Source organism: Tinamus guttatus, unplaced genomic scaffold (genome assembly GCF_059628265.1).
Source record: "Tinamus guttatus ecotype Peru unplaced genomic scaffold, ASM5962826v1 Tinamus_guttatus_pri_ptg000492l, whole genome shotgun sequence".
In the NCBI taxonomy this organism is placed as follows: Eukaryota; Metazoa; Chordata; class Aves; order Tinamiformes; family Tinamidae; genus Tinamus; species Tinamus guttatus.
In genome coordinates, this window is record NW_028289026.1 from 3,114,756 (window position 1) to 3,180,491 (window position 65,736).

The 65,736-nt window shown below is 46.6% G+C and overlaps 2 protein-coding genes across 2 annotated transcripts in view; one reads left to right on the forward strand and one right to left on the reverse strand.

Annotated features, from left to right (window-relative positions):
* The window catches only part of NTAQ1 (N-terminal glutamine amidase 1), a 10,740-nt gene extending 9,684 nt beyond the window's left edge, over nucleotides 1-1,056 (forward strand). The window contains exon 6 of the mRNA XM_010221610.2: nucleotides 762-1,056. Coding sequence (XP_010219912.2) covers nucleotides 762-883 — 122 coding nt within the window. The 3' untranslated portion in view covers nucleotides 884-1,056. The remainder of the gene's footprint in view (nucleotides 1-761) is intronic.
* A 14,704-nt stretch (nucleotides 1,057-15,760) lies between these two features.
* FBXO32 (F-box protein 32) lies at nucleotides 15,761-35,690 on the reverse strand. The gene is made up of 9 exons (XM_088533304.1): nucleotides 35,545-35,690; nucleotides 31,787-31,899; nucleotides 30,097-30,146; nucleotides 29,333-29,425; nucleotides 22,558-22,651; nucleotides 21,498-21,682; nucleotides 18,279-18,461; nucleotides 17,311-17,454; nucleotides 15,761-16,621 (listed from the first exon to the last, which is right to left on the reverse strand). Exons 1-9 carry the CDS (start codon nucleotides 35,658-35,660, stop codon nucleotides 16,532-16,534), a joined length of 1,068 nt encoding a protein of 355 aa, XP_088389430.1. The 5' UTR covers nucleotides 35,661-35,690; the 3' UTR covers nucleotides 15,761-16,531.
* Between the last annotated feature and the right edge of the window lie 30,046 nt (nucleotides 35,691-65,736).

Genomic DNA, 65,736 nt, shown 5'->3' on the forward strand with positions numbered 1-65,736 from the left:
TAATGTACATGTGATGCGAAGGAGAGGGCTTCAGAGGCTGGATTACACAAGGGACTGTTTGGGTATAGGATTCCCAAACATACTTTTCCCATCCTTATTTAAGCTCTCCATAATGGTAAGCTTGATTATGTGAGTGTTTAGTAGCTGAAGAAGTTTCTACCCTGTGGAATTTCTAATCCATTCGTTAGACCCTACTCCTGTTTAGTTCTTAATCCTTAAGTGTGCATATGAGTCATTCACGTTAAAATAAATACAGCATAAAAGCTTAACGGTAAATCCCTTGGCTTTCCTGGTCTGTTCTCTAAACTCTTCCTCTTCCAGTGTTCTTTTAATGAGTATTAAAAATTATTTGCACAGATCATCAGTGGTAACATACAGAGCCAACTAAACTCGGCACTCGGAGACCTCTCTGCAGTACGGGTTAGAGGCAGGAGGAAGGCAGAGCAGCTCCGTTTCTGTCCGAGTCTGCTGCCCTGATTATTCAGTGTCTTTATAGCCACTGCAAAAGGTCTCTGACTCCGTTCAGACCTTCAAGGGAGAGGAACATCTCCTTTTCCTCTGGGTAACCACATTTACGTGAATAGACAGACCCTGGGACTCCTGTTGAATGCTCTTAACTCTTTGCTGTCACATGCGTTTTGATCTGTACTATCAAAGTGATTTTCTTTTTTCTTGGCGTTTCATTGAAAGATATATTTGCCTGTGCTACAGATGCTGAGTCAGCACCTTTAATGTTTCCCCCTTCTTTGTTCCTTGTTTAGACTCCAAGATGAACTTAGATGATTTCATCAGTATGAATCCCGGAGTAGGATGGGGCTCAGTGTTTCCCCTGACGGACTTTGTGCATCGGTTTGGCAGACAGATGATTCCAGCTGTTCCCTGAGAGGGCACTGAAGCAACCAGAGTTTTCTCTGCTATTATTGCATTAATGCATTTTGCTGCTCATACATTGTATTTATCAATCGTTTACATTTCTTTACATGGAATAAGTATTTGGGCAAATACAATATCCAATCGGGAATATCATGAACTGAATAAAAACCTTTATTTTGATTATGTAAGAATAAGTGTTATTTAATAAATCAAATGCAGTCATCCCACAGTAAGCATATTTCCATTTACTGTGCTCAAACTGAAAAGAACATTTAAATGCTGTAAGAAAAGCTCTCAGAACAATATATGCATAAACCATGGAGCAGTGTAGCTCAGGTTGCTAAGTATCACTGCCTTTTAGAAAGAAGATAAAGAATATTTCCTTTATATAAGAGATAGTAAACAGACTAGTGCATCTCAATATAGCTGCTAGTGTTATCAGTCAGGCCCATCAGTCAGTCTTGGCTCCCGAGCACTGTGTAAAAGCAGGTTAATATCTGGATTTGTGCTGTGCAGGGCCAGAGCTAATTCAGCTACATGGCTCTAATGCCAGCGGTGCCTGGAGGATGCAGCTGCTTTGCCTCCTTCGTGGGCTGCGCGTTCTCACCTGCTCCTGCATGCCAGCACTTGGTGCTTGTCCAGGGGAGAAAGCCAAACTGACAGGAAAAAAATGTTGTTTTTCTTTCCTGCCTTTTAGCTCCTTGAAGCAGCTCGCCAGGAGGTCAAGTAGTTGCTGTGTAAGGAAAGCAGCGGGAACATATGGCTGGGGGCAAGGGGCTGCCCCATATGTGGGGGCTAAAGGGGCTTAGTGTGGGGCCAAGCTGCAGCCCTGCATGAGAGCCGTTGTGGTGGGGAGGGATTTGGAGCCTGGGCTCTGCTGTCTCCCAAGTGCCCTGAACTTGGGATTATCAGAATAATCTGAATGAGGCATTGCATTCCTTCCTTCGGAGACCTTCCATTTTAGGGACTGTCATATCAGAGAATCTCAGAAGTGCAGAACAATTCAGGTCTGCTGGGAACCTGGGAGGTCTCTAGCCCAATCTCCAGCTCAAATCAGGGTCAGGTCTGGCATGGGATCGAGCTGCTTTGGGATTTATCCAGTTGGATCCTGGAAACCTCCAAGGATGGAGACTGGAGTTTAAGGACACATTTGTGATGGGCTCAGTAATAATGAGGAAAAGCACAGCAATGATTTTAAGAGTTAAAAGATCCTTTTATTTCTAGACAGAAGTGTAAAAGCTTCCAAGATATTTATGTGTATATCCTTATTCTATGCATACATTGTTCTATGCAGATATTACACTGTATCTCACAACACTTCCAGAGAATTTTCCCTGTGTGGTAACGGAAGAGAGAGAATGGCGAAGGCTGGGGGATCGACTTGCTGAGCTGAATTAATTTTGAAGGGAATCTGGATAAAATAAGGGCTCTTCCTCCGTAGCTCTTTTGGGTGAGGCCAATGCTTGGAGCGAGTGAGGGGCTGTTATTATCTACTGTGTCATTTACTGCTGCTCAGACGGGTCAAGGCTTTGCCAGCTGCAAACCCCACGGCAGGGATTTGCCTGAGCAGCTCTATGGGGAGGGTAACCCAGTGCCCAGGATGTTGCACTTGCTTCCAAGGATGGACAGCAGCAGGAATTTACAGGGGCACATTTTGGATGATGGGATTGCATCAGATCCCTTTTATTCTTCAAGTAAATAATGGAATTTCATATGCTCGAGTATGTATATATAGTTATACCTTGCTTTACAGAACCTTTAAGCTATTCCAGGGCATTAAGTCCCCATACTCCCTCTGCTGGATTTTTCTACAATCTAGATTTGAGTTGGTCACTTGATTTAAATGTTGTGCATCCTGCACCCGAATTCTGGCTGTGGAAACTTGTGTCACTCTGGGTAGTGGCGCTGGGATATTACAATTTGCCTATTTAATGCAGGTGAGGGATCGAGGCTGTAAGGACAGTCACAGCTTTTAACCACAGCGCACAGTTGAAAAGTAACGCGGAGAAACCTTCCTTTTTCTCTCTAGTCACTCTGAACAGGCGCTTCATTTGACAAATGCACTGGGTAGGGTTGCAGATGATCCCCTGGAGCCCTTGCAAAGCAGTGTCACCCCGGAGGGGTGGGTAAAAGCCCAAGAACAATTTTCATTCAATGCTGGGAGCGTTCCTGTCGTGGTGCCGTCTCTGTCTGTAGCCCTTGAAGCCTCAGGCATTTCATCGGCATTGCGGAATATGTGATGGGAGAAAGTGACTTGGGGAGCACAACGAGCACTCAGGTAGGGCTCCAAATGCGGGGAGGTACCAGTTCACAGCCTGGTTTTAGCAGATGAACTGAGAGCAGCCCCCAGGGCACATCGCAGGAGGGATGATGTGAAACCCCTCCCGGCTTTGCCTCCTCTTCTCCCGTGGAGGCCCCTGGGGATCCCCTCTGGACACTGGCTGTGTCCAGCCCCTCTGCTCACGCCTGGCGCTGACGCTCCAGGTGGCCTCGCTGGGGTTTCACTTGCAGAGCAATCAGTGCATGAGCAGCAGACAGAAAAGCAGGTTTGTTGTCAGCTTGCGCCATCCCTTTATCTGCTTTCGGTGCGATGATTCTTGATGCAGCTTGGCTTTCAGGCCCTTTCTTCTGTCTTTAGCTTGTCCTTTCCCCCATGAAATCTCTCAGCCTTTCTGTTGTCCAACTATTATTGCAATATTTATGTGCTGCCGGCCTTGGCAGATGCTATTCGGACCAGGTCTCCCTTGAGCTGGGTGCTGAGCAAAGGCAGAAAAAAACCCCTGCCCTCAGGTAGCTCCTCACAACCCCGCTCTGTCTTAGCTAGGCTACGTATTCCCTTGGTCCCTGCAAATTTGCCAAGACTTTTGCTGTTAGAAATGAGAGCGCAGCATCCAGAGAGCTTTTCCTTCACATTGAAGGCATCTTGTCTCCCAGGGGATGCCACTGGCTTCCATAAAACTATCAATGTAGTGACATACAGCATGAGAGGGGAGATGCACGTCTCTCCTGCCCTTTCCTCCTCTGTGCTTGTTCTTTTTACTTGGGGATGTAATATACTTAATTCTTAGCAACTGCTTTTATGGTTGATTTCAGACCTTAGGGAAAACAAAAAACAAAAAAAACCTCTCTGCTTTTCTGGCTTGCATTTCTTTGGCCCATGCATTTCTGCAAACTTACTTATAAACAACCAGTTGTCTTGCTAAAATGCCATTTTTCAAGTGTCCAGCAGAGAGAGCAGTTAGCATTTGTAAGCGTGCGCATGAGCCTGCAGACCTTTCACCAGAGGCTCCCTCCCTGCACGCACAGCTGAGCCACTATCTGTTGCAGTTAAAAATATATATTTTTTTATTTTTATTTTTGCAGATTTGTGTCTTTCAAGGCTGGAGCTGGTGGGTTATGGATTGCCCTTGATTGTTTCTAAGGTCAATGCATATTCTTCCTGAAAATCCTCAAACAAACTCCTATATTTCTGGGGTCTGTTCAACATTCACAGCTCCTGCCCAAACGAGTGTGTGGCACCTTAGAAACTCAAACTAATTAATTGCTTCACTATCAACATCTGGATTTCGGCAGCTAAATTTAGGCACCCAGGTCACTGCAACGTGATCTGCAGGGTCCTGTTCACTAAGTGGCAGGGAGGCCCAGGGGTGCATTTGTATGAATCAGATTCCAGGATCAGAGCCCGAGTTGGAACATTTTGACCTGAGCAACCTTCCCTTTTTATCCGCCTGTTGTCCACGCATGTTATAAAACACTTGTACTCCAAACGTCTACTGCAAAAACGATCATCTTCAGGGGACCTCTCCTGTTGTTACGATGATTTTGGTCCAAATTTTCTTGTTTTTACAGTGCTGGCTTTTTTACCTGCTGTTTATACAAATGCCCTGAGTGATGTGAGGAAGCTGTTGAAAGGCAGAGACAAGAGGTGTGGAAACTCCATGGTGCCTTGATGTTGCCTCCCATTGGTCACCTTACAGAAGTGTTTCCAAAAAGCCACCCATGACCCCATCAGGTCTAGCCAGGCTGCCAGAGTGGGGGACCAGCAGAGCAGCACTTGGGCATCCCCAGGAGTCCCCCAGACTCCTGGCTCTCCTCAGCGTGAAGCCTTTTTTGACACTGCCTCTTTTTCAGTAATTACCAACTCCGGAACTGGAGGGAAAGAGAAGTGCTGATTTACTTCTCCCTTCTGGCCTCCTCCAGCAGGTTCCTCCTGATGCGGGCGCTGGCTGAGGTCTGAGTTCAGAAACGAGGGTCTGGAGATACCTGCTCGCGCTTGCTCCACAGCTGTGTGCACCTTTCCCAGCCCTCAGTGTAAGATTTTCTTTGATGCTCATGGAGTCAGAGCAGAAACTCTCTGTAAATGTGGCCTTTCAACAGGCCAAGTGCAGCTGCAGTAGTGGTTCTGGAAAATCTCTCCAGTTTGACCTAAGGTAAACAAATATGGTTGCTTAAGTATCCTCCGTGTTTCCTTATACTTACAGTAGGAAATGCCTCGGATGCTGAGGGTGGCTAAAACAAACCTTAGTTTTAGTTATCTAGGGTCTCTGGCAAGTCACTGGGTTTCTAAGCGAGCTGAGCCGCTTCCTACACGCAGGGCGGTCAGCGCTTTGTTCTGTGTCCACTAAAATCGGCGCCCAAAGGGCCGGGTCTGCGGCTGCTCCCTTGCAGGCTCCGCGGGCAGCGGCCCCGCTCGCCTGGCCCCGCTCAAAGCGTCCGACGTGCGCAGAGGGGTCGAGCCGGCCGCCTCCAGCGCCTTCCGGACGCCCCGTTACCTCAGAGCGCTCGCGGCGCCGGCAGCAGCCCCGGAGCAGCCTCCGCGGGCAGTGCTATATCTGGCACGCGCACCCTGCAATAAGGCCGGGCCATTATACGCTGTGTTTTCTGAGCGGCCTACGCGGCGGGGACGGAGCAGTTACCCCGGCCGCCCTTTCCCCGCAGAGGTGATGGCGGCGGCACGCAGCCTGCCGGCCCGGGCAGCACTGGGCTCCATCCCCGAGCTCTGCCCAGGGCCTCCTTTCCATGGGCTTTAACTCGGCTTTTCAGCTCCCGTTTACTGCCAGTTCAAGCTGTTTTGCTATTTATACCATGCCCACCACAGGGTATTTTGCTGTGCGAGAGGGACGCGGCTATATTTACACCAGGGCGAAAACAAAGCCGTCACACGCCGCGGGGACAGTATTTTTTCCTCCTTACGCGTTGCAGTTTCCACAGCGGTGCGGCCTGGCGCCAGGCCGAGGCCGTGAGCGCGCGTGGCCGCGCTGCGCCGGGAAGCGCGAGCGCTTGGGGGGTGTCGCTCCGAGCAGCTGCTGCGCGGGCACGGGAATGCGGTAACGCAGCAGAGTGCGGAGCGAGGGGGAGGCGGCCGAAAGCTGGGCCTGATCCCCGCTGCCAGGGGGCTGGAAACACCATGGATGTGCTCAGACCTGTGCCTGGCCAGAAGCTGCTTTCAGGTACTCCATCCTTACCCCGCTCTGGTGCCCCTGGCAGGATGGAGCGGCGCTGCCCTGAACAAATATGCTGCTGTTGCAAAGCCCCAGCCCGGGTGTGTGTCACGGTGGTGTGAGAACAGGGGAAGAGAAGTCCTCAGATCCGGGGTTATTTGTAGCCGTTTGGGGAACAGCTGTCCCGGCTGGGCCAGGAGCACCCCGGCTCACCCAGCACCGAGGGCGCCTCGGCGTCCCTCACCAACGCGCACCCCGGCTCCGAAAGAAGCCCTGGGGTCCGGTCACTGGGGGGCTTGCCCACGTGTGGGAGTGTTTATCAGAGACCCTGTTCTGGTGTGACGCAGCAGGGGCCCGTCCTGCTCTGAACAGCGCGGCAGAGCCTGCCTGAGCGGCGCGGCCTGCCGCCGGTGCTGCTGCGCGGTGACGCTCCCCAGCACGGGGCAGCTCTGTTTCACACTGCCTGTAATAAAATACTGGGGCGCTCGGGCTGGCTCCTGTTTCACTGTCTGCTTAAGGAAACAAGGGCGAAAGCTGATTAAAGATGAACGAGGCTGCAGGCTCTCGCTGGGTAACCTGAGGAAGGGCCGCAGGACACAGAGGCCCGGGCTGAGGCGGCACCAGGGTCACCTCCTCCCCCTGCCGCCGCTGCGACGCTTCCGAGGACGGCAGCGAGGAGCAGGGAGCCCGTTTCCTCCCCATTTCCAACTCCTAGCGACTTCGGGGAGCCACAGGGAAACACGAAAATTGAGAATAGCTGTATTTTATTTATTTATCGTTTTATTCACATTTCTATTTATGTTTGCACGTTTCTACCATAAAGCCAATGCCGTTTCTGGTCACTTTGGATTGTCAGAGCAGCTATGCTCACCTCGGGCAGTATTTATTCATGGAAAAGAAAGAAGGCCAGGACTAATGCTGAAACATTCCTGTCCCACCACAGGCTGAACCATAACCCCAAACCTCTCCTTCAAGCAGAGCTGCTGCCGACAAGAAGATTATTGCCCTTGATTTGCTCACGCTCCAGAGCCGGGCTCCTGAACGACGTTTCATTAATTATGGTCATGTCCTTGCACGCACACGTGTGCACCTCTGCGAGGGTCCTCTAAGGCGGCGGATGCAGCCTCGATAATATCTCCTCGCTATTAATGCCATGCGGATAAGCTAGGGCGGTCACTTGCCATGGGCTGGTTTTCCTCCCCAGAAGAAGCAACTGGGTGTTGGACCTGTTTCCTGTTGGACACAGGGTGTTTTCCCAAAGGATTTAGCATTAGCTACGAGTGGCCTTCGCTTGCCCCCTCCTCGCTCCCGTTCGCGCTCGGTTCCCGCATTCCCGCGGCGGCTGCTCCCGGTGCTGCCGTTGGCAGGGCCGCACCGGCTACACCGCCTGAATCCTGTCGCTTCCGAGGCTTCCAGGCCAGCGTTTTCCAACACCACTAGTGATTTTTAACTCACATCCTCCCCCTATCCTGTATGGCCCTTTGGAAACATTTAAGGATTTTTTTTTTATTTTAAATCCTGATACAGAGGATGCCAAATACTGGTTCCTTTAGGAAGACAAGCTGGCAGTGGAAACATTGACAAATATCCACAAAATATTATATTGCCTAAGAACCTCTCTTTAGCTGGCTCTGCTTGGAGGCTTCGGCGGGTTGGCTGCTGCTAAGACTGCATAGCATCAGCCACAGCATTATTCCAGGGATTTGCACGCCTGCAGTTCACGTGCCCTCGGAATTACAGACAAACAGGAGGAAGTGCAGGGAACAAACAGCTACACTTTTGGTCACGGAGCGCTCTGCATCCCAGCTCCAGCCCCTTGGCTTCTCCGGGACCGACAGACTGTCCTCGTGGCACCAGGTTTGTTTTGGTCCCTGTGTGCCCATTGCAGCAATTCTCCCAGTCCTGCCTCTGTCCTGCAGTGCAGCAGACGGAGCCCGGCCACTGCGGGGCAAGCACAGACCTGGGCCTTTCCTGCCCAGATCCGAGCAAGGAATTCTGCGTTTTCTGTCATTTCTCCTTCAAATGGAAATATGCCAAAAAAAAAAAAAAAAAAAAAAAAAAAAAAAAAAGGCTTGAGGCCTGGGGTAGCCTGAGGAGAAGGGGCATAAGAAGGTTTTAGTGAGGAAGGTGGATTATAAACCTGCTTTGCTTGGCTCGAACTGTTGGAGGATGAGTAGTAGCATCTGCCTCTTGCAGCCCCGGTGGGTTTCTGAAACTGGTTAACTTGACCATTTTTTGGCTGGTCAGAGAATGAGGGAATAATAAAAAGGCAACTTTTCCACAGAGCCTGGGGAGGAGGGGCAGAGTTCCCGGCTGGGTGTCGCTGGGGGCCGCGTTTGGGTCGTCGTTTGCAGGGAAGCGACTCCCGCGAGGCCTCGTGGAAGCCCAGCAGCTCTCTGTGTTGGTTTGCCTTCTGCTTCCTCAAGCCTTCAAAAACACTCTGCTGTAACGAAGTGCCCGTCACAGGCGTAACCAAAGGAGAAAAGGTTAAATTCTCCTTTCATGCTATAATGTAATTCATTTCCTGTTTTCCACAGCTGTCTAGACACAGAACTAACGAGCATTAACCCCGAGTCCCAGCATTGGGTTAAAAATAGAGGGTTTAAATATAAAAGTGGGTGGTAAAAGGAAGATTGTGGGTTTCCACCTAGCACCGTGAGCCAGTTATGTGAAATTAGAACTGTTTCCTTATCCATAGGCAAGTAAAGGGAGCAAATAAAACTGCTTGGGCGTCAGAGGTGTAGGAAGAATCACGTTTGCTCTATACAAAAGCCAAACTCAAGGCCCAGGGAGCCTCTGCACAGCTTGGTCCCCGTTCAGAGGTTACGTATGCCTGGATTTGCACCTCCAGATATACCCAGCCCTCCAAAAAAAAAAGATTCCACTTAGGTAAGAGAGCTATAAAAAAAATGGAAGAGATGCCGCATTGGGAAACCTGCTCAGAGTGTGACGGGAGACCATCCGGCACCTCCGCCGATCCCGCGGGAAGAGCAGCAGCACCGACCTCGGCGGTGGCCGAGTGGCTCCGAGCGGCTCCGGAGCGGGTGCCGCCCCCCGGGGTCTCCTCTCCAGTGGCTGCTGGAGCTCCAGGGGGAGCAGCCCCACGGCCTCTCGTCACTCCCAGAGGAGCCGACGCAGGAGACGCCGGCTCCGCGCTGGGCTTGGAGGTCGCCCCTTGGCTCCGCAGCTCCGCTGGCGTGTTTGGGGCTGCAGGGCACAGAGGGAGGCTGCGGCCCCCGGCACCCTCCACGTCCCTCCCCAAAGCGCAGATTTGTTTGTGGAGAAAAGGCAGAGGGGAAGCAGGACAGGGGCGGATCAGAGGGGCTGCCCCCAGGGCGGTCAGGATCGTCTGCCCTCCCCTCGTGCACAGAGCACCCGCCACCCTGGCACCCATTTTTTGATGCACTTTATGAATAAGCTCGTCCTTACTGACATACTTTCTTTTTTTTTTTAAACACGGAGCTCTTTCAAAATCGTCAGACTCGTGTGTGCCTTCAGGAGGAGGCAATCAGATTTCCTGAGGCGAGCCGAGTTTCTCCATCTGCAGACGCGAAATCCAGAGGAGCGCCCGCGTGTTCGCTCTGCGCCACAGGCTCCAGCGCCCGCTTTAACCGCTGCAAAAAGCGGCAGGGAAGCAGCCGAGGCGGGAAGGCCGATAAGGCATCAGCAGCAAGCAGCGCCTGGATGTTCCATCCGCGCTGGAAACTCGTGTTTGCTCCGTCCCCTCCTCTGCTCCAAGTTCAAGGCTTGTTCTAACCAGAACTAAAACGATCCAAGTAAAACACATTAAAAAGGCATTAGCTTATTTTCTATTAAAAAGCACAATGTAACACACAGCAAGAACTGCCATGGGAGAGCTGGTGTCTTTCCAGCTTCGGGAAGGCCTCGGAGCCCACGGGAGTTATTTAGAGCCGCGCGGCTCCCGCCTCTGCATCCTCACGCAAGGAGCAGCTCAGGTTCGTGGAACACAAACCCACCTCCCACGTCGCGGCGCGGAGCTCGCCCAGCCCACCCCGCTGTAACGCAGGGAGACAAACGCAGGAGGTCAAGGGAAGCTTCACCAAGTTTGAGCACTCCCAGTTATTTGCACAAGTCATTTTCAAAGCGCTTTTGCCCCAACCTCTACCTTGCTGGGCTCTACACAGGACAGCGAGCGCTCGGAGGAATTCCATGGGATTATTGGCTTTGCTGCCGTTATCCTGCCTGAGCTTCACACCACCTGGCAAGTCCTTCTCACCTGAGGACATCTTAAGGCAGGAGGCATTAGGGACAACACTAAGAAAAGGGGAAGAGTAATGATTATGCTTTTTCTGAAAGAATGGGGTCTGTATGGGTCTACAATACACCTCTAAAATCATGCATTTCCCTTAAAAGTTTAGTCGAGTACTTAATTTCACCTATTTTAATGAAGTTTGACTAAAAATACCCAGACTTTCTTTGCCTTCGCCCCATAAGAAAACAGCAGGTCATCTTGTAGTCAGGCTCCTCTTTCCAAAATTTTGCCTAAGAGACACAGTGTTATCAAAGACCTACAAAACTGCTCAAATATACTTTATTTAACAGTCAAAGAAATTGAAATTAAAAAGGCACCTGCAGTTTGTGCTCTTTTTTTTTGTAGCTGGATTTCATAAGGCAGGTGATCCTGTTTTACAAAGATAACTTTGCACACTAGAATAGTTATTTACCCCCATTTACCCCAATTTTCTTCTATGGGCTCCACATTCACATTCCTTCTGAGCAGGAGCCTGGGTTTCATGGCATCGTTAAGGTTGGAAGGGACCTTTGGAGATTATCCCATCCAGCCCCCTGCACACGCAGGCTCACCTTGAGCACATGGCACAAGGTGGCCTCCAAGCAGGTTTGAACGCTGCAGTTCTGCCTTTAACCAGGTGCAACTGTAATTAGGCAAGAAAAATCTCTTAGATATTTTAACAAAAATAAACAAGAAGATACAACCCCCCCAACACCTGTAAGCCACAAGCTGGAGCTGAAGCTGTGGGGCCAGGATGAGCACTAGACTTTTCAGGGCTGCCGTTGCTCCGGGTGCTGCCAGAGCGCAGGTCCAGGGCAGGAGCTCCACCTGAGCGCTGGTTTCATCGGGAGGAGGCACCTCATCCACCTCCCTTTCCTCTGAATTCCGGTGCAGTGACAGCTCCGGGTGTTCCGCACACTCCCCACGCACCTCCTGCCACCACAGCCCGGGTCCTGGCCTCCTGCAGCAGAGTTGAGAAGAAGCTCAAGGCTCCTGAGGTCACCGGCTTGGAAGCAACGAGACAACCCACTGTGGTTCATGTTGTTTGAACATTTATTGCAATTCAGTGTCAAAAAAGTCTTACAAAAATACATTACTGTCTGCACAGAACAGCTGTAAAAAGAGTTGGGCATGCAAGGGAAAAGTGTGCAAATTTATATGGAAGGATTTTAACCACACAATAATATTAAACAGAAGTCTTACTATACAAGGGATGCCTTTCACTTCATATCATCTTTAGTTACAACGTGAAGGAAAACAAAGCACAAGCTCTCTTCCCTATGGAAGCAGGTATTTATTGTGACTGCAGGTTAGGAACTAGCATGTTTGCTGCTTCCAATTCCAGAGTCCTCTCTGTAGCTGACCCATGGGCACTTTGCAGCCCACAGCAGTGCAGGAACACAAGTCCCCCCCGCTCTGCTGCCTTCATCACCTCTTCCCTGGGGTGAAGGGCAGCACTCACTCAAACAAGGGGGGAGTTTCTCAGGCATTCAAGATATTGATACAACAGAGACTGCGCGGGTCAGGATACTTATTCCGCCTGGGGCCAGATGCTGCAAAACCCTATTCACTGATGAGGGAGATGAGAAACTTGATTTGCAGCCCCCATGTCCTGACAGCCACGCAGCAGCGCCGGGCTGGCAGTGCCACCTTGGGAGCAGCCCCGAAGTGCCGTGAGGGGCCGGGTGAGCCGGCGAGGCCAGCGCTGCAGCCCCACGGCGGGAACAGCCCTCAGGGCCCCTGCCCCACGGGGCGCCCGTTCCCCGCAGCCCCGCTGCAGAGAGGGGCTTTTTCATTGGAAGCTGTTTTTGGCAAGGGGCCGATTCACGGGGAACCTGTAAAAAGGGTTTGTAAGAACCAATCCCGAGGACAACACTGGTTTGCTATCCTGAAGGTAGGCAGGAAACAGCACGCCTGATTTATTAGCTATTTGTCAGAATTGGAGCATTCCTGCTCTATTTCAAGTGTTGCTACTAAAGGCTAAGGAGTTTCCTGGGCAGGAAGAGCTGGTTAACTCCCTGCACATGGGATAGGAGACAGCTCTGCAAGAATCAAACACGGACAGGAGCACAAACTGTCACTAGTGGAGGTCAAAACCTGGGGGCAAACAAAAATAAAAAAAGATATTCCCATATACAGAAAGTGGCAGGTTGCAATTAAGTGCTTACATACAAAGCATGTCTGAAGAGCAATACAAATTTTCTAATCACTTTATAAAAGCATCTAGAAACTCTGCAATATGAAAGAAACCCAAACAATATAGGAGGAGGTGCAGCACACGTTTTAAATGTCACCATCCCATAGTTAGTATGAACAGCCTGAAGCAGGTACAGCCCAAGCTGTGCCTCGCACGTGGCTGCCACATTCAGGATCACTCCAAATACCTGCCCCTCTAGAGAGCTGAAACACTGAGATCCCTCCCCAGCCCGGATCTGTTTTTCCTCTCAGCAGCACCACGTTTGACACCGTTGCACTGGTTAACACAGAGGCCTTCTGCTGACAACAGTCACACGTCTTTGTATTTATGCTGGCAGGAAAAAGCCCATGGAGAGTGAAGCCCTCTTTCCTGGTGTGAAAAGCACTGCACACACCTGATGGGGACACATCCATGTGCTCAGGAGTGAACTGCTGCACTGCCAAAGCCCAGGGAAGAGCCTGTTTCCCCTGCACATCTGCACCAGAGCTGCCCCAGGAGAGAGGAGCTTTTCATGCACGGGCAGCCCTGCACCCTCCTGCAGGAAACCCAGCTCGGCACTTGCCACCGCAGGGCAGGCAGATGCCTTTGTGCTGCTCAAGTACTGATGGCTTTTAAGAGGTTACCTGATACAAACAGCTTGGGTATCAACACCAAAACCAGCACCGAATTCACCACAGTGCTGGCACTGCACCAGCCATGGTCACATAAGATCTGATTTGACTGTTGCTGCAGCAGAAAGTGACCAATGCAGTAACTGGACAGAGGATATTATATTGCTTTTCCATCAGACCTGTTAGATTTTTTGTTTTTTAATTCAGCAGCTACGTGGTTTTCTGCTGCTTTTAATACTGACAGCAACATTGCAGGGTCCTGCATGAGTAACAAGTGTTGATTTCTTTGTACAAAGAAAACTCCTCAGCACTTTGACCCTTAAAGATCTACACAGATAACAAAAATTCAGGGAAAAACCTCTAATTGAAATACATTCTCATCAGGAGCCCCTTTTGCACCTTGTTGTCAGTATTATTCTTGCAGGGGACAGGATCAACTACTTGCTCAAGACCAGGGCTGGCAGAGGCAAAGGTGGGAGCCTTTGGTTTTGAGACATTCCCAAATCCCAGGCAAGTGCTGGGATTAGCTGTGTCTTTGGGCAGGGAACACACGAGGCCAAACTTAAACCTAAGCTTAAATTCAGCCAATGTCCCAATCTCACAGCACATACATGTTACTTGGCCATTAAAGCCTCAGACTAAAGCAGAGGAAGGTGACCCAGCCTTTCACTGAGGTACCACCGCATCCCCAGGCACAACAGGCTGACTGGCCATGGGTGGGAAGGAGGCACACACAAATCCAGCCCAAAGCCAGAGCTGCAGAGGGTTACCCAAGTCCTCTCACTGCTACAAGTGGTGAAATCTTCACCAAAAATCTTCAAAACTGCAGCAACACTTCACTTGCAGGTTCCTGTCCTTAACACCCCCTTTCACCAAGCCAGATTTCAGCCTCATTAACCCACTGACATCAGTGTGGAAATGAAAGCAAACTGGCCTCCTTCACTCATGAAGAAATACCCCAAACGGGCCTAAGCTCTTTTTTTTTTTCTTCTCCTTAAAAGTAACAGCTTTTAAATCACTTTCAGTTGACACAGGTCTAATCAGCAGGCTTATGCTTTTCCCCAGCAATCAAGTTGATGGACAGGGCATCAGGATGAAGACAGGCTCCCTATCCAACATGGTTTTTCCTTTTCCCTGGACAGTGACAAGCTCCTCACCATGGTAGGGAGTAGCATTGGCTCCTAGAGAGTTTCTAGCAGAAAAACTTCTTTGCTTTGGGAATACAGCAAAATGGCAGCTCTTGTCAGTTCTGTCCTGGCTTTGCCCTTCCTAAAGTTTCTACCTCCTTCCCCACTGCTCTATCTAGAGAAGGCTTCTTCCCTTTTTGCATTTATTCCGAGAGTAGGCAAAGTGATTTAGTTTGCAAAAATGCAAATGCTATCAATTTATATATATATTAGCTGCAGAAAAGTGTTGAAAGTCAGTTATAAAAATGTAAAAAAAAAAAAAAAGAACATAATATTTAACAGCAATTAACTCAAGTAGTTCTTCCTGAATTGTCCTGAGTACTCCTCTTCCTCACAATCCTTTGCACATAGTAACACAGAAGCCCCTAACATTCACCCTCCTGAGGCACCCTGCTGACATAGTGCACAGAGGCAGTGCCATACAGAAACTGCACTGGCTAATGGCAAAACCTGCCCAACGTGGGTTTGCACATCCTTGCAGGAGAGCTGGAGGATTCTGGCTCCAGCTTAGTGGAAAGTACAGAATTACACACAACAGAGGGGACTGAAAACCAAACCCATGCCACAGTGAAGCACAAGGTCACTTCACAGGACAAAATAATTCTCTTTAGGTTGATGTAAGAAGGTCCCAACACAGTTGTCAGCCCTGGAAGGAGAACAGACTACGCAGTCTTCTCCCTTTCCTTGGCATGCAAATATAAGTGAAGATGTCAAGCACCACGTTGGAAAGCTCCTGCTTATCTCAGTCCTGACTGCAGTTTTAAGAAAGGAACAAATTGGTTGACTCATACTCTCCAATTAGCCTGAACTCCATTACTCAGACTGAACAGGACGCTGCCAGTCTCGCAGTGATGAAGAACTGCATCATCTCAGTAGACTCAACAGCCCAGGCCCACATCTCCCTATGTTTTACCAGCTGTCAGAAAATTCAATTCTTTGACAGCAGTGGGAATGGAGAGCAGGGTATGTTTGGAAAAAAGAACAGGTGGGCTTCAAAAACCAGATTCTAGTCTCACTTGGGATCTTAGCCAAGGCAAGTGACTTAGTGGAGTTGATACAAATTTACACCGAGATCAAACCCAGTCCTTTACTTCTTTGCAATAGGATTTCCTCCCTTTTGGGTAACTTTCATCCTTGTGGCTCTTCTTATTCCTTTTGCTTAATCTTTCATAAAGCCAACCAACTAAAAGAGGAAGGAGTAAAGTCTTAGGTATTCATATAGTGCCTATCATCTAGGCATTCAAGCACTGAGTAGAGCAAGAAAGTTAGTGTAAAGAGGTAAGCATTAATGCAAGAAAAGATGCTTACTATCACAAGCATTTCCCTTTAAATCATTGTACAAAATACAAAAGTTCACATTGTACACTGGATTTTCATTTGAAAGGTACTCAATCTAGTAGAGGTAGAAAATGGTATGGTGCAATTCTCTTTTTGTTTTTTAAGTAGGCTAGAGTTCTATGCTAAGTATTTCAGAATGTACCTTTAAAAAAACATAAAATTATTAAACTTGTCACAGGGATATTTTCCATAAATATTTTTAAAACATCATATTTATAAATACGTATGCTAAATAAAACCAGATGGAGAAACAGTTCAACAGTCCTAGCCTTGTATTACTTTCTTTCAATTTTTAGAAACATACCAAGAAAGTTCTCAAAGGGCCACAAGACAAATTCAGTTTTAACTTCTAAAAACAAGAATGAAGTTTCTGCCCTGTATCTTGTACTCTGATCAGGAAAAAAGGGAGTCTGTACAACATGCTGCTTTTATACACCAGTCCTATGGAAGTCTGTATTCCTTAAGTGTTGCACATCAGTGAGTAATTTCACCTTTCGTCTCCAAGATACTCTTCCTCCTTGACTCAGGAGCTCCAAACAAACATGAATATTTACATTATTTACAAACGGAGTGTCCAAGCTCAGTGGCATAAAGTGTCCTGTAAGAATCGCCAAAGCTGTGATGACCCCAGTTCAGAACCTGAACAAATTGATAAAGTCTTGCGGTGAAAGAGAAGTGGAGCAAGTCTCCGGGTTGTTGGCTGTGCAAGGGTGATCGGTGCCCTGGGAAGGGAGAAAACAGCTTCATTTAGAGACTCCAGAATGGGCACCACAGCATCAGCCAGCTCAGGGCTGCCCTTCTGCCAAATACCCTGCTTGCAAACAGAGCAGGGCCCAAAATAGTGTTTATATTCCTGCCAAAGAATGCAGAGTTAGGCTTGAGACTGCAGAGACTACTGTCAAGTGAAGGGAAAAAAAACCAGCAAAGATCCTATTCAGTCTTTTACCTCTTCTGAGGGCTCAGAGGGCAGAGTCCACCACCAGCTACAGAAATTGAAATTCAGACACATGCCATGGACATTAAAGCTGCCACCAGACTTTTGTTGAGGGCTTTTTTTTTGCAGTCATCAACACTGCCCCAAAATAATCCTGCTGCAAATACCTCCATCCCCAGTAGCAAGTGGCAACAGCAGCAGTGCTGAGATGCTCCTCACTGTGGGCAGTCCTATCCTATAGGACACCCATCTATCCCCTTCTCTTCAGCCTTGATGACAGTAACTCTTGTTCAATGACAGGAAGGTGGGATCTCCAATGCTATGGAGAAAGGGCCTTAACTAATACTAAGGAAAACACGAGGTTAAGCAGACAAAGGAATTGCAGCAGCCAAACTAAGCTACAAGCAGAGGGAGCACCAAGAGCTCCACAGCCCTGAGACACCCGCCTCTGACCAAGTTTCCTGAAATCCCTCTCACCTTCCAGGAGAGGATGTGGCAGTGCCTGCACAGCTGCAGCGTGTCACCATACTGCTCCTTCCGAGGGTAACATCTGATGAGTTTGAAGTACATCTTTTTCCAATCCAGGTGTCCCTTGTCAGATAAGATTAGCCGTTTACGAATCTGAAAGACAAAAAACAATACAGGTTTGTACCTGGTGGCTACACGCAAACCCAAGGTTCCTTCCTCATTCCATGGCGGTTCCTGTGTAACAGGAAGAAGAGTTCTGCTCTGAGTGTCCCACTATAATGGGCTTCTTGCAGCAACATCCTCACACAATACCATTACCAGGATCTTTATTCCTTAACTATTACTGTATAACAGCCTAAAGCCTCAGGAGCTGTTTCATACCATCGCTGGCTGCCAGGATAACAAGTATACTCATAGCTAATAGTTTCAGACTGTTTTGCTCCTTCACTGACTCTAAGCCTTAGTTATTTGTCATGCTTCCAAGCTTGAGTTTCTTCTCCCTTTGGGGGGGCTTCACTTCCCTTCACAGGGTGCAGAGACTGGATTTGAATGTACGGAATTTGAATTAACAGAAATGACCTTCCCCAGAGCAGGACTTGTTCCTCCTGGACCACGTACACACAGACTGCCCACGACAGCCCCGAGGGCCTCGTGGTTATTGCTGGAGTTGACTACACGTTTTCCCTGCACACGTGGGACAAGCAACCATGACTTGCAGTTGCCACCTGCATCAAGGTTGAACATACTGTGTGACTCATGTCTCAGGCTCCTGTTTCAGAAACTGCTGCTGGGGCAATTCAGCCCCCCCCCGCCCTGCCAATAAAGATTTATGACTGTCCTCCTGCCAACCTGCATTATCAGCTTACAGCACAGCCCTCAGACCCAGGAGGCAGCCAAACAACAACAGTTGACTACAGGTGCTTGTTCACCAACCGGCAACAACGAGCACCTGCTGGCACTGGCACCTCTTGCTGTACCTGTCTGTCTGTGAAGTGGTACTGGCAGAGCTTCTTCCACAGCAGCCGGTCCTCGCTGAGCACCTGCAGGTCAGGAGCCACCTGGCCAAGGCTAACCAGGTCCCTCCCATCACTCAGTCGCTGCATGATGTTTAGTTGCAAGCACAACGGTAGGTCTGTGAAAGTAGTTCCTTTGAAGGCAGGCTGAAAAAAAGAAAGAAAACTGAGCTCCTGGAGGAAGGTGAAGATTGGTCAATTCTAGCTTGTAGTAGAGTTTTTATATTCATCACTACTACTTACACACCAAGAAAGCAGTACTTCCCCCTCTGGGATAGAGGGGAAGCCACCTCTACTCTAGTAGAGCATGTGAATTACCTTCAAGGCAGGCAGTGTTTATTTGTGCTGCTGCAGTACTTGGAGGCTGAGTCACAGTTCAAGTCTCCCTGCCCTTCTCCGTCCTTCCCACATCCATACTTAAGAGCTCCCAAAACATCTCTGCCAGCTCTCCCTGCGGCTGGACAGCAGCTACATGGTGTAACCACACAGGGGTCTCACAGAGGTCAGTGTTGCTCCTCAGCTTGGACTTTCTTGCGTGTGTTGCTGGGAATCTCACTCTCTTGATGTGTTTTAGCTTATGTCATCACAGCATCCCACTGCAACAGGACAAAACTAACCATGACAGACTGGCAAGGCCTGCGCTGCGGGGAAATCCAAGGCACAGACAGGAGCAAAGGATCAACAAGAACCAGAATCCAGGTTCCAGCTGTTCCCAGAGCAGCCCCAGCCTTATTAAGGCAAACAGCAGCCTTTAGGACTGGCCCCAGGGAAGAAACAATGTTCAACAGATGTGCCAACTTTCTCATTTACCCTGTGCAGAGATGCTGCTATTTTAAGGTGTGGAATCACACTGCAGTTGGCACCCGAAGCCAAGGCCTGTAGGACAAGGCTGCACGAGGCTGCTTTTAATCAGACTGCCCCATCGCTCCCCATCTGATGGTATCTGAAGCTTCAAGGACACGATGTGTCTGCACACAAACTGCTCCCCCTTTCCTACTGCTCAAAAGGCCACAGTTTGCAAAAGCAACAGAGAGGCCTGAAGCAGCAATCCAGAAGGAGTAAGCTGGCTCCATGGTCTCCAGAAAGGGTTTGTTCCCAAGCCGACCGTGATGATTTTCACATTGGCACTGGGAGCCCTTTCCCTCATCATCTCAGCACAAACAATAGTGCTCCTATTGTTATCTCCCAACCCCATCCACCACTTTTCAGCAGTTTCTAATTCATTCCCATTTCACTTCTATTTCTATCTCAAGATTTGTTCTTGAGACAAAGACAGCTCCCCCATACTTGCTAAAACCTCAGGCAAAAGTACTGCCTGTGTCTTCCAGCTAAATCAGATAGGGAAGCAGAGGACAATTTTTCCATCCTGAAGCTGATGGGTCTCCTTTCCACACAGCAGCCCAAGTCTCTACAAACTGAGATATTTAGGGATAGGACTGAGCTACAGCCTTGGATCCCCTCCAGTTCATCTCCCTTTCCCTGTGCTGTCCTTCCTATTCTCCTACAGCCCTCTCCAGGGCAGGAAGCTCAGAGAGAAGCTCACCAGGGCATAAAAAGCAAAGCTGAGCTCCGGGGATCTTGCTTCAACAAGTAACTAAGCATTTAAGTCTTATTATTGAAGAAATCAGCGTGACTCAAGTACACACTCACAGGTTTGCTGAACCAGCGCCAGAGACTTATCTGCTACTTTTCCCTCAGTGCTCCTTTCCAGGAGTTTTCAAACATTACTTTTTTTGGAGAAATAACACAGATTAGATCAGAGCAGAACATTATGCTGTCACTTTCTGGACAGAGGTTTTTAAGCAACTATTCAGTATTTTGCAAGTTGAATTTTTTTGTCAAAAGTTTTAGGTCTTGGCTGCTGCAAGACATTTTTCCCTGCTTCAGAAATACCAGAAGCACTCACTGTTCAGTGCACTCACTGCAAGCAACTCTGCTCATTCTTCCTCTTAGCTCAGCTTTTTTTTTTTCCCCCTGTCTTGACCTGAATTCATCTTCAGTAGTGCAAAAAGTTCCATTTTTGCAAGCTCTGCATCTGGAGCCCTTAAAACTGGGCATTAACATTACTTACAAATGTGTCTATTAACTTACACTTAAGTGAAGGTACAACCACTGCAAGATGGGGCAGCATTGCCTTTACAGGTCTTCCAAACACCCAGCACCTCAAGAGTTCATTTTCTTCACTGTTTTCCACTTGCCACTCAAATCTCTCACTGAATGAGTGAGAAGCCATTTCCTAGTGCTCCCCAGACATTTAAAAGTGATAAAAGCAGGTCCTTTGCTTAATCCTTGGTAAACACCTCTGCTGGATTCACCAGAGAGGCAAGAAAAGGTGCCTTTTATATTCCCTGAGGCCATGCCTAAGACAAACAAGAATTTCCCAGTCCATTTCACTGCTTTTGACTCCTTGGAAGGGCACAGTGACACACAGTGCAGCACCAAGAGAAGATATTAGCATCACCATGTCCAAGAGACCCCCTTTCTTGGCAACACTCTAGGGAGACTCATCTAGAAGGAAACTGATGGCCAACATTCACTGAAGGTAAAAGCAGACCAAGGTCAGGTTTGATTCAGACACAAAGGCCAGGTTAGGAGGTTATCAACTAATGTCTCCTGCTCATCCCCAGACACACCTGCAAAGAGATGCTGTGAAAGGAGGACTCATCTGGCTACAATGGCCAACTGCAGATTACTGGCAGAATCACTGGCATTTTTAACTAGGAAGTATTAAATTATACAGCTGGTTTTAAGTTTGCACTTAATATACAGATAAACTGTTACTTTTTAATTTGCTTTAAGGGAAACATCTCACTTTTTTGAAAGAGGTTTCCATTTGACTTTCTGTGCTGAGGGCTGATCTCTGAAGACTTCCCAGCAGAGAGAAGTTGTCTCCTGTCCAGCTCTGCTCACAGAGCACTGCATGGCTATGCAGAAGTCAGGCTGCAACCAGCCCTAGTCTGATCCCAGGCTGGGGGTGTTGAGCTGGCTAGGGATCTGACCCATTAACACTGATTTTGAACCCAAAAGCAAAGGGAACCACATATTTTTGGCAACACCAGTTCCTTCCCCAGCACTTTGTGCTCACACTGGAAGCACAGTGGGATGCAGCCTCCCAAGTGAGAGCTGCTACACAAGATTTCATGAAGGAACCATGTTATTTTTGGCCTTCAGATTCACACTTACCCTGGTGATTTGAATGTTGTTCAGCTGCTGCTGCCAGTGGAGAATAGTCTCCATTCTGTGCACCCACATGTTGATGTTTCCAACCAGCACAGACTTGCCAACCCGCTGAACCAAGGTGCAGAGGGACGTGTAGAGAGTCTGCAGCAGTTCCCTGATTAGCCGGATGTTCTGCTGATCTTCAAGGACTTTGGAGGAAGAGAAAGCGTTAAAAGTGGAAGTTGCCCAAGTGCTTGCACTGAATCTGTTTCTGGGGATAAATCAAGTTACCTGCTATTGTCTGAGGCCAAGAGATGCCAACCTGGGCTTCTGGGCCTTTTTTTTTTTTTTTTAAAGCATATCAGGTTAGATAGCAGATAAGCAGATCAGCAGATCCTCTCCCAGGATAAACACATGAGATATTTGCCCTTTCTGCAGCATTTCTCATTTCTAACCAGTAGAAATAGGCCACCTTTGCCCTCTAATGTGTTGAGAGGTTATCTGTGTACAGCTCTTCCTCCATCTACCCTGCTGATGAAGAGATAGCTCAGGACCCTCCTCCTCTGTACACATGCACATGAGGTTGCTCTCAATACATAGGTTTACTGAGAAGTAAAGCATTAGAAAGGGAAGCAACACATCTTGGCTATAAGTCAGCCCTTACTAGGAGGCCTAGAGGAGGTGAGGCCAGCCTACAAGCTTGCTCTTTTCCCTGTGGGATGGCAGTACTTGATACAAGCAAACTGGAGACAGGGGAGCAGCAGAGATTGTAGCTCTGCTAGACTTGAGGGCAGAAACTGAAGAATCTTCTGCAGTTAGAAAATGGATTTTTCATAGTCTGCAAAGTAAAGGGAAATAATAAAATGAGGACTTGCCTCCTGAACACCCATCAAGATGGGCATGCCCTCCTACTCTTCCCCTCTTAGTTCTTCACTCAGGAAAGAGTGAAATTAAGCTGCAGGAACAAGAGGTAGTGCCTCTTCTTCACCCCTTATCATGCACTGCCTATCTGTTCTTGAGGATGTGGTTCATAACGAGAACATCAGACTAGGTGAAACACCCCTACCTTAGGGCTTCTATTTACCTTTCTGCACCACTTTTTCCAAAATGTTCATGTAGTTCTTCTGGGCAATGCCACTCAGTGACGTCAGCTGAGACTTTGCTATCAGCTCCAACAGCTGTGGATAAAAATAGAAGTCGCAAGGCTTAGGGTAGAGAGATAAGTTTCTAATCCTGACTCCTAGTCATGTGACACAGCAAAACAGTTCAGATACTTGTTTGCTACTTGAAAATAAAAGCTAGACCCAGCCGCAGAACAAGCCAGTGCAAAGGGGGAGAGAGCAGACAGTAAATAATTAAACCCACATTGAAAAGGGAGGGTGGAAATAAGAGGCATTTCTACTGATCTTTAGACAGAACCTTTATTTCATGGCTCAGAGATGCAGGGAAACCACAGGGCAGTGCTCAGTGAGGCTGTTCACACCGAGGACAACGAGCGGCAGACGTCACTGCCCGGCGCTGCTGCATAAACAGGCAGTGGCAGGAGGGAACACGAGCAAATTCCCCTTTGGATGGGGAGGTTATTGGGGGGGCACTAATGAGAATCAGATTCCACAATTTACGTCACACTTGCTGGTTGCACAGGCTTTGTCAGGGCACTGTCACCAATACTGAAAGGTTAAGGACTGTGTTTACAAACCAATCCTTTCCCTAAAAAAAACCCTGATTCTCCCAAGGTTTTCTCTTCTGCTGCAACTTCAACAATACTAAGGCATTCACCTTTCCCTGCTGGTCCTTGCTTACCTGTTAATCTTTCCTAAAGGAGGCCTCACTTTTACTTTCTGTTACTGATTTACTCCCCTTCACTGATCTTTGACTCAGTACTAGCTGCATGCTGAACGGGAGCAGCATTTCCCAGGGGGAAGACACCCTCTCCCCAGCTTCGTGCTGCCAGAACAGCCACAGAAGTTTTCCCCTGGATCCTGTTCTGCAGCACATGTGCTCTGTGATCTTCCAAGCCTTTCTCACTTCCTCCCTTCCCCCAACATTATATAAATACACAGACTGTCCACATGTTATTCCATTTGTTTTGGATGTACATACCCTTCTGTTCTAATTTAGAAGGGAAAGGGAAAACCTTTTATGTTACCAATCAATCAACACATTACCACATGACTAGCTTATTAATCCTTTATCATCCGTAGTTCTGGAATCCCTTTGCTGGCACCGCAGCGGGTAAGAGAAGGTGCAAGTACTTGTGTCAAGTAACTAAGATGGGTTTTGACAAGAGTTGATAAGTCATGAGTTGACCTGTTTGCCCTCTTATAAGAATGCCAGGAATTTATCCATAAAGTTAGGGGCTGCTTGCCAGAAGGCAGGTTGCTCAGAGAAGGTTTTATGCAAGCACTTGTCCCGGGCACCAGCATGTGACTGCTGGTTAGGAGCAGGGAGGCTGCCTGGGCTGACCCATCTCCTCTTCCGTTTACTTTCCAGACCAACAGCATCAACAGATGGCTTTGAGTTTATGTTCTATTAATAAACCTGCACCTCATATGACTGGAGGGAAAAAAAAAACACAAAAAAAAATATTAAAGAAAAAGACCTACATTAACACTTCTGTAAAGGGTGGGCAGCCCATTTTGAGTCACTCTTTTTGGGAAGCAAGATATACAGGAGAGTATTTGCTGGAAGCAGCAAGACCACCTACTGAAGCCTCTCAACTAAAGAGAGGCCACAAAAACTAGATACTCCATAGCGCAAGGCAGTTCACAAGGTACTTGGAAAAATTAGAAGTTTTTTTCTAATTTTATAAAATACCAGAAGTACAAAAAAGTAGAAAAAGTCAGTGCACAAAGTAGTCTCTGTAACACTGCTTGTACTCAACCATGAAATTTTTTGATTGTCACAATCAGCTTGCCACCTCTATCTGCACAGTAGCCACACATGCACCTTGATCAGCTCTTCTGTGCTTCAAACTGCTGCTGTTCTAGAAGGGATGTGGAGGCCGCTTCCTCCAGGCAGGGTGGTAGCAACACAGTGCTGAAAACACTAAAACGCTCCCAAAGGATAAGCGCCAGGCAATGCACTACCACAAAATCTAGGGCCATTCTTTAGGAGGAACATGGATAACAATCTGAGCTCTTTGAAATATATTCAATTAGTATGAAATTAAGTTAACCAAGAAAACGGATTCAACTTTGTCTTGCCTGTGTTTATGAAAGTTCAATTTATGTTCAGTGCAGCAGCTCAGATGTCGTGTCACCTCCCTTCCCCTGCAGCAATAAACCCAGGGTGAAATTCCATATGGAACTATGTTGTGAATATTTCCAGGCCTACTCCACTCCCTGGGGACTGCTGGCTGAAATGGATGGCTACCCTTCCACACCAAAACACATCTTTTTATTCTCATGTGCTCATACCCGAGACATGCAGAACCAGTAAGTGATAGGGTTCAATCAGGCTCAAACCCATCTAGCCATATCACCCCAGTGCAGTGAGGATTTGTTGGGGTGACAAGCCCAGACTAGGGTCTCACATTTAATAGACTGCTGAACGGGGGTCTACAGCATTATAAAAAGGCAGTGTTGTCATCTGCAGCAGACTGATGGATGCGGATTAACGCTAAGCAGGGTAAGAGGGCTGGAGAGCTGCAGACGGGCTGCGTTACGGTGCAGCTGCAGTCAGTACAGCCCGCACTTGACTGAGAGGGACAGATGGTGGGAGAGAGTGCAGAGGGAAAGGTTAGCAGTAATTTTAAAAGGCCTTTCAAAAACGCTAAGTAATTGCATTCCAGCTGATTTAGAGCTGGGAGCCCTACATTTCCAGAAAATAGGGCATGAGATCCTAATTCTTTAAACTGTTCACAAGTGAGGGGAAAAAATGACCTGGTAGCTCTTCTTCAAACAGCTTTTCTTACTTTCTTGCCTGCATTTTGTTTATTCTCAGGGGACTGTGACAGTCAAGGAGCAGAGACAGGATGGGATGCTCTGAGTCATTCCAGAGCCTCCACAAAGTAGTCAGGAAGCAATGAGCAAAACCCAGCTCCCTTCCCTGCAGATGCACATTCCCTTACTGCACAAGGAGCCACAAGGGCCTTTTTGCAGCAGGGATGGCCACATCTCAAAGGGCAGTGCTGTATTGTGATAAAAAGCACAAATACCAAACTCCTGAAGACTAACTTTACATTTGACTGTGTACCTCTGGGTAACCTCGGCTGCCTTCTGCATGAATCCATCAATTCCTTCCAGCTGTGGATCTGGCTCTTCAATCTAAACCGCCAAGAGAAACTTACTGCAATGAAAATCTCCTCCCAAGCCCTTCTGCACTGACAGGGCAGAACTGTTTTATGGCCAAAGCCCTACCAGCTTTTCAGCTGGAAGGGAGAACAGCAACAGAGTTAGTGATTCATGGTGTGGGCCATGAAGATGGGTCAGCACAGATCCAGGACTTCAGAACTAAGGTGCAAAAGAACCATAAAATTAAGAGCCCACTTTAGCAGGCTGTACACTGTCTAGGTCACAATATTCCAGGAGAGCTGTGCCATGCACCTTAATCTGACATAAGATTTTATGGGCAGAAACGGGGCCTTCCCTGGCAAGATGTTGCCACACAGCTACCACATGACAAATCCTTTTGAAAGCACTGGCCTGCAAGACCTCACCTGGCATCTGAGCAGGGATGTGTCTAGAGGGAACCGACAGCTTCGGGGCTGCAGCCACTTCTGTATCTGTGCTCATCTTGCTTATGTTCACAGCACATTTCCAGTCTTTTTTAAATCTTGAAACAGTTCTACTTTCTCTGCTGTTAAAGATTGAGAACAGATTGGATCCCCCCAAGTCAATCCACCACCTTAGTAATCCGCTCTAAAACCTGAACACTTTCGTGTAACACAGGCAGATGCTACAGCTAAAGCCATCAGCAAAGACCAAGTTAAAGTGCTAATACCTCTGCTTACAGACTTGAGTGTTCTGTGAGCAGACCATCAAGACAAGATAAACGTTGGAAGAAAATTTCTCCTCCACTTCAGTTGCATGAACTCAGTGTCTATAGCTCATAAATATATAGTTATATAAATATGTAATATATTACAATATATAATATTGTATTTGCTTGTAAAGCACAAGCTTTTTGCCACTTACACCTCCACCTCAAAGAGGTGCTCCTTTTCACAGCAGAACTGGAAGCTCTTAGGTTGGGAATATCTCAAAACAGACACTTCTGTACCACTGAAAATAAAAACAGTGTTGAAATCACTACCAGACTTACGTTCAGCTCTACTCAGAGTAATGCTGCAAGAAGGTCACTGCATGGACCAACTGCTCAGCCTGAAAGTATGTTTTGTTATCAGAGGTAACATACTGGTAACCTGCTTTTCTATTCAGAAAGGTGGGATTCAGAAAGCAGCAGAATCATTAGCTTCTGTTTCTATCCCTTCTTTTTCAATGGTCATCCTATTTTCTCCCTGCCTCCCTGGAAGACTGTCTTTGCAGACTAAATACAATGACATTGATCAGACGCCCTGAGCAATGGGTGGAACTAGAACAAAGAGAGAGGGAAAGAAATTGTGTGCTAATATTCAAGGCATTTTCCATGTGACACATCTGTGTTCTCTAGGAGGCCTGTGATTTGCAAGGGACCATAAACAAGATTGACATCAAGGCAGAACTTTTCATGAGCAAATCCAGCACTAAGTATTTTACGAGCCACTATCCACCAGAGACTTGGCTGATACAACCTTTTCATTTAAGTAGTCAGTTTTATATTTGATCAATAGTACCAGGTTTAATATCTTCTTTATCTGCCAAACCACACAAGTCAGCCTCAATTAGAAAGCTTCATACTTCAGCTGTGCTTAAAACTCCAGTGGGGAGGGGAGAATTGTCTTACAAGCTCAGCAAGAGAGGTAATTTGAAACAGGGATACGTGCTCTCTTTCATACCATATATTGCTACTTTTGATAACATAGCAGGGACTGATAAGGCTGGAACTGAGAATTACCCATTTCCTCTCTTGTTTGGAAGTCCTTAAACACCATGGATCAAACTCACTGATGAGGAAAGGCCAAGTTGAGATCTCAGTAATTGTTTTATGTTATAAAGATTCTAATTTTATATTGAACCTTGATTCCCACCCTTCCCCTGCCCTTTTATGCTGGTCCTCAGAGGGGAAAAAGGGGGTGACTCAACATGTGACAGCCCTCTCTTCAGTAACTTCACAGCAATCCAAGTTTGCTCCTCAAAAATCCAACAGGAATGCTGCCTGATCCTCACACTGCTACACAAGGCACCCATCATGTCAGAAAGTCAGGCAGAGTAACGAGCTGAGCACACGGCAGAGTCTGTCCCAAGGCTTCTGGCAGATCAGCTACCTTTTGACCAGGGGAAAAAAAAAAAAAAAAAAAAAAGAAAAAAAAAACAGGGAAAGTCGAAAGTCTGGAGAGCCAAATACAAGTTCTATTTTATAAGTCTTCAATCAAATACAAGAGGAGCAATAGCCTTTTTATAGGTATTACTTTGAAATGAAGAGTTATAGCCCTTCATAGCTATTAGTTGGTAAAATAACCTCCCTGAAGATGACAAGGCTGCAAATATACATATCCAGTATCAGAAAACACTAAGTACCTCAAGCCTGATGACCATCTTTTCTGGCCAAGCAGGAAGACAAGTGGTTCCAGAGCTAGAAAAGCCCAAGTTTCTGTGGATTGGCATCCTGCTTTGCCTCCTACAGCATCCCCATTCCCTCCTGCCAGCCCTACAGCACTTCCAAGCCATTCCCAGTGCCCTTTCCACACAGACTAAAGTCATCCAGGAGGCCTGTGCCCAACCCAGTGTGACAGAGGAACTAGACAACAGTTGAGGGGAGCAAGCTGAGCTGAACCTGCTCAGATCTCTTTCCACCTCCCCACTCTCTTCACAGACTTTTCATGACATTTGACTCAGCCTACGGAAAGCAATACCCATGTTGCTTGCTCCAGAACCTAAAACCTAAACAGCTGGTACCTCACCAGTGATTAACTGCTGATGAGATGTGAAAAGGAGCCCTTTATAAACAGCCTCAAGTTAACAACAGATTTTTAACTATTGAAGTCCAAGCCTTGATAAGCATTCTGAAATCTGAGATCAATTTGCAGGTTGCATGTACATAAACCAAAAAGTAGGCTCAGACCTTGGGCAACAAATACGTGTGAAAACTACCACCCGTGGAGCATCCTTGGCTGGATGTAAAGCCTCCAGGTGTTATGCAAAGGCACAGCTTGGGGAAGCCTGGTGCTTACAACTCCCTCCTGCAGGGCTAAGGCTGTCAGGGCCAACCAAATGCTTCTCCCACTACAGTCAACACAGAGTAATCACGATCCTTGACAGAAGTCAGATCACAGGAGTTAATGCACACTTGGCTTCCAAGGCTCTCCTGTATCAACTTTACACGTGGCGAATCTCACAACCCTCAAGGCCATGCTGGTATCTCCGCTTGCAAGCAAAGCCAGCCCCTTTGTGCTACAGCCTCTGCAGAGCTCTCCACTCTCCTTTTGGGACTGCAGGAATTACATTCAGAAGCTCCACTGAGAAAACAGAAATACAAACCAGTAACTTCTGCAGTTACTTTTTCCAATTTCATGACCAGGAATGCAAGAAAAAGGGTAGGTCACCTATATCACCACCACTTCCCAGCCTCTCCATTTTAACAGGTCCAGAATTAGGACAGGCACATCTTTAGAATATATCTGCAAGACTTCTATCAATTACTTTAATAATAAAGCTAAACACCCTCCACGTTCCAGTTTGGACCACACTTCCCATTACAAACTTGTGATCATTTTAGTCTCCAACACCACAACAAAATAAATCCCTGCTTACACTCACCCTGACAACATAGTTGAATCGTCTGGAGTCTAGGATGGCGCTTGAGAAGTCAAGTCTGTTGAAAGCTTCTCCCAAGGTGCAGTAACCATGACGCTGAGAAGAAAAAGGCTGGGTCATATTTTGGTGTACAGAAGTACAGACAGCACCAGGGAGACATGACCCAGGGCAACTCAATTTAGAAAGCCCTTGGGTAAAAGGCATGGGACCCGCTCGCAGCGGGAGGCAGCAAGCCAGTCTCCCCTGCAACTGCACTGACGTCACCCCAAGCACAGTCAGGACTGTGGTTGTTTCCCAAAAGTGATCCAAGCTCTGTTTATGACCCTTAGAGAGCTCAACTCCATCCCTCCAGGATTTATGAGACAACAAGCCAACGCATTCCTAGGGCTCAATATATAGCCTAAGTTCATGAAGAGTGGGGTTTCTTTGGACTGGATGTCAGGACTGTGGGGCTTCTTTGGGCTCTATGTCAGGACTGTGCTGGGCAATTGCCAAGAACAATATTATGGTTTGGTGTGCAGTTTTTTTTTAAAAAAAAAAAAAAAAAAAGAGGAAAGCACACAAGTCATACTTTAAACACATGTACAGAGCCTTGCATAGCAAGTCCTGGCTCCCGATTAGGGTTTAAAATCACTACTGTGATTCCAACCACAAGCTCCATCTTCCGCTTTTCTCTTAGGAGAGACTGCTGCTTTTTAACAGCCTAGGATCTTCCACTACTTCAACAGCAGGAAGAGGGAGCAAAGATGATCTACACTAGCACTTACCTCTTTTGTGCTTCCCTTGTGAACATAGATCCACTTCTCTTGGTGGAAATCTGTTTAAAGACATTTTGCTCAGTTAATCTCTTACTTTGGAAAAGGCTGCATCCCTGTTCTGTTCACACCTTATCACTGCCCCTTTAGTGCCACTAAAGTTATTTAGTGTTTGCACCTCTGTACCTGAAACCAAAACTAGCAAATGATGAACTGCTTTGTTTCCATATGGCTTAAGCGGCCCTAAGCCGAGACAGTGGCCCTGAGCCTTAAAGAGGTTTTGTTACAGTGATGCAGCTTAAATGTTTAATCTGTCAGCTGCAGATATCCTATAGCAGCTCCTCTTCTCTGGTCCCAGACAGTGAATGTGGCTGACAGCCAGGTTGTGTTGTTATTGATTTTATTAACTATTCATTACCTTGGTTACAGGCTTGGGATTGAATGTCAAAACTGAAGTTGAGCAAAAATGTCATGAGATACCAGGCATGTGGGAGAGCTTTTAGCAGTGAGGTCAGGCTCAGAGGAGGCTTGTGCTTGTAACTAACCTTCTAAAAAAGAATCAACTTGGAATGAAGATTTTCCTTATTTCTAACTTCCCCTCCCTTCCCTCAGAAAGGAGAGTTAGCCCCATACACTTCCCAAAATAACTTCCCTACACACAACACAAGCAGTTTGTCCCTTCTGCGACAGTTTTATTTTGCTCAGTTCTTTTCCACCCTATTCTCACATGCTTCACTCTGCACTAGCAATTCAACAGCCAGTAAGAAAATGCAATTCCTTCCCATCCTGCAAGACTCTTCTCCTTAGAGGAGGCACTATGCTCCTGTAGTCATTTTTCCAGCTATAGATGCAGCATGATGAATATATGCATGGTAAGGGAGCACAGGGGCTGAAGCCAGTTACAGATGTACAGCTCCTGCATCAGGGCCCTTTAAACTAGTAGGTCAAGTCAGAGTCCAGCCAGGAACTGTCATGGTAACATTTGTTTTTTCCACTGAGGGAACCAAATGCACAGAGGGGCCAGATCCTGGCACCAGTTTCTGAAATCCTGGGGGATGTACAATGAGCTAATACTGGTGTGGGAATCATAACTCATTTCCTCTGTGTATGTTTACATTTGTAGCCCTCATCTCCATTAACATGGGTATCTATCTTGCAGACCTTGTTGTCCCTGGGGGTTCCCACAAGTCACCCCAGAGAGAACCCACCAGGACCTCAGCTGCTTGCTGGGTATAGAGAGACTTCAGACATTGTTTTGAGCAGGCTCAAACCTTCCTTTTCATGCACTCTGCAGAGATGGGATCTAAGCTCATATTCAGGCTTGTAGCCTCTAGTAATATTGATTTGTACTCAACATGCATATGGAAGCACAAATTAGTTTAGTCTGTTAAACACAGGAAGTCTTCAAGGGAAAGACTGGAACCAGTTCATTTGAATGTACCATAGGAAAAAATTACCCTCCTCTGACAAATACAGATGACAAAAGTTTGAGCACAAGCATAGCTCCTCAAAGCAGCAATTACTAACAGGGGCATAAATCTTCACATTAAACTCTATCCAAGTTCTGTACTTCAGTCAAACATGGGCACAAAGCCCTTGAAGATACTCTGGAAGAGTTTTCAAGTGCTGTGCAAAAACCCATAGATCTGAAGTGTTTTCCATTCTCCTCCTGCAACTTAAAAAAACAACACAGACATCTTACACTGAATCTTGGCTTTGTTATTCAGCAGATCTTTTTTTCTCTTCTTGGCAGCAACATCATAGTTCAGGCTGTTGAAGAGATTCTCTTTGTTGTGATCTTCCTTTTTACAAAAGCTGCAAAAGATACAAAGCAAAGTTTCTGTTTATTTCTGAAGTCCACTGAACACTTTCCTGTAAGGAGAAAAAACAGGTTTTCACCGTAAACTGAAGTTGTCCCCTGCTCTAAAAAGGTCTGGATGAAGTTTTAGCATCCAGTAGTGTTGCTATATGAGCTTCCAAGTGCTCTGTATCTGCACCAGTTTTTATACACACAACTGCATTTTCTATTCTTAACAGTTAAGTCAGCTTTAGCACACTTAAGAGCATTCTAGTCCTTCCTTTAACATGGTTTGTGGCAACATCATTTCTCCCTGCTGTAGGTGGTAGGTCCCTCCGAGCCAGGCAGACTTTCATGCAAAGACATATTTACCCACTGCTGAAGACATATGCATATTCAGATTACTTACTTAGAATATTCTATATCACTACCTTTTTAAGCTTTTTTGAACTTTTTAAGCTCAGCTGAGGATCACATTTGGTTGGTGACTTTCCCAGGTCCATGTGAGTGACCACTTGCACTAAAACCTAGGATCTCTTGACCAAGACTGCTTGCCTGCTGTATTTTCTGGAGCTCTGCTTTAACTGTATTATGTGAATGAGCTATAAGCTCCATTTTTATTTGAAAGGAATGTAAGACTATTTACAAAGAAGCTGTGTATTAAGATCATGTTCTGCAGACCTCCAAATCAGCAGATCCAAGCAGCAACATGAAACTGAGAAGCTCTGGGCAGCCCCACTGCTGCTGCTCACATGCCTGTGGGCAGCAAAGGTGAAGGCAGGACCTTCCAGGAGCTCCCAAGCTTTAAGTGACAGAGTCCCTGGCAGACTGCAGAGTGCAGCAGGGACACCTCAGGTGCTGGAGACAAGACACACAGTACATGCAGGAGAACAAGTCTCTCCTGCTTCAACAGCTGCAAAGGAAGGGGAGATGGCTACCTGCTTATCAAAGCTAGAAGAAACATCTCAAGTGTCTCTTGGTGTCCTCAGCAGCTGCCACAGCAGCACTGACCTTGTGATATGCCTGGAGCTCAGGCAGGTCCCACACATGCTGCTTCAAGGTGCTGAGAGCTTCCTGTGAGAACTGTGCAGATGAGCAGTCTCCTATGCAACAACCGTATGTGGCCAGGCTGCTTCCTTTCTACAGAGCTAGAGTTTGTGGTGTGCAGTCTCAAAAATAACATGTGCACCATGCAGTCACACCTCCCTGAACAGTTGTTCAGCACAGACTCCTGCAGAGGAAAGAAACCTGCAGGACAAGGCTCTTCTCCCACCACTGAGTGGCATCACCTCACCCATAGCTAGAACCAGTGCAAGTCAGAATACAGCACTATGAAAGATATGTTGAGTGGTTCAAGTTTACATTTTAACAAAGTTGCACAAAGTCAGATTAGTTGTCCAGGTTAATTAACAGTCTCAATGACAAGGCAGAATCATAAGAGCATGGGACAAACCTGCTTTATATCTTACATGTCAACAGCACACTCATCTGCTGACTTCCTTCTGAATGACTCCGTAATGCGAAACCTTCCTAACAGCAGTGGATGAAATCCAGTATGGGAGGCAGATTGGTTCTTGTTTAGGTACTGCCAAATTTCCACATACTTCTCCAAGGCATCTTGACAGGTCAAACAGTTGGGCATCAAAACCTGGCAGTTTGAGGCTCTTGATCCAAGAGTGCTGTGTCATCTACTCACTTTTTAATAGGAAATAGAATGTAAAAACCCATGCCAAGCTCAATAGTCTGAGCTCAGGCACAGCCCATGCAGACATTCTTCTACTTATTTACAAAACAGATGCTTTGGATGCTAAACTGGATTTTTCAAGCTTGCATAAAAGAGGACAAGAGATAAAGAGCTGCTACCAAAACCTGCCTGCACAGCGAGATCTCATTTGTGCAGTTCACAGCAGGGTCTCATTCACTCTAAGTCGCTTCTGTCACATATGTTCTTGTTTCATCTCTCAGCCTGGATCCAGCCCACCCAAACCTCACTGAGCAGAGCTGGAAAGATGTAGCTCTGCAGGAAGAGTTGGGTTTTCACAGGAGGGAACTGGTCAGAGATCATCTATGCTGTAACAGAGTCCCAGCCCTTAACTACACAATACTAGGGAGTTAAATCTAGGGAGCCTTTTTCTTTTGCAGGGTGACCAAGCTTCACATAATGCATGTTATTTATTGCCTGGGAAAGATTTATGGCTCTGGACACACCATATTTCTCTTAATGCCAGAACTAGGGTGCCTAAGGAAGCATTTGCATCTGGAGAAGGAGGAATACCACAAAAGCTTCTCAGTGAAGGTGGCAGTGGGCCAGGTCTTCAGCAACACTCCTTAAGGGCACATTCCTGAGGCGGGGGGGGCAGCAACTGTTTGGACTTTTTCTTCAACACAAACAGCATCAGGAAGAAAAGGTTGCCACTGCCCAGCCTATTTCTGAACTGCAGCACATCACAAACCAGCCACCCCCTTTGCAGGCCTGCGTTACAGAGCACTCTGCAGCTCTATTTTTGTAGAAGACTCCTGGTTACAGCTCCAGCAGCGCAGCCCACAGTTCCCACACGCACAAGCCGAGCTCTGTGCAGCACCTACAGGCACCGGGAGCCGTGTAGGTAAGGCAGAATTAACTCCAACACGCTCACCAGCCCCAGATGCCCTCTCCTGCCAGTGGGGGATTAGCAGGGTAAGCTGCATGTGCACTTATTTACAGGCATATAGATGCCAGCTGATGACTCATAGGTGATTTACAGCACAGCACCGTGTGATTCAGTAGGTTGCAAGAGGCTGCTGAGACCTAGATTTCACCCGAGAGGTGACATTTCAGCTCGTGCTGGGTCAAGGGACAACTCCTTCCACAAACAGCCCTGCTCTAAGCAGACAACCCCCGATGGTGGGCACAGGATTACAGGGTAGATGAGGTGCCTTAAGCCTAGGACCACACAATTCAGCGACCCTTTAGAGAAGGCTCTGGGGCAGTCACACAACACAAGCCCTATCCTACCCCACAACATTGGGAGTGACACTGGCCCACAGACACCAACAGAAGATATCACAACCTCTCCAGAGTAAATAAGATGTTTTGCTGTCCCACTGTTTCGTGGGGCCAAACTCTCCAAAGGGGCTAACTTCACTCCCAGAACACATCTGCACAGCTTATCAGGCTGTAAATTTTGATAAATAATGACAGCCCCCCCCCCCAAAAAAAAAAAAAAAACACACGACTAACCAGCCAGGAAGGAGCACAAGAAGAGACGCTGCTCCACAGGGCTTTACAATAACCTATTTTACTGCATCGCTTGCACATCGAGCAAGGGCACCAAGGGCCGCGGTAGACAGGAGCTCTCCGTGAACAGCAGCAGATCTGCCCCACGGACGCAGCGAGGGACGCGCCGGGGCGGCGAGGCCGGCCCGGCCCTAAGGCGCCCGCAACAGCCGACCGGCCCCGCCACAGCTAAAAACAGCCCCGCGCCCCCCAGAGCCACCTCAGGGGCCGCCGCTGCCCGAGGGGCAAAAACAACCGCCCCGCGACAGCGCCGGGCGGGGAGGGCGCCCCCCGGCACCCTCCATCTTAGGGCGCTCCCCTCCATCTTACGGCACCCCTCTCCATCTTAGGGCCCCCCTCAGCGGGGCGCCCCCTGGCGGCGCGGCCGGCAGGGGGGCAGCGCTACCTGCTGAGGTCGCCCACGTAGCCGCCGCTCTTCTCGTCGAGGAAGCGCGTCCAGCCGTCGGCCGTCTTGACCCAGCTCTGCCCGGGCGAGCGCCAGTCCTGCCCCAGGAACGGCATGGCGGCGGCTGCGGGGGCGCGCGGCAGCTCGGGACGGCAGTGGCGAGGCTGCGGCCGCTCCGCCGCGCCGCCCTATTTATGCGGCGGCGCCGCGCCGTGTTGCCGGAAGCGCCGCGCGGCCCGGCCCCCCCGCCGCACGTGGCCGTGTTTACCGGCCCGCCCCGCGCCGCCGCGGGGGTGGTGCGTGTGGCGATACAGACCCGTAAATACGGTAATACTGACCGGTAAGTACGGTAATAGCGACCGATAAATACCCGTGTGCAGCACACATCTATACACATGTGTAACACAGCATGCATATCTGTGCATATTCATGTGCATATTTGAATACATTCGTGTGTTTTACATATGTATATATAATAATTCACATTTTGTTTATAAAATATGTGTATAATAAACATACATGAATACCTTTAATATGTGTGCTTGTATAATGTTTTATGGGAAATGTTTTGTTTCATATGCCTATTTTTATATATGTGTTATACTGTTATGTTATTTGTTATGTGTAGAATGTTATATATATGTAGAATGTTTCCCATGTCTGTAGTAGTTTGTATATGTCTATTGTGCACATAACACTTGGCCTGTGTGTAATGCTTTATGTTTGTGTGTTCTTATGTTCCTAATGCTTTTATATATAGCTTGGTTTATATATAATATCAATTACATACAGTATTATTTATATATGTATTGGTTTTGATATATGAATACGTATGGTAAGTATATGCAAAAAAATTAAAAAAAAGTCCCAAACACAAAAACATCCCCTCAAAAAAGCACTTAGGCCAGGGGCACAGCCCAGCCTTTCCTTAGACCCAGCTGCTGCCTCTTTTATTGTGTGGCAATGGCTATTTTTTAACCTGGGAAAGTGTCCTGAGCTGCAAATTAGTCATTGGCAACAGCCCTGTGTTTCTTAAGGGATTCAAGCACCCAGCAGCTCCTGAAGACAGGAGTGGAGTGGTGAGATATATAGGTGTGTGTGTGTGTGTGTGTGTATAAAAGAGGCCATGCATGCGTGCTCACACGCAGGTGGGCAACCAGGCTCACCGACTTGTCAGCACTGGACACGCACCCTTTGCTGAGCCTGACTGCAGGCGTTGACATTTCAGATGCAGCAGCAGCCCGAAGGGAAATCAGAGCTGCCTGCTCCAAAACACTGGCCCTTTCCCCTAGACCAAAATAGACCTGCGCGTGGCTGAGCTGCTCTGCTGCCAGCCGGCTGAGGGTGATGGCAAAGATCCTCAGGGAGCAGCTGCTTGCACAAGGGATCCTCCTTGGGGTCAGCTCCCACCCGGGAGGTTTTGCAGGATGGGTGTTTGTGCTGAATGCCTGGAGATGCCTTTGATCAACAGGTAGCACAGGGACTGCGATTCTGCCTCTTCAGGACGTTAGCGGGCAGGAGTTAACGAGGCAGGAAAAAAGAAATTTATACAATTCCATGGAAGGGGCAGAGGTTTGCAAATGAGCCCTGGAGGAGGCCTTTGTTTTGCCCAAAGCTCATACACCTGCAACTGATTGTTGCTCCATGTTTACAGAGCTGAGAATCAGCAGCAGAGGGATTAAAACTCTCTTTAGCTTTGAAAGAACTTCCTCCTCCTTTCACTAATGCAGTGAGGAGTCACTACAGAGTCAGGGCTTTGCAGCAGATCTTTCACTGCTGGGGTTATTGCCATGCAGAAATTTGGCTGCATACAGTAGGCCCAGCATGTTTTGTGCATAAGCATGTGTCCATTGCAAAGACACCCAAACAGCCTCTCACACCTTCTCCTGGAGATGCACATAAAACTCACTGAACTATGAACCACTGACAGTTATACTGATGATGCTGTCCATTACCCTTACATCTGCAACACATCTGCATGGTACTGTTTATAAAATGTCTCAGGTTATGGGGTGAATCATGGTGTAATTGGGCTGTGATATGAATCTGCAGCAGTAGTAGTGCTGCGGGAGTGAGAAGCAGCACGTGATTACCTGGTAATGCAGAAAATGATGTGTCACCTGAATGCAAATACTGGTGACATTGCTGCTTTACCACCTGGCAAGGGGAGGTTATCTGCACTGTATATTCCCGGTGGAGTACAAAGCAATTTTTTTTCTTAAGTCAAAGTTAAGTTTCTTAAGTCAAACTGAGAAAATCAGAGGAGTCAGGTGGCTCCGTGCCACTGCTGCCGTGAGCAAGGGTATGCGGGGACCCTCCACACACTGTCCCTTCACTTCAACATCGATCCTCCTGGGGCTGTCCTGCTCCTGCAGAGGATGGGCAGACAGGTGAAGAAGCCATAGTGCCAAGCTAACCCTGCAAATCAGCACAGATAGTGAAATTCAGGGGTGCGGCTGCATGTGAAACACGTTAGATTAGGACAGCGCATAGCAAAAATCAGCAGTGTTGCTTTACAGAAACGCAGCCAGCGCTTGACTACTAGTTGTGACTCGTTCAAGTTCCTACAGGTTGGGGGATTTACAGAGGATTATTTATGTGGTGATTACAGCATGAAGGTATGAGTTAAAGGATGCACTTCCAGTGTGAGAATGAAGCCAGTAACACTTGCCCTCCTTCGGAGTAAACTCTGGGCAAGAAAACCCCTTGTGCTGTAAGTGCGGAACCCTTATACCTGGAAACCCAGGATTTCCGTAGCCTGCCCATGTGGGTTTGGGCTGTGTTATGTGATCCACAGGTTCAGGCAGTCTCAGGCAAGTTTGCATCCTCTGGGCAGGATAGGTGAGGAACCGTGTCTGACCGCTTTGGTCTCTATGTAGCTGGTGGCTCTGGGCCGTGATCTCAGACCTCACGAACAAACACGCTCTAGAAAATCTTTCTTCTTGCCTGGAAAATGATTCCCCTGCCAGATCCTGATGGATGTCTCCAGAGGGATGTCTCTAAATCCTGCCCCTGCCAGGTGGATATGCAAGTAGCTGAGTCATCCAGCAATGGTGGGAAGCTGCTCATGAGGATATCCACCCTTCCTCATGCCGCTGAGGATGGGCTCCTGCTGGCTGCAGCTGGGTGAGGATGAGGAAAGACACCTACCTCCTGAAATGGCCTTTGGCGCTGAGTCACGGGGTGACACGTGCTTTATTTTGCCACACCCCCATTTCCTGAAATAACCTGCAGGGCCAGTAGAGCAAACGCTCAGGCCCCACTGCTGTGGCCAACTTGTGGGGAACTTGTGGGTCGCTTTGTGCTCTTGTGAGTGGCTTGTGTTTCCCTGTGAACTGGGGCTTGTCGCCCTGCTGTGGCTTAAGGCAGTGACACGGGCGTCGCTTTCTCTCCAAGGGATGAGCTGAGCCCTGGTCGTTCCATCCTCACTCCTGCCTGGAGGGGCATGAGATCCACGCCAAGGAAACATCCTCCATGGGCCTGGCTGTGCGCTGGCCTGGGGCTTCCTGCTCCTCTGCTGGCCTCAGGGAGGTGTCCAACATTTTCTTAGCATATGAAGTCATTTTCCACTGGAGGCCACCTTCGTGTGGTCCTGGTTGTCCATGTCTCTGCCTGGCACTGACCCTGTGGAGGGGATGAGTCCTCCACAGGCACTGCACGAAATCCCCTGGGGATCCCAACTGATGGGGTACGTTGCTCGAGCTTGACCACACAATGTCCCTTGTTGCGGGCCTCAGGGCTCACAGTCGCGTGCGCCGCTTTGGCCAGCAAGCAGTACCAGGCGTGAGCCAACTCTCGCACCAGGCAGGCGGGTCCTGCGCGCCGCCATGAGCACGAGCCGCAGGATGAGTCAGTCCCAGCAGCAATGCCCCGTGACCATGAGGCTGCGCACGCTCACCAGGGGCAGAGCTGGCCTCCCACGTGCTCCGTGACTCGCCTCCATGAGCTGGTTTCAATGGGGGGACACCCTGGTGGAGCTGCTGAGCCTGTCCTTGGCCGTCTGGCTCGGGGCTCTGTGCTGTGGACAAGGAAAGGCCAAGGGAGCCAGGCTTGGGTGCCAAACGTCTCCTCGGAAATGCAAGTTTAAGATTTTTGGTGTCTGAGCAGAGTCCCAATCACTGATTTGGGGTGCAAGGAGTGTTTGGTGCGAATCGTGCCAACAGCCGGGACCCAGGAGTGGTTCGGTCACACCAACTGCTGAGGACTAAGTCGCTTGATGTCCCTGGGGCACAAACTGATGGTGCAAGTGGCTCGATTAAACCTGGGGAGCAGCCTGTTGTGCAGTGAAATGACAACTGTGGAAAGCAGCAGCCCTCTGGAAACTGGAGAGAGAGGGAAATCCAGCTTCCTGGCTAAGTACCTGCAAGCGGATTTGCCGTGTAAATGCCAAACTATAAATAAATTTAAAAAAAGCAGAACAAAAATGCTGCCTCTGATTTACCTCAGTTAAAAGAAACCTACGTGTGAACACGTGGTGATGTGGTTAGGACACATGATGCTTGCGGAGAAAGCCAGTAGCACCGGCAGTTCCCCTGGGTGAAGGGCAAACACCAGGGTGTTGTTTGCAAGCCAACTTCTGTGTTCGTCGCACGTGATGGCTGGCCCGTGTCCCCTGCTGCCCGTGCTGTAGGTAGCTTTGAAGGAGAAAGCAGGCTGGCCAAGAAGTACTGTCAGCAGTACAGACAGGATGGAGAAGAGGGGTGCAGCCTGGGAGACATGGATCTCTTGAAAGGAGTTAGGTGCATATCCAGGAGTTATTTCTAGCTTGTAGTTAATGTGCCTCGACAGGTTGAGGGTTTTGATTTCATAGGAATACTTTTCTTTTTCTGTGTCAAAGGATGTCCCTGCTTCCTCTGCTGGGTTAAGCGCAGGATTTTGGAGCGTGGAGTTGTTAGTGATGTGTGTTTCCCCAGTGCACTTCTGGAAAGTGCAGAGCTACAGTGGCAAACACCCACTAGTGCCTAACTTGCACCTCAGTGACAATCCTGCAGGCAGCAGGCAGCTCAGGAGAAGGGAGAAGCACCAAATCAACAACCTGATCAGTTCTGGGCCTTCCCTGAGCATCAGGGCAGCGTGCGCTGCTCCATGTGCAATGAAGAGGAAAAAGGCAAATGACTGCGCTGAGCTTAAAGGGCGTCACTGCTCTAAGCACGTGCAAAAATCAAGACAGTAGTGGGGTTTATTTGACCTGCCTTTATAGTGTAGGTCATAGCTGGCTTCCTAGGAAAATCAGTGAGCTCCTGTAATTACCCTGGGGACTTCACATTACTGGCCATGCCCTACATCTCTTCCGTTCTTCTTGTGGCACATTACAGCTGTGGTTATAATGGGTCTTGACTTGGTTATTGGCACTTTGATGTTTTCTGTGGCTTTTGGGGTAGATGTTTGGTGATCCCTTGCGCAATAAGCACTACTGTATGGTTGCCTATGGTCTCAGGGGACCTCATATGGTGACCCAAATTCTCATTTTTTTACCTGTTGCTCTTCTCTGAAGCTGTGTGGGAAGTGGTTAATACCAGGTACTCACATTTGCAGCCTCTGGGAGCCTTTTATTCCTGTCTCCAAAGAGGAGTTTGGGTCTTAGGTGATGGGAGGAGATGGCACTGCTCAGGGACAAAACCTGCTTCAGAGAATGGGTGACCTGTTCCAGTCCCTGAAAGGGAAGGTAGCAGCACAGAGGGAGGGAACGGAGTGTGAAATTTCCACCCCAGCAGCCTGAAGAAAGCAGCTGTTTCCATTGCGTGAAGAGCCTTTCCCTGGCAGGGCAGTTTCTGAAGGTGAGAGACGGCCCCAGTGAAGGTCTGAAAAGGTGCCAGAGGGTTATGGCCCTGTCTATCAAGTGGGGGCTGTGGGTCTGCAGGATGGAAGAGGAAATCTGAAAGTAACCCCTTACTGCTGGACTACACAGCCCAGCTCCTCCCTTCCACAGTCTCTGAAAGGAGCAGTCATTTTTTTCTTGCTGGTTTTAAGTAAATGTGGATTTCACAGTCATGCTATAAAAATCCTTGCAGGGTAGAGGCCCGGGAAGTCATTTCTGAGTGGAGTTGAGTGTTCTCCTTACCTTTGCCCATGTCCTTCTCGTCTATTGTGGATTTTTAGAATGAAAGTTAATCTAGAACCACTTTTTTTTTCTTTTTCTTTTTTTCTTTTTTAATAAGACAGCTCATTTTTTACATCTGTGAAGAAATCCTGTCTTGTATCAGCTGTTTTGGATGAAAACCAAGGCTTTGGTTGACTAGAATGGAAGAACCCAGAAGCATTCCTTGAGATGTTCGCCCCAATGTCTGTGGCAAGTTCCAGCTGGGGTCACTAGCCCAGTCACAGCACTGGGCTGTGCAAAGCTGCTGACTCCAAAGAGAAGGGTGTCTGAATCTTGCTGATGGCCAGTGCTGGGTGCAGCCAGGGAATCAGATTGCAAAGGGCCATGGGATGATAAATCTTGTGCAAAATCCCATGAATGGAGGATCTTCATTATTAGAGAGTTCCGATTCTCACTGTTGGTAGGATACACAACTTTTCCCAAACACAACCAGTCAAGCTGCATTCCTGCATCGCACATTCCTTGCCTGCGTAGCTCACCCAGAGTGTGGCCAGGAATAGCACTGTGGCTTTGCATGGAGTCACTCTGAAACATCTCTAACTGAATGCGGCCACTTGGCCCTCATGGCTGACTCAGATCAGGAGAGAAGAAGAATTATAATTAGCAGTTTTCTTGCCATTTTGTAGCCACTTTATCCCTCTCATCTAAGACATTGCTGCTTTTTCAGCTTCATTTTCTTCAGCAATTTTGGCAACTACAGGGTGTCCGATAGACTCTGTACATGTCCCACTGTCCTCTGTTGGGCTACGCATTGGGTCAGTGTAAGTGTCTTTGGAACAAAAGCACCAAGAGAGCAGCCTTCCTGAGTTAATAAAGTTAACGCCTATTTTTATGCGACTGGAAGTACTAGTTTCTGTCTCCAAAACTGCATAGCAGAGATAGAAATGGCCACTTGTAGCCACAAAGAATGCTTTTCTGGGAGGGCTACTGCCAGCTTTTTGATTTGTATTGTAAGTCTTGTGATAGCTGGTGTTTTTTCTTTTTTTTTTTTCTGAAAGCCTCAGTTCCTGAAATATAATTTCAGGGTGAGAAGCTCAGCTTTTGGTGAGAGGCTCAGCTCTCAGTTTAAGCCCAGAATACCTATTTGCCACCCTGACAGTTGTACAAAGAAGGTGCAAGGCGAGCTCTGGGTGTGCTCCAGTGGGTCGAAATCCAAAAGGAAAGTGTGAAATACCCTGTGTTTCAGTTCAAGACAATTTAAAAAAGTTATGATTTTTAAGAATAAGCCACGGGTTTTGAGTACTTGGCACTGGTAATCCTAGGGAAAGATGCCAGTGTGATAGGCCTTGAAGAGTTGCATGAAAGAGGAATGTTGTTTTCAGAGGGACTATTGCTGAAGACCACTGTACTTTTGAGTTTTTCCCTTCCAGTAGATAACATGAAGACAAATCTTAGGGGCTTTGGCTTTGTCTGTCAGGCTTGGTCTTGCTCCAGGAGAGGCGCAGGCCACATGGTTTGGCAGCCACAGGTTTTAATTCAGCTTCTTTATCCTTCCCTTGGCTGTGTGCAGACGCAGTCACAGTGGTCAGTCTTTTCTTTCAACTCCCCCCTTGCTGCCTTGTGATGTTTACATGGTGTGGACTGCTCTACAAGCTTCAGATAAACAGAAATAAAAACCAGTGTTGTTTTTCTTTATATGAGTAACCCCTGGAGTCAACAGACATTCACCAGCAGTAACCTTTAATCCTCTCACCAAGAAGTGACCATGTACAGGAGCCAAATACACTATCGACTCAGGGCTTTCACATGAAAGCACTAGCAAACTGAAGGCAACACAAGAAGCAATAAAGCATCTGGATGGTCTTGGCCAGGAATAGAGTAGAGCAAGGCTGATCTTCCCAGGAAGCAAGTGAATTTGCAGAGGAAGTGCCAAGGAGTCACAGTGGCATCTCTGTTACTGCAGGGAGGGGAGTGAAAGTATATTCCTGTGGTATATACTGTGCTGAAATGGGCCTGGGTAATTCCTAGACCTTTAAGAACTTGCAGTCTTTCTCCTGTCAATGGGAGTCCCACACCTAGAAGTTGCTGAAAAAAAGGTGGTAGCCCAGAGATAGCCCAGGACTGACACCTTTTCACCAGTCCAGAGCTGATACCTGCAAGGAAAGGCTCAGCACTGGTACCTGATACAGGGGAAATGAACTCCTGAACAGTTTATGCCCATTTTTATTTGGCTGTATTTTTCTCTGTTCCAAATTTTCCACGTGAAAGATACAATCTTCTCCCTGTAAAACAGAAGGAAGGCCTAAGTAATACCAGATCTATCTTTATAAATATATATCAAAAAGGCTTAAGTATATTTTAACATATGCTTAGAACCACGTAGGAGAAAATACAAATTGCTGCTTTTGAGGGTGTCCTATTCCAAAGTCAAACCCTTTCTCTTAACCATGTTTAATACTGCAATTACACAGCCTTGAGCTGAGTTGTTCATCTCAACATTTGGCTGATCAACAGGAGCGTTGTTTTTGGAGAGTGTTGCAGGTTCTTTTCCCAAACGCTGAGGTACAAGCTGTGACAACTCCTCAGAGTCACAAAAAGGCCCCTTTGTACTTTGGCATGGGTTCAGCTACTAGTAGTATGTGATGGAAAAATAATTCATTCCTGCAATACTAAAGTTGAGATACGGAGCTGCAGAACTCGGAGTAACTCAGCAAACCCAGTGGGATCATAATTTAGGAGAAAGCCAAGCAGGCCACCTGCATGGCTTGAACATATTTTCTTTTTGGCAAGAGCTGGTGTGGATTAGCTGTCTATGAGCTCTGCAGAAATACTTAGGTATTCTACCCAGCCGCTGCTTTTTCATTTCCTAAAAAAAAAAAAAAAACCCCAAACCTGTCATCCTTCTTTGGCATATGATGAGACACGTGAGCTGCTGTATTACGATTATGGGCCAGCTCAGGAGAGATCTCTTGTCTCTGTGGTCCAAAATGCATCACCTGGCCCAAGACACAACCTGTCTTCAGGTTTTTGGCCGCCAAGAGTCACGATCTGCCGAGTTTGCCAAGTGCCTGTGCCCACGTGGAGCAGCTCTGTGGCTATGTGCTCAGGCGGGAGGCGACGCGCTCTATCTTCATGCTCTTTAAACTAGGTCAAATTGCCTTGCATTGCACTGGAGTCAAGAGTTTGCCTGGGGACAGTTACCGTGGCTCAGCCCACAGGCAGGAAACTGTTAAACTGCAATAACTGACTGCAGGATCAGCCTGTCAGATGAGTCTAGTTTAGTTTAGATGGCAGGTCCCTGGGAGTAGGAGTTGTTTTTATCAGAGATAAAACCCCTAATGTGATTTCTGATTCCAAAAGTTGAGTTCTCCTGCACTGGTATTTCATTTTAAGGTTTGATCACTCTGTTCTACCAGAACTTTGCCCAGGACAGATGGGGCACAGTAGCTGCATTACAAAACTGACTTCTGCTGTCAGCAAAGTGAATTTGTCCCTTGCAGCTGTTGTTGGTGACTTTTACATTAGTATTAGCAGAGCAGGTTTCATTCTTAACTTTGCAACATATGTCCCTATGGCAAACTCTAGCATGAAACACCATGGTGGTTTGAATGAGGCTTTTTACTGGGTCTCATTCTTCTTGCTCTGCTCTCTGGAGGCAGATCTGGTGGCCAAGCACAAAATAATTCTGTGCTATTTATTGTTATATACTGCTATACCTTGTTACATTGTGTATATGTACAGCCAAATATTGTATATATTGGTATATAATTTCGTATATAGTGTTGAACACTGCAGAATATGCTGACTTTTGAAGTATGACCTCTGGTCAGTCACCAGCTAGAACACGAGGAAGGAAAATGCTTCTGGATCCAGGTTTCGTGATGATCTGTTCCATTGAACATGAAGCTAGTGCCAAAGCTTATAGTAGTCTTATAGTATTCATATTTCTGCTGAACCTCCAATGAGTCCTGCAGCAAAATTAATTCCAGATAATATAACTGAGGTGAACTTTATAGAGAAAAACATGGAAAGTGTATTTGGAGGGGTGTGTTTGTCTGTCTGTGTGTATGTGTATCTGTATATATCTACATCCATTATGCAAAGGACACCAGCTTTAGTGTGTGAGGATAATGTCACACACATAGGACCCAGCTGAGAGCTCATCATACGTTTGTGGAAAATAATTATTTTCTAGGGTAGTGGGTACAGCATGTGAAAATTAGGAAATGACCGTTGATGGAAAAGCTCTGAGCTATTAATAATGCAAAAATACATCATAACATTACCACTTGAGCCTGAGCTCATTTTTTTCCCTCCCATTTCCATACACTGCAGCTCACGTTGTATAAAACTGTATTTAGCCAGTGCAAAAACAGGCTTTGTCATCATATTTTAGTCTAACTCCAGCTAAATTAGACCAGTGTAACAGTATATGCAATATACAACCCTGGAAGCCAGAAGATGAATGTATCATTTTTTCCAATTAAACTAATTTTGCAATAGTTCTGGAATGAGCCTTTCTGCTCTGTTTTGAACAGAGCAATAATATCATTTATATCTGTTCAAGAAAGACAGCAAAACTAGGAAGAACTTTGCATTTGAGCTGAAGGTGCAAGAGAAGGTGAATGTAACTTAAAATCTTCAAATCAGCCCTAGACGTTCAGTAACACCCAAATCAGAAGCCACCTTATTATCTGGTGTGGTTTCTCTCTAGCTGAGAGCTTGCAGGAATGGCTCATCCCAGGAGAACAGTTGATCCCGTAACGTTCCCACCCTTCCTGAGGTTGGGATTTGTGTGAGATTACATTGAAATATTTTTTCTCAAGAAGAGTCAGCTGAGGATAACAAAACCACTCAGCTCCCTTATCTTGATGGACCTTCCAAGCTGGGCCCTGTCACAGATACCCAGCCTTATGTAGACATAAACAGGGGTGCTCAGGGCAGCTCCAGGCCATGCTCCTCACGCGCACAGACTGTAGGATCCGCAGCTGCCGTAGCACAAGAAGGTGGTGACAAATTGCAATTGCTGGAAGGTTTGCAGGCTGTAGAGAGGTATGAAATGTATAGCACAGATGGACATGATGCACAGAGAGATGAACTTTAGTCATGTTTTCTTGTTTTCTTTGATCCTTCTTCTCTAGGAGCACGGAATTTGCGGGTATATGGATCTCAAACTCTTCCCAAGGGGCATGGGGGAAGTACTTCAGGTTTCAAGTGCCGTCAGTTATGCCAAGGATTTGTGCGCCATTGCGCACATCAGAATGGGCACAGTTCTCTCTAGAAAGAGGGACACATTTTCCCTCCCCTGAGGCTTGCACTACAGAGAGCAGAGCATTGATGCATCGATCGGGCTAAGCTGACATAATAGGCTTCAAATAAATAAGACTGAGGCAGATGGTAATGGCAGTAACATGGGCTTAATGGTGGAAACACAGATCGCCACAGGTAGAGCCCCAGCTGAGAGGTGAAGGCGCTGTCTCTTCCTTTGCTCCTTGTGGCATAGGAGAGCCTGGTTTATAGTTTATAATTCGAGCTTGACTGGCACTGCAGACCAGAACCAACAGATGAAATGAAACCTGAGAGTCTCTGTTATTTAAAATAATACTCCAAAAATATCTCCCTGTTCCCTGGGCATGAAATCACACAGGGCAGAAGAGGACACAGCCTCCCACATTCTGAATCCGTATCTTTTTTCCCCAGCTGTAGCCCAGTCATTTTCTGATTGTCTGCATGACTTACAAATATTCCTGTCTTTAAAAATAAAGAAAGGCGGGTGAATTAAAAAAAAAAAAAAAGACATCCTCTGTTGGCAGGCAAAAGACCTAGCTGCAGTGTTTCCAGCAGGAAAACATTTAATTCAACTTTATGGCATTTTTTCATGGAGTGTCTGCTTTCTAGGGAAACTTGGATTTAGAAACATTAGGGTTTGTCACTGCATTGATGTTACCTCAGTGTACTCCCCAGGCAGTATTTTGGTTGCTCTTCTTTTTTTGCTCTTTTCTATGGACTGCTCTTCTCAGCCACAGAAGGTCTTCTGTGATGTCCTGGCATCAAGGGCTCTCATAAAACAAGTTTCCTTCTCCAAGAGAAGAGACTAAGCACTCCTTGGGGGTTTTGGTCTTTACCAGGAAAATGGGCCAAAGACTAACTGGCAGCATAAAGTGCGTTAACTACTGGTTCCACAAGGTTTCATATGTGTGCAAAAAAGTCAGCACTGGAGTTATGGTCCCTTCACATGTAAACCTAATTTTCTGACCAGGCTTGTGCGTGGTTTTAATCTACCGTGAACGTTCTATCAACATCGAGTCTGTTAGCAAGGTGGGAGTTTTTTTTCCCTGGAAAAATGCCTTAAGCAACATACAGATGAAATGAAGGGTCATGGCTGGGACAAACTAATCTGACGTAATGGATATTCAAAACAAAATAAAACCAGGCCTACATATAAAAGATTTAAGTGGTGCAACATTATTCCTGTAGTTAAACTGATACAATATTAGACAGAACATCAATCTGGTTTGCTGGAGTAGAGAGAAAGATTAAACTCTGGTCGGTAGATTCCACAGTTTTGATCCAGGATTTATTTCTTGGACTTCCTGGGACCAAAGAAGCGCCCTGAAGAGCCAGTAACTACTTGATTCCCACCGCTGCAAAGTGATAAAAGACTTACCACTGAGTAAGACGAACATCTTGGAAAACGTTGCTGCCAGCTTTAAGGGTATCATGTTTTGCAGACTTTCTACTTCCTGCCATGTTGGACAAAATAGTTTATTAATAATGATATGCTAATTGACTATAATTTATCATGTTAAACAATCTGGCCTCAAAAGCCATCAGGCAATGCACGGGAGAATTTATCCCTTAGTACAGGCAATTGCAGTGTGTGCTTTAGTCATGCAGTTGGTGCTGGAACCCCCCTCTCAAACAAACTGCAATATTATCCCAGGCGCACAAATGGCATGGATCCATGAGGACCAGTATCTGGAGCGTGAAAGAATCCTAGTGGTCTTCCATTAAATGTTCCAACTTTCCCCCCACCCTCCCCCCCAGCTAAAATGCCCTGCGGATCTAATGGTAGCGTTTGGCTCTCAAAGCTAGAAGGCTTCAACTGTAACAAAAGTAATATCCCAAAATAGAAAGAAAACCAAGGAAGCAGAAATGTTTTCCTCTCTCAGAAGTTTCAGCAGATATCTAGTAGTGAGAAACCGCTGAAATGGCTCTCTTCCAGTTACTGCTCCTGAACTTCCAGCTGACTAAAATGCTGAAAAGATCGATCATGCTAAGGTCCAGAGGGGGTCTTTGGTTTTATGCTTGTGACTTTGGTGTCAATAGAAACCACCTTACGGTATCTGAGCTCAGGATTTGGTCTTTCTTTATGAATCAGTTCAAGGGAAGCTGATGGCTATAAATCCACATGTTTTTGTCTTGATGAAAACAGTCTTAGGATCTAAATTTAGTGTTTGATTTCACAATATTCATTTTTGACTGTAAGTAAAATTACCCTTGAAAAATAGCTTATAATAGGAAGCAAAGGATTTTCCAGCATCCTTTGGAAAAGCAAACCAAAAAAGCAGACAGGACAGATTTATGCCCATTTACAATGTAAATTGCTCCTAGTGGAATAGATTTCTTCTTTCTTCTTGGGTTCTTTGGGTGAATAATATGAATAAAAATAACTTTAGTGGTTATAGAGAAAATTAATAATGGTTCCCGACCCCATAGCAGAGGAGGATACAGCACATGTCTCTGGTGTCAAGAGATATGATGCCTCCAGATGGAATCTGTGATAAGCTTTTTCACATGAGGAAACTGGACAGAATATTTTTCCAAGATTAAAAAAATTCTTTGCACACATAGCTATTCTGACAAATTTTTCTAGACAAGTTTTCAATATCACTATAGTCACATTAACAATGTAAAAAGACCATAAAGTGAATGTAAATATAATTTATCCTTCAAGGACAACATAAGTCATCCTCACATTATGAAGTGATTTCCTAATGAGAGTGGGGCCTTTACAGCGAAAATATGCTTTAAGAATGACAACTGGTGTTTTCTACTTGTTGCTTTTGGACCGCATTGGAAGTGAGGTTTGATTTTTAATGAGTGTGTAGTTCTAATTAACTCAGGTGAACCGATATGGATAACAGGGAGTGACCTGAATCCTGCCCATCCTCATGCCTTGTCAACAGATCATCAGGCTCCACAGGTACAGTCAGGTCAAGGTACCAAAGCCAGTCTGTGTCCCTGGAAGCTTTGGCTTTTATTTGAATCTTTTAGGAAAGCATATGAAAAGACCAGAATTTAGCCTGAATCTTGGATGCCCACAGTTTGCCAGTCAAGCAATTAGAAAAAAAAAAAGTCACCAGGCTTGCAAACTGAACAGAGCAGAGACAAGATACTGGGAGAAAATGCATGTGCTTGTATTTTAGTGTCACACCACGTCACAGTCCCCCAGGCTCCTTGTGTTAACATACCCCAACGTTCCTTATGTTAACATACATCCTCAGCAGCATTGGGCCTGCCTTTGGTTGTGTCCTGCTAATGCAGAGTGATGGACCTGCCCCCTCTCCCTGTGCTGTCGTACTATTACATGGACAGCTCCAAGGAATCAAATGGGAAATGGGTATCAAGGGCTTATGTAAGGCCCGGGCCTCCCACCCTGGGCTCCTCTGTGTGATTTCCAGGGAATGAGGGAGGCCCCTTCCAGGCTGGTGGTAAGCTGAAGCTACAGAGACACCTGAGACATCCTCCTCTCTCACTGCCTTGGGTGCTGTTGCCACAGAAGCTGCCGCTTGCTCTGCTGGGGTCACACCTGTGCTCTACCACCTCTCCAAGCATTTTCTCTCCCAGCAAAGCCCACCCTACATCGCCCAGAACAACCACCACCAAGGTGGACGGCCCTGTGATGTTCAGGCTTCCTCATTTCTCACTTGGATGAAGCGCAGCTCTGCTGACCCTGAGTCGAGGAATTCCTGGTGCTGCGGCAGGCAGCCGGGTGTGGCCAAACTGAAGTTACACAAATGGGAGAGGAATGTGACGTGTCGGGAGCCTCTGAGCAGGCTGGATGTCTGGTGCATTGCTAAGTCTGCCATGTGACAAGCGAGGAGCCTACGTGGCCTGCGGCTGCTCCGCAGGTTTCTGTGCGGTCTGCTTGAGGAGCAGCAGGCTGGTGTCGCTATGATGTGGCCTGAAGCGCAAACCCTGTAGATTGCCAAGCAAACTTACCAGGGGACTGGGAAGGCCTTCAGGTTAACTGCTTGTGTAACATGGAGAAGGGATGCGCTTTACACCCTAAAACAATGTGGGGTTTGTAAGGCTTCCCTCTAGAGTCTCAGCTTTTTCACTGTAGACAAGGCTTGGTTGAAATCCTGCGTGTAGGCTGTGTGTATGGGCAATGGATTTACCTGCACCAGGCACAGCTAGATGGGCCATCAGGCACTTCCTCAGCCGTCAGCTCTGCTCCCAGCACACTGACTGCAGGGAGCTCCCTGTGAGAGGCTGGCCTTGATAAGTTTGACCAGAAGGAGCTAAAGCGGGGCTGAGCCAGTTCACCCAGAGGCCGTGTCCGTGTAGCAGTCCCACCATGACGCCAAACAGTTCTTAGATTACAGCTGTGCTCTGAGCATTGCTCCTGCCTCCTGACACCCTATTTCCTCCCATTCTATGTGGGAGTCTGGTCCATAGGACATAAATAGTAATAAAACTAACTATGTTGTTATATTACTCCTTGATCTCAAGCATGCTAGTCACCTGGACATTTGGTTTGGAGCAGACTTCCCTGGCCTGCCTTGTGGTTACCTTGACGTCAGTGCCAAACTCCTAATCCTCCCTAGATTTAAATCTAGCCCTAATTTCAGGCTGGATTCCATGCTTTCCTCAGAGGTCCCAGCTCTTTTCCTTAGGGGACAAATCCTGGACAGCGTAATGAACTTGGTGTGTGTCTTGGAGAATCTCTGGGCTCAAATCTGAAATGCAGCCATTTTATGGCCCTTGACTGGCCCTCTTTAGGGCCTGGAAGCCTGGAGAAATTTGACAGCCAAACTGTTGTTTTGGGAGTTCCTTAGCCAGTGTTACATGTTATTTGTGTTAAAGCTTCTATTTAATTCCTCTGAATAATCTGAGGTGAGGCTGTTAATGAAAATATAAAAACCCAATAAAAAACCCTGTGAGAGGGTACAAGAAATCATTTTGCTAGCAAAAGCCAGCTCATCTGCTGCGGCTAATCAGTTCAATGTCAGTGAGGCTTTGTCAGTTTGCACAAGCGGAGAATTTGGCCCCAGTGCCTAGTCCATATTATTTTTATAGCCCATAGTGAATGTAGTTTTGTCATGCTTTCTTTCCCTACCCTTCTGTGAATGCTACTGACCTGAAAACATTTTCCCACTATTAAACTTTCAATCAGGACATAAATCCTTTTTAAGATGCGGAACACCACATAATGTCTTCTCTCTGTGTGGGAACAGCTCTAGTGTACCAAGAGGAGGTGTGAGCTTGACTTTAAGCTGAGAGGGAAGGCAGGATAGAGATTCCTTGTGGCACTGACTCATATGCTCTATGTCTGCGCTAATTTTCACATCTTCCTCCTGATCCTGTTTTAGACTCCTTTTCCATTACTCCTCCACCCTGGGGGAGTAGTCTTCAGCCAATGTGGTTCTAACCCGGAAACCACAGAGGATGAAAAGACCTTTCATAGCAGCAATGATGCCACGTTCCTGTCTTCTGCAGCTGCATTTCAAAAACAAAAGACCGGGAGGCAAAGCAGCCACCCACAAGCAGAACTTGCAGTTCCGCAGCTGCCGGGGACTGGTGCAAATGGCTCGAATGCATATGCGAGAGAACATACTTCCTATTCACATGAGAGAACAACAAGAACTGAAACTATAATCTAATCTAGGGTGAGAACACAATGTATTTTTGCCTCTTCAGCAAAGATAGGCTCAGGCTATGAGCTAAGGATTGGCTTTGCACACACCCTTCACGTATTTGCAATCAGCTGTTTAGTTCAATCCATTATAAAGACTAGGGAATGCCTGCAAAATAAATATAGTGGTGGATGTGTTGCCGCATCTCAGTAGATACCCATCCCTGCGTGCATATCTAGTTCCAATGTATGCTTCATGAAATATTCCTCATCATAAATACATGTATTTATGGATGTTCCTGGATGTGGGAGCTCATCCAGGAACTAGGCTCTTGTTTTTGCAGTGTGGATAGTGCATCTGAACTGGCAAAGAGTAGGTGATTGACATCAGACAGAAGACTATTTCATCAAGGCTTTGGCATGCCATTTGCTGGAAAATCTGTTCTGACAAGCACCATCCAGAGTTATTAAATGTGGCACTGAAAGATAAACTAAATTCCTGCCAAGGAACTGCCACTGTGGACTTGTTTGCTCTCTGCTCGTATAGACAGGCCTGATGTTAGTTATTAACGGGAAAAGGTCAGTGGGACTAGGAAGGGTCTGGCTGCATGCGGATTTTAATTTCGGAAAGCCCCAAACACTGCAGCAACATTATGCTGTAAGCCTCGTATCCAAAAATCTAGCTCTTCCTTCCTTTGGGCAGACTCTTACACTCAAGAGCATGGAGGTAAAATACAACTTAAAGTTGTTTGTTGCTTCACATGCACTTCATGAGTCAGTGACCACATGGGGTAGGATGGTGGAGAATCAAGTGCAATGTCCACGTGCAACATTTTTGGGTGTTTGACACCTATTTCTTCTATTCAAAGCAGTATGAACTATGAAAAGCTTGTGTGAGTGTTGCCAAAGACTGTGCTTCAAACCTTATGCTATTTGTTTTCCCCTCCATGAGCTACAAGTTCACTCCTGTAGCTGCTGAGAGCTTTGTAATCTTCTCCAGATAGCCGTGCTCTGCTTGGCTTTCTGCCCCTGCCTCTGAGTGACCTGCTCTCTGCTGGTGCAAACTTGTACAGTCACAGAGGGTACCAGTGATGACCTAGAAATATGGTAATGGGTTATTCCTTCTGAGTCGAGTGGGCTGACACCTGCACTTGCCTAAAATAAGGGAATTATTTCAAACAGCCTTTGTGTACGAAGCACTCTTGAGCGTGCTTGTCTTCTCAAGCACGCAGAGCAGGAAAGAGCTATTTTCTCCACAGCATGGAAAGGAAACAGGAGTACTGAGACACTGATGCCCACATCTACAAAGGTATTTGAGCACTTGCTGGGATCTAGGCATCGTGACCAAATGGTTTGTAGACAGAGCTTCAGTGTCTGGAACAGCAGGTGCCTAGACCCATATTTCCAAAGTCCTTATCACAAGATTGGGTTTCTCCAAAACTCCTTGCAGGACCAATCCTAGGGAAGGGCTGATATTGCTGGTGCCAGTTCCTCTATTTACTCTCCATGATGTTCTGTACTCCCAGATAACTTTCCACCTCCTGTCATGCAGGCTACTTGGAAGAGGCGGCTTTGAGTGCCCCGTGGTCCCCATCTCTGCTGTTCCCTCAAAGGTGAAGTGAGGGCAGAGGCAGCAGGGTGCGCTGAAGGAACCACCTGTTGCTCTAAATCAGGCGGTGTTTCCTAATCTCCTCCTCATCCCTGTGCTCCCTTTCAGTTTCTGTAACTACATATGAGTGACCTGTTCCCTTCTGCTATGTAGACACTTGGGCAGTCACATGGGGACATGCGGAGTCGCCTGTACTCCCCTGACCCTGTAAATATAGAAGGATCAGTTTCCTTCCAGAAACTATAGTTTACATATGATTTTCCTTTAATTATTTTGGACATAGCAACCTGTCCCCTGGAATCGCTCTGTTTGTTCCCATCAGCAAAAGCAAGTAAATAGCTCGTCTGTTTAGAAAAAAAACATAAAGAAAACACTAAAGACCTGGAGAAATCTTTGGATGCAAGAGGCATGCTGAACTATGTGTGACCTCTGGAGAGAAACATTAGCTTAAAATATTAGTATGTGTTATTTAGTGGAGATAAAAGAATATTAGAGAAAATATACAAGACCTGAAGTCAAAGGTCCCTTGCAGTCCAATTTCTATTGAAATCAAATAGCCAAAATGAAGAGGTCATCAGAAGTTTGCTTGAAGTTGTATTGAGAGAAAATAAGGAGAGCTCTTTGCTCACTCCAGGGAGAGCTGTTATCAAGAGGATCTCTTCATAATAGGCCAAGGCCAGGATTTTCAAAAACAATTATTTTGCCTAGCTGGAGGCACCCTGAGTGGAGACGCTTCTGGGGAGGTATGAGAAATGATGGAGCACCATGGAGCTTCATACCAGCCTCAGAAGCCTACGCTAACACCTTGAGGCAGCCTCTCAGTATTTGGCCTGTTTGCTTTAAGATCAAACTCCAGGAGATAGTTCAGGGAATTTTGATTTGCACAAGTGCAGGAGGATTGAATTTATGCTATTGAGTATTCTGGATTGCCAGCTTGGCACTGTTGCCACTCTGTACGTACTTTTGTGCCAAGATATGGGCAAAGACACTGAAGAGGGGAGATGCCTTGTGTTAGATTTAAGATTTCAGGATGAGTTAATCTTAGCAAGGCTAGGAAGGAGTGCAGGGATTCAAGGAGCAGAAGACAAAGAAGGCAAAGTTGAAGGACTCCTGCAGTCCACAAATGCTGCTTTGGAACTGGATAGTCAAGTACTGGCAGTTCCTCTAATCTGCTTAACGTTAATAGGGTGATGGCAGATACCCAAATATCCTTGCAATCCTCAATTTTCAGGCAGTTTTCATCACAGAACAGACAAAATAAAATGGTTTTAAAAAAACAACATACCCTGCAAGTCTGTGTCCTTGCCACTGCCTATATGAAATTTAAACTACCATGAGAAAAAAAAAAAAAAGTGGAATGGATTCATATAAATAACGTAATTGGAGAACCTTGAAAGTAGCAAGAATGTGTGAGACTGATACATTTTTATCCTTTTAAAATAAAACAGATGCTGAAGGGAGGTTACGAGAAGGCATCTCAGGAAGGCTGGTGTGAAAACATTGAAGGAACTGTAAAGTTTTATTTTTTCAAGAGAACAGGCAAAGACTGCATCCTGCAGACCTTAGACGTAGAGATGCATGTTATGGAAATGCCATGCTTTGGCTAGATCTGAAATTGTAGACTTAGAAATGAAGAGTGTGTATGGAGTGCCACATACATCATAACTTTGAAATTTGAAAAAAAAAAAATAGTTTCAGTATGACCTCAAAGGGATGATTTTCACATCCAGGTACCTGTAGGAGATTCCCAGCCCTCTGGAGAGATTGTCTCCAAGCAGAAGAGCCCTTCTTGAAATGAAGCACAACAGCCCTTCACGGGCACAATCCACCTGCAAACACTGAACACATTTGTGTCCTTTCATCAGTCCCTCTCTTCTCTCAGAAGGCCCATAACTCCATTGCTCATTTCTGTGTGAAATAAAGTGAAATAAATGAAAACACATTTAAAAAAAAAGTGAAGATGGGGGCTCACTTTAGCTCTGTCATTTAAAGAAAGACTTTTCGTAACATTTGTAATTTCTTAACACTTGTAACACTTGTAAAGAGCATTACAATTTTTTTTGACATCCTTTGTCAAAATCAGACCTCTTCATTTTATAAAACTTTGTATTTATCCAGCAGAATATCAGCTATCCATCCTCAGCAGCACTCTATAGGTGTGGTTGCTTCTTAAATAGCAAATAGCTGTAGTGGGATTGTACGGTAGCTGTCTTTGGCAGTTTATGAAAGATAGCCTTTTTTCAGGTTTTATTGGCTTCATTTGCAATGCCTTTGTGGGACTGGCATCATCCTTATTTTAATGATGTGCCAGTGGAGACGCAAAAGAAATAGAAATAGAAGAAGAAATAGAAATAGAAAAATAAAGAAATTTGCTCACAGTCACCCAGCAAGTCCCATCCTTTCTCATTTCACTGATGATACCACATAGCTCTACTGCTGATGTGCACTGAGAAACTCTCTCTTGTGTTCACTGTTAATGATAAATAAGGGTAAAATGTGAAGTAAGGCAAGAAATATATGAACAGAAATGCCCCTGCAAAGAAGGGGCACATATCCCCATGGTTGCACACCTGATGCCTTCCTCCCAGCTCTCTCCACCAAATGTGCTCACCCTGTGGAGTTACACCAGTGTGCCAGGCACCAAGATCGAGCTTTGGCTCAGCAGCGTTTTTTTTTTTTTTTTTTTTTTTTGCACTGTCCTGAAAATACAACATAATCCTATGAGTGGATAAAAAGCACAGCAATGAGGATAATATACTCGTGAGTTTCTGGCTCCCCTGTCTCCATCCCTGTGTTGGACAAGCTTCCTCTAGTCTCAGTGGAGTTAACTGAATAAAGATTTCAGTGTTCTCCTCCCAAGAGTTTATTATAAATTTATTTTTTTTTAAATGCAATCCCTTCAGCTATGAAAATTATCCTCATTTGTCTATAAATAGGCTTAACCTCTTAAACTATGTCAGATGCTGCTGATTCACCAATCTGATCTAGATCTTCAGATGTTCTCTGCTCCTGTGACCTCAGGGCAAATGACTCAGACTGTTTGCAAGCATAATATCCCATCTAAGCTGGCAGTACCACAATTCTGGTAGCAATGTGTCTTTAGATTTCTACCAAAACCTATAAAAGAGTCTTTCTCAAGATAATTTTGAGCTCATCCTGGAGCCACAAAAGGTGTGTCATATTTGCATGAAAATTCATATATTTACATTATGTAGTCACAAATCAGCAGAGGAAATAATGTATTCTAGAATCAATGTAATTTGATAAAGGCAAAAATCCATATTGCAGAAAGATGCGTGTGATCAGCCCCTCAGTTGCATTTCCTTTTCATGCTCACAATCTTAGAAAGGTCTGTCTGCATAGATAGACCTCTAATGATAGATATCTAGCACTTTATCTTCGAAATAGCCTTGGAAATACAAAAGGCAAATGCCAAAGTATTTTAAGTCAATCTAAAGGTTTTTGATAGTTTGTTCCTGGAATTCACAGAGTTCCAAGTTCTTTGAATTTCTTTGCTCACTCAAAAAAGCATTTGCTGTCAGAAGGGTTTCTTGGTTCAGTGCTGGTATCTAAAGTAATTCCAACCCTTCTATTACCCTGCTTGGGGAATGGGAAAATCTGGACTCCGAAAGTAGTGGGAAGAGGTTTTCCACCTGTATGCTTTAGCGTAATGAAGCCCTGCTGGCTGAGGGACACCTGGGGACAGAGGACGTTGGCGTTAGACAGCTAGCGCCAGGCCATAGCAGGCTTGGTGGTCCTTGAGTTCCCAGGAGGATCTAGGCCTTGTCTTGACTCTTCATCCGAGGACAAAATGACAGGAACACTGACATTCGAAGGAACCTCTGGGGACAATATGGTCCACCCCCTGCCTTGCTCAAACAGGGTCATCTAGAACTGTTTGCCCAGGACTGTGGGGACTTTATATATTTTCAAAGGTGGAGACTGCACAGGCTCTCTGGGCAACCTTTTCCAGTGCTTGGCCACCCTCACAGCAAAGAAGTGTTTTCTTATGCTCATATTGAACTTCCTGTGTTTCAGACTGTGCCCTTCGCCTCTTGTCCTGTCACTGGGTGACTCTGAGAAGAGTCTAGCCCTGGCCTCTTTGTGCTTTTCTCTCAGATGTTTTTACACATTGTAAGACCCCCTACCACCCCCAGTCTTCTGTTCTCCGTGCTGAACAGTCCCATCTCTTTATATGGGAGATGTTCTGGTCCCTTAATCATCTTAGTGACTCTTTGCTAGAATAATTCCAGTATGCCCATGTCTCTCTTGCACTGGAGAGCCCAGCACTGTGGACACAGCACTCCAGATGTGTCTCACCAGTGCTGGCAATGCTCTGCCTAATGCAGCCCAGGATGCTGTTGGCCTTCTTTGCCAAAAAGGGACATTGCTGGCTCATGTTCAACTTGGTGTCCACCAGGACTCCCAGGTCCTTCTCTGCACAGCTGCTTTACAGCCAACTAGCCCACAGCCTGAACACTGGTGCATGGGGTTGTTCCTCCCTAGGTGCAGGACTTTGCATTTCCCTTCTCTGAACTTCATGAGGTTCCTATCTGCCCATTTCTCCTTGTTAGGTCCCTCAGAATAGCAGCACAAGAGTCTGATGCATCAGCCACTCATTACAGTTGTGTATCATCTGCAGGATGCTCAGGCTGCACTTGGCGCCATCATCCATGTCATTGCTGTAGAGGCTGAACAGCGTTGGTCCCAGGGTCATCCCTTGGGCTATATTTCTAGTCACTGGCCTCCAGCTGTGCTTTCTGCTGCTAACCACAAGTCTTCACGCTCAGCAGTTCAGTCAGTTTTCAAGCCACCTCTCTGTTCATTTAGGTGGTCTGTACTTCATCAGCTTGTCTATGAGGACGCTATGAAAGGCAACATCAAAAGCCTTACTAAAGTCCAGATAAACAAATCCAGTTCTCTCCCTCATCCACCAAGGCAGTTATTTCATCACACAAGGCTGTTATGCTGGTTAAGCTTGATTGCCTCTTAACAAATTCATGCCGACTTCTTCTAATCAGCTTTCACCTTCTTGTCCTTCATGTGCCTGGAAATGGTGTCCAGGATTAGTTGCTCCATCACCTTCCTAGAGATCGGTATGAGGCTGAATGGCCTGTAGTTCCCTGGATTCTCCTTATTCTCTCATTTCTTGTTGATGAGAGTGGCACTGGCTTTTCTTTCAGTCCTCAGAAACCTGTCCCAGTCTCCATGGCCTTTCAAATATAATTGAGAGTGACCTTGCAGTGACATCAGACAGATCCTCAGCGCTCGTCGATGCATCACATCAGGACCCACCTGTGTTTGCCCAGTTTTTTTAAACGTTCCCTAACCTGATGTTCTTCCACCAAGGATAAGTCTTCCTTGCTCTACACTTTCTCCCTGGTTTCAGGGACCTGGGATTCCTGAAGGCTAACCTTACCAGGAAAGACTGAGGCAAAGAAGGCATTAAGTACCTTGGGCTTTTCCACGTCTCTTGCCTTCAGTAGTGCAGGGCCAGGACTTGTTTGATTGCATTTGCATGCTGATCTGTGAGAAGGGCTGTGGATGAGGGAGATAGATGATTTTATCCAGGTTATGGAGTAAGGTGCTGTAGTTCTTGCCTACAAATTGACTTGGATACTTTGAAACTCCATTCCTGGTACTCTCAGGGTTATCTGTGTCCTTCTCTGCCCTCTCTCTTAAGCTCTTTGGAGAAAGAACCAGTGTATTTTACAGTGCCATCACAAATAACATACTCTCTGCTTGAAACCTGTGATTGACTGTGCCAGTCACATTTCATGCCATTAAAAACATAAGCTCAAGTTTGGAAGGGTCAATATGCTTTTGGCTTCTCTGCTGTTTTTATTTCGGCCTGCAGGTACCACTTCTTTCTCTGGGTGTTGCTATGTTTCTCCTGAGAAAATTTCCAGAATTCAACCATGACTAGGGAAAAAACAGACTCTATTTACTGACATTTATTTCAGTCAATAATGAGCAAAAAGACACCTCTTGTAGGCTCCAAACAGAATCTCTCAACTTGAAGCCTTCAGGACTTTAGTCAGCATCATCCAAGCCCAAATATTTCCTTCTTCTAAAAATGGACTGAATTCTCTATTCTCCATGGCATCCTGAAGAACTTCCACAGCCTTCTCTGTTTTCATCCTCCTTCAAGGCTTGATCTAGTGCCCAGCTAAGCTGCTGGGATTCTGCTTGTTAGGATGTGCAAGCTGTATGTGTACTGCCTGCAGCAGCACGCGTGTGGTTTGTATATACTGTGGATAGGGATGGATTTGGGTTCTCAGGTGCTAATCAGTACATGCAGCAGGGCAGGGTTAGGTGCTGGTGCATGGCCTCTCCCTGAGGTGGTGAGCAGGGCCACGTGGGCTCCCAAAGGAACATGGTACTGCCCATTGGCCACAGGGCAGCAGTCATAGGCACCCCTATGTTGTCCTGCTTCATCCTCCTCGTCCTGCCTCATCCTCTTCCTCATGCCAAAGGCAACATTTTCTTGTCAAGGCCATATTCCAGGGTGCTCAGGCTGTCTCTAAGAATAAGAGCCCTATGCAGGGAACAGATAAACAGAAAAATGTTTGAGCCTCTGGTACTCTTTAATGTCATTTACAAAGAAATATATGTGTCATAACAACATAAAGCAGGCATATTTCCCTAGCTTTCGATCTCCCTGGTGCCAGGATCTACGTCATTTCAGCATCAAAACAGATCCAGCAAGTCCCTGGTAAGTTTGCTGTCCCAAGAGCTGCCTCCTTTGCCTCTTTGCTTTGTATTTCTCTCTTGTCTTCCAGCAGTTTTTCTCACCCCTCCGCGGGGACGTCACACACTGTTATGGTTAGCATCTAATTTTCACTGGAAGCCCTTGGGAGTTGGACCCTTATCTCCACATACCATGCACATCAAAACCGTTTAATCAGTGTAATGATAATTCCAGGGTTTGCTGCTGATCCGGGTGGGACACTTTCCCAGCACACTCAGTCTGTAGCCGTGTTTTGTGTCTCAGCAGCCTCTAAGCAGTTTGTTCCTCGGGGCTGACCATGTTCCCCTCCTGGCTCCCACAGAAAGGCTCTGTGCGGAGGCTCAGGCTGACGTGTGCAGATCCACCAAGCCCATCAACTCCATCACTGCGGGTGTTTAAAGGGCTTGAGATTCCTCAGTGTCATTTCCTGGTATTCTGGGCAGTTTTTCACTCCCATGAGCATGGCTGTAAAGCACATACAAAGCACGTCTAGGTGGTTGCCTGGCCTGTGAAGGTGGCCATGTGGCAGAGAGGAATTTTGGCGAGACACCAAGGCCAGGAGGCAGCTCAGAGGTTTTGTTCCAGTGGCCAAATGTGGCTGAGCTCAGGGAGGGACTGTGGATTGACCCTGGCCAGCAGGTCTGCTGCAAAGATGTGACGGGATGTGGCTCGTTCATCAATGGACACATCCCAACTGAGAAACAAAATGGAGAGCTGGATATAGGAGACACAGGACTGGAGGTAGATATCATGCCAACCACATCAACAAGTGGACCAGATTCTGCCTCCTTTGCTTTCCTCCAGCAGTATCTTACGCCATTGCTGGCCCCTCCGCCTAAAGCAGAAAGACTCCAGCAGCCGTCAGGGTGCTTTGCATTTAATACAGCAATTAGATATCTGTCTAATGGCTCAGGACAGCCCAAGACGTGCTGCTCCTTGCTTTTCTAAGAACTCTTTCTTGCATCATGAACGGAGCACAGGAAAACAAAGAGCAGCACTAACAGAAGTGACAAGCGGCAGCTGGAGCCTGTGTGTGACTTGCAGAGTGACAGAGCAGTTGGGTTCCTCACTACACTGCTACTATTTTGGAAACTTCAATAAACAGAAGAGGCCAGATCAATCTCTCCGTGCTGCAGCATAAATCCCGAGGAGCCCCGTCGACTTCGGTAGCAAACGCAGAGTCTGGGATAACAACTATTCCTGCACAGCCTGCTGCACTGCATCGCACCCTGGATGAGCTATCAGAAATAGTGCATGAAGGCATTATTAACAGCCTGCTAATTGGAAGGTCCCACATCCTTTGCTAGCGCAAACAGCATCTCCGAATTAAACTCATTTGGGACATGGTGAATATGACCCTCTAACTTTTGTGTGGGAGCTTTCAAGCAGCTGGAAAAAAAGATAGATGTTCATGTTTTTAAAAAGGGATTGTTTTAGCTGCTGTCAATTATTAATGACTCTCTGGTCTGGCTGAGGAACAATGCCAGGGATAAGTTACCCTGTACACTATTCATATATGCTCTCTTCAGTTGTTTCCTTCTTAACTAGAGGATTCACCTTGCAGTGAACTCCTTGACGTCTGGAAAAAAAAAAAGGACTAACAAAGTGATGAACTTGGAGTACCCGTTTATTTCTGCATCAACATCTTGCCTACTTTGTCAGGTGTGTTTAATCAAAAAGAAGCAGGAAATGCATTATAGTTATAAACAAATTACTGCGCAAGAAAAAGGCTGCCTTGGAACGGCCTGTATTGTTTGATGAACGGCCACAGTGAAAAAACACAGGCTTAACCTACAAAGCTCTTTGCTAAGATCAAAGCAAAACTGCCTGCACAAGCTGTCCGTGCAGTGGGATTCAGCTCGGAGTTTGCAGCAAGGGAGACGGGAGAAAGTTTGGAAGAAAAAGTACTCTCTTCTCTATTTTGTGCCTGAACCTTTTTCCCTAGGATAAAAATGACTCAAATATAAAGTATTTGCTGTGAAAATTAATAGAATTAGAGCTGAGTCCATCTGAGAACACAATAATTAGGCCCTGGTCCAAAACCCTGGTCCAAAGCCTGGTCCAAAGCCTGTAGAAAGACGCATTGTTTTCTGCAGGATCTGGCTCCTGACCAGAGTAAAAGTAAAGATGGAGTTAAGACATAACCCTGGGAGATCCTGGGTCTTGCTCAGACTTGCAAGCGCTCCTCAATCCTGAGACCTGAGCACAACCGAACCCAAATCAGCAATCTGCTGCTGCTGCAAAAAGCAAATGCCTTTCTGGGACGTGTAAGCAGAAATGCTGCAGGTAAGACACAGAGTGGGTTTATTCCACTCTTCCCAGCACTGTGGGACTGAGCCAGAGCACTATACTTAAATAAAAAAGAGATACTGATAAATTGGAAATTGTCCAGAAGAGAGCATCAAAAACCATCAAAGCACTAGAAAACATGACTTCTGAGGAAAGATTGAAAAAAGGGCTGAGTTTGTTTATCTACAGAATCTGAAACATGTTAATGATCTTTAAAGATGTAAATATATATATATATATATATATATATACACACATACATACATGATACCAAGGAGGGTAATCAATTGCCTTCTAACTTCACAGGGATAGCTGAATGGGCAGCAAAGATGATTTAAGATATACACTGTTAAAAGCTATAAGACTAATAAGTGCTCAAATACATTGCATTACTTAGAGAAGTCAGAGAATGTCCTTCATGAGAGATTTGCCATGTGTTAGACAAGTACCTAGCACAAGGGACCAGGGCACTGTCCCACACTGCAGGTTGCCTTCAACCACACCATCCTATGGTCTCCCGGATCTAGTGATCACCTTAGGACACCCACAAATGAGGACTCAAAAGTGATGAGCACTGACAGCCCTCCCCGACTCGCAAAGGAGCAGCAGCTGCTCAGCTTCTCCGAAACCTCACCCACAAGATGACCACGCTTTCTGAAAGCCCTCTTTTCCTTGGCTTCCATGGTTAATAAACAAAGAGCATTAAATACTCACCTCCACATGGAATTTGTGATCACATTTGTGAGTAACCTTGCTGTTCTCTGATGGGAAATTCCCGTGTAAGTGAGCGCCCTGAATGCTACATATTAGGATGATGACACCTCTGGGAAAGTGTGTGGTGATTCAGAAAGTTCTTAGGATAGAGCTAGACTTTTAGACCCTGGTTGGGAAAGTCCCCTCCAGCTACTATGGAGAAAGGAGTGCCTTGGTTGACTCTTGCTACAAGTGCCTTCATCCACAGCACAACTAGCTATGACAACCACAAATCACTCAAGGCCACTGTTGTGGGTGGACCAGGTGGTGACCAAGACCTGAATATCAAGGCAGCATCAATTCTTGCTGCCTCCGAGGGGGTGTATACCCTGTCCTGGAGCTCTGTGGAACTGCTGTGCTCTGAAAACTGAGTGATGCTTGGCTCTGTTGTTGTCTGACTTCAACCCTTTTTGCAAAGGGCCCTAAAGCTTCAGTAAAGATTTGCAGCTTCCTGGACATCAAAATCCGCAAAACCAGCCACAAAATAGATGTCTATCAGAAATGTGGTTTCAGCAAGTCCGGGGTTTTCTTTTTTTCTTCTTCTTCTTTTTTTTTTTTTTTCCACCTAGGGAACCCAATTTCCTTAAATTATGGGCACTAGACGATGAGTTTGTGAAGAGAAGGAGCAGAGGGCTGCAGCCACTGGCAGAGCTGGCCAGAGCCCTTGGCAGCCTGCAGTACTTGAGGGTGACGTGAGGGATCCCTGGGGGATGGAGGGAGGATGCTTGGCTGAACACTGCACTGTGGCTGTGCTTGTTCCTTGCACTCTGCTTCCTGCCCAGCTACAGCCATGCAGGGTACTATTTGGTCTCAGTACAAATACCGAGAAAATTGTTAGTTACATGATACGGGAATTAAGAAATCTGTTTGCTTCCAAGCATAAATCATTCACTGCTGCAATGGTTTGCAAACACAGGGTTATGACCCCAAGAGAGCTTCTTCCATCAGCTCTGGGTACAGTCACAAGCTTGGCAGAAATCAGTGTCAGCTAAAATGTATGGCAGCAACTGGCGTCTCATGGAGTTATGGAGCTGTGAGGGGGGTCAAAACAGGAACGAGTTTAGGAGGGCAGCACTAAGGGGTTAGGAATAAACATCTCCCCCGGGCAGACTTTCCATAGTTGGCCATGACAAAGCTTTTTTCTCCAGAGAGCTGGAGCTGGCCTCCGAAGAAACAGAATGAATCACTGCTCCAGTCCAATCTGGCGAGTGCTGTGATTTAGCCCTGCTTTGCATGGGATAAGATGATTATATAGACTGAAAGGCAGAAGGGAATCATAGCCAAAGGCTTCTGAGCTGGGAGATGAGTTTGGGTTCCCACTCATTTTTTGACGGTTTACTCAGATCCTTAGAAGGAAACCCTGGCAAAAACCTCTGGTAGAAAAACAATTCCCACTATCAACAATGCGAAGGGAACAATGGGGACTCCTGAACACAAAGCTCATACAAACAACCATAACGATTTTATTTTGCATTGCTAAAACAGCAGTCAATATGCAATTCCTTCTCCCAGCCTCCCACTTTGTGGACTATTTTTGTCGACCTTCTGCTCCCACGATTTACGAGAGGGGGTGTTCGCTCCACAGCGAGCGCTTGGAGTCTGTGTCCTGCGCTGTGGTCACGGCCACGTGGATGTGCAGCTGCCAGAGAAGAGGAGGGCCCAGGATGGTTTCCTCATGCCATCCTGCACCCTTGGAAAAGCCCCTCTCTTTCAAGTACTGGGAGAAAAGGGTTTAGTTTCTGCTGACCTTCCTACGGATGGTGGTCACCAGTGCTATCATAAAAGCTCCTTGCTGCCTCAGCAGTCGTACCAAGCCTGGTGACCTGACAGCAGTTCACAGCTTGTTCAGTATCTGATGATTAATCCCCTCCCTTTGAAAATATGCACTTAGTGGCAGAACCCCACAAAAA

Excerpts from the sequence above, each read along its gene's own strand:
- FBXO32 (XM_088533304.1), bottom strand. The coding sequence starts at position 35,660 with ATGCCGTTCCTGGGGCAGGACTGGCGCTCGCCCGGGCAGAGCTGGGTC. Across the intron at positions 21,683-22,557 it reads GGAAAAAGTGGTGCAGAAAG|TCCTTGAAGATCAGCAGAAC; the intron begins GTAAATAGAAGC and ends CTTCCTCCAAAG. Across the intron at positions 18,462-21,497 it reads ACAACATTCAAATCACCAGG|CCTGCCTTCAAAGGAACTAC; the intron begins GTAAGTGTGAAT and ends TCTTTTTTTCAG.